Source organism: Pseudophryne corroboree, chromosome 2, assembly GCF_028390025.1.
Source record: "Pseudophryne corroboree isolate aPseCor3 chromosome 2, aPseCor3.hap2, whole genome shotgun sequence".
NCBI lineage: Eukaryota > Metazoa > Chordata > Amphibia > Anura > Myobatrachidae > Pseudophryne > Pseudophryne corroboree.
Genome location: NC_086445.1, coordinates 360,958,625 through 361,025,441, shown reverse-complemented (window position 1 = coordinate 361,025,441; position 66,817 = coordinate 360,958,625). Strand labels below are relative to the sequence as shown.

The 66,817-nt window shown below is 48.5% G+C and overlaps 1 long non-coding RNA gene across 2 annotated transcripts; it reads right to left on the bottom strand.

Annotated features, from left to right (window-relative positions):
- Nucleotides 1–11,893: 11,893 nt before the first annotated feature.
- Nucleotides 11,894–37,986, bottom strand: LOC135050808 (uncharacterized). Of its 2 annotated transcripts, XR_010241836.1 has the most exons (4): nucleotides 37,718–37,986; nucleotides 36,065–36,126; nucleotides 15,566–15,733; nucleotides 11,894–12,565 (listed from the first exon to the last, which is right to left on the bottom strand). It is a non-coding gene; the product is annotated as an uncharacterized LOC135050808 (long non-coding RNA). The 2 variants fall into 2 exon arrangements; XR_010241835.1 differs by lacking the exon at nucleotides 15,566–15,733 and having other exon boundaries at nucleotides 37,718–37,981.
- Between the last annotated feature and the right edge of the window lie 28,831 nt (nucleotides 37,987–66,817).

Genomic DNA, 66,817 nt, shown 5'->3' with positions numbered 1-66,817 from the left:
GCTGCAATATCTCAGCCCATTGTTAATGGATTACTGAGCAGCTGACCGGCATTCTTCCAGTACTCAGGTAACCCGTATTCCCTCAGCTTGTTGTTAAAGAACTGAGTAGCTGGCCTGCATTCTCCCAGTACTCAGGTAACCTGTATTCCCTCAGCTTGTTGTTAAAGAACTGAGTAGCTGGCCTGCATTCTCCCAGTACTCAGGTAATCTGTATTCTCTCAGCCTATGGTTAAAGAACTGAGTAGCTGGCCTGCATTCTCCCAGTACTCAGGTAACCTGTATTCCCTCAGCTTGTTGTTCAAGAAATGAGTAGCTGGCCTGCATTCTCCCAGTACTCAGGTAACCTGTATTCCCTCAGCTTGTTGTTAAAGAACTGAGTAGCTGGCCTGCATTCTCCCAGTACTCAGGTAATCTGTATTCTCTCAGCCTATGGTTAAAGAACTGAGTAGCTGGCCTGCATTCTCCCAGTACTCAGGTAACCTGTATTCCCTCAGCTTGTTGTTCAAGAAATGAGTAGCTGGCCTGCATTCTCCCAGTACTCAGGTAACCTGTATTCTCTCTGCCTATGGTTAAAGAACTGAGTAGCTGGCCTGCATTCTCCCAGTACTCAGGTAATCTGTATTCTCTCAGCCTGTGGTTAAAGAACTGAGTATCTGGCCTGCATTCTCCCAGTACTCAGGTAATCTGTATTCTCTCAGCCTATGGTTAAAGAACTGAGTAGCTGGCCTGCATTCTCCCAGTACTCAGGTAACCTGTATTCCCTCGGCTTGTTGTTCAAGAACTGAGTAGCTGGCCTGCATTCTCCCAGTACTCAGGTAACCTGTATTCCCTCAGCTTGTTGTTAAAGAACTGAGTAGCTGGCCTGCATTCTCTCAGTACTCAGGTAACCTGTATTCTCTCTGCCTATGGTTAAAGAACTGAGTAGCTGGCCTGCATTCTCCCAGTACTCAGGTAATCTGTATTCTCTCGGCTTGTTTCTATCCTGTGATCCAACTGCCACTGTGCAATCCTGGCATCCCGTGTATTCAAAGTTTCCTGGTATCCTATGTCCCCTCAGTTTTCCCTTTCTTTTTGAGTTCTCTAGTTACTCTTGGTTTATATTTATTGTTTACAGTTGTACAGTGCTTAATAAACTTGCTATTATACCATGAACATCAGTCCCTGCTAAACATGTTCTCACAATGGGAGATCCAAACGGATCCTGACATTAGCTAACAAATTTGCTGCTGCAATCAGATCTGAATTAGGCCCCTAGTACAAAGGCCACATGGTCACTTATCATGCACCCATGCCGTCCTGTTCTTTCCCTGGGCAGAACAGATTTCCTCTTGCCTTCCGTCATCATGGGCAATTTTGTGCTGGAGAATGCTGTGTGAACAGCATTTTGGTGCTGATATGCCACTTCCAAAAGTACAAGGAGGGAAACTTCAGTCTCTGTAGATCAGCTGCTGCAGGAGGGACAGATGATCAGTCTCCCATGAGCTCCGCTGCTCCCTGAGGTGGGAGGTAAGTGCACTTAGGTGGTACTAGATGATGCCGCTGGGGAAGATCTGTTGGCACGAGGGGTGTAGTAATGCCTATGGGCCTATGAAATATATTATGTTCTTATTGTAATTACATTTATTAAAACAAATCAGCAATTGTCAGTTAAGTGGTTCATGAATGAATAAGAAGTGTTTGCATATGGCCAAATACCCAGTGTTTCCAGATTTCTTGATAAGGGACATTTTCTCCAGAAGCAGGAAAAAATACATATCAGAGGAATCACTGCACTCAATCAAAATCAAAACCAAGGGAGGAAAATAACTCCTCACAAGGAAATTTACAGCTGCTGGCAGGGAGAGCGTGTTGCAATAAGTATCTAGATGGGGTGGAGTTCATAGTGTACATGTGACAGCTCAGTCCAGTGAAATACACAGACAACAGAGAGTGCCTGAACGGATATTGTTATTGTGCGATTTCAGTATTGTAGTGCACGGCTGAGGGAATGTTCTCATATCTGCTTCTCTTGTTTATTCACTACTAGCTGGAGTACCTGGCGTTGCCTGGGATTTTAAGAATGTTTGTTTACAAAAATGAATTTAAATATTAAACACACAGTATAAATAGCATAGTATAAAAAAGCATGTAAAATGGTATACACATCAATAAAATGAAAACCCAATGTGCTGCTTGGGGACCGTGCTACTTCCATACCTCCCAACATGTAAGAATAGGAAAGAGGGACGTTTTGGAGTGCGCAGCGCTCTCGCGTCGGCAAAGGGAGCTTGGCCTATGGAAAAAGGGCTTGGCTTCGCGGAGGGTCCATGGTCGCGAGCCACGCCCCGTTTTCGTCAGTGAGAGGGCATGGCCAGCGCTCTATGAGCTGCTGGCATGCCCCCTCTCCCTCTGTCAATTGTGAAAAGACGCATGTGCACAGCGTCTATTCACCGCTGCTCTGCAAAGCAGGTTTGTAACCCCCACAGAGTTTGTTCCAAGATTTTAAGTCAGATGTGTACCAAGTTTGGTGTAAATTGCTCCAGGCCTTCCACAGTTTTGCTGGTTGCTGACATACTCTGTGCTGCTGTCCCACCCCTAAGGGTGCTCGGGGTGTCTGACCCCCATAGTGTTGTTTCTAGAGTGTAAGTCATGTGTACCAAGTTTGTTGTAAATTGGTGCAGGCATCCCAGAGGGGTTCACTACGATATGCCGGCGGTCGGGCTCCCGGCGACCAGCATACCGGCGCCGGGAGCCAGACCGCCGGCTTACCGACAGTGTGGCGAGCGCAAATGAGCCCCTTGCCGGCTCGCTGCGCTAGCCACGCTGCGCGCGCCACGCTATTTTATCCTCCCTCCAGGGGGGTCGTGGACCCCCACGAGGGAGAATAAGTGTCGGTATGCCGGCTGTCGGGATCCCGGCGCCGGTATACTGTGCGCCGAGATCCCGTCAGTCTGCATACTGAAGACCATCCTCCCAGAGTTATGCTGTCTCTTGAAAAACTCTGTGGTGCTGTCCCACCCCTAGGGGTGCTAGGGGTGTTTTGAGATTGTAAATCAGATGTGTACCAAGTTTGGTGTAAATTGCTCCAGGCCTTCCACAGTTTTGCTGGTTGCTGACATACTCTGTGCTGCTGTTCCACCCCTAGGGGTGCTCGTGGATGTCTGACTCCCATAGTGTTTGTTTCCAGAGTGTAAGTAATATGTGTACCAAGTTTGTTGTAAATTGCTGCAGGCATTCCAGAGTTATGCTGTCTGCTGAAATACTCTGCACTGATACCTCCACCCTAAGGGTGCTAGGGGTGTCTTCCTCCCACAGTGTTTGTTGCCAGATTGTAAGGCATATGTGTACCAATTTTTGAGTACATTGCTCCAGCAATTCCGGAGTTATGCTGTCTCCTGATATACTCTGTGCTGCTGTCTGCTCCCCTAGGGGTGCTAGGGATTTCAAACTGTTTTAGTTGCCTCCACCATGTTTTAATACGCTTATGTGAAATTTCACGATCTTCGCTTGTAAACTGTGGATTTGTATAGAAAGACAGAAGGACACAATGACAGATTTTAATTTTTATATATTAGATAGTAGTGCTAGGCAGACATTTTGCTTTGTAATGTTGAAATTGCTTTAAGCCCTACGTTTTTTTTCTTCACTCTGTTTATCATTAAAGCAATAATCATAACGTGTTTATGTTTATCTGAAAGTCCTGGCAATTACCCGGCATTTTAGTGCTGGGTCGTTTTGCCGGGACCTGCCTAATCCCCCTTTCGTACAGACATGCAAATTACTGGGTCGAGAATTTCGACCCGGTAATTTGCAGATCGACACGGGTATTTTGTCTGTGTGAAAGGGTCAACCCGTGTCTCCGACCCTGGTAAATTCCAGTGTCGAAGTCCCGGGAATTACAACACGGGTTGTCCCTTTCACATAGAAAAAGGACCCGCGTGTTACATGAAATTACCGGGTGGAACTGCTTCACCTGGTAATTTCATGTTCTGTCTGAAAGGGGTATTACAGAAAGCGCAGGGGCTCTATATGATGCATAAAACAGTTGAGACTATAGGGTCTATTTATTAAAAATGTGTCAGAATCGCAGCAGTCAAAATCCAGATAGAATACCAACAGTGGAATCCCAACGGATCCCGATGGTAACTACTGGGATTAGGGTTTAAGTTAGCTTTAGGGTTAGGCACTAAGGGAGAAGGAAGGTTAGGGATAGGCTGTGGGAGGGGTGGGTTAGGATTATTGGTAGGGTTAAAATACCAGGTTCCATTGGGATTTTCAGTGTCGGGATGCCATTGTTGGGATGGTGATTGATGAGATTTCGATCCTATCACAAAAGCACATGTGCTCATCTTGACCTGGGTTGGATGAAGTGAAGTCCCTAACTGCAGGGTATACGGTAATGGTTAGCACTCAAGACGGGTGTAGTATGGTATGCCGGCGGCCGACTGGCGCTGGGAGCCCGACCGCAGGCATACCAACAGCGTGGCGAGCGCAAATGAGGCCCTTGCAGGCTCGCCACGTTGCGGGCACGGTGGCGTGCTACGCGCACCATGCTATTTATTCTCCCTCCAGGGGGGTTGTGGACCCACACGAGGGAGAATATCTGTCGGTAACCTGAAGACCACCCCTCAAGACAGCTTTACCCAGTGATAAGAAACATCACTTTTTATTGTTCAGTAAATTGCAGTAGGCCTATGTCCCCATAGAGAATGATGAGGTGGCGGTAAGCGTCGCAAAATCTGATTTCTCTGGTCTTAACCTGTTGATAAATTGAGAAAAGATCTTTCTTTGGTAAAACACAGGAGAAAGGGCTTTGCTAAACTTCGTATATTGGGGGGTCATTCCGACCTGTTCGCACGCAATGGCTTGCGGTGCGAACGGGTCCGGAATGCGCATGCGTGGCGGCCGCACTGCGCGTGCGCGATGTTGTCCGGCGTCAGGGGTCGCCGGGTTACGTCCAGGAGTATGAAGAAAGCGGACGCACAGCCGACCGCAATTAGATTGACAGAAAGAAGGCGTACCTGGGCGTCACCGGACCGTTTTCAGGGAGTGGAGAAGGAAACACAGGCGTGTCCAGCAGAACGGAGGGCGGATGTCTGACGTCAAAGCCGGCCCCAGTATCTCAGAGATCGTCGCACAGGGTAAGGATATTCAGGGCTAGTCTTCTTTTACTTGAAATTTTTTTAGCTTAGCAGGGCTGCACAAGCGATCGCAGCCCTGCTAAGCTAAAATACACTCCCCCATAGGCGTGTACTAGGTGATCGCAGCAGCAGCAAAAAGTTGCTGGCTGCGATCAACTCTGAATGACCATCATAGACACTGCAGTGCAAATTCCTTTTTGGTGGCATTACGAGGGATGTGCAATAACTTTCCGGATGCACAAAAAGTATTGTATTCACAAACAAAGTGAACATCAAATTTTTTCAAAGCATTCGTCAGAGGAGTCTATGCAAAGTTGTAGGTGCTCAAACTGCTTGGTGAAGCCCGAAGCAGGTATGTGTTCTACATGTTGGATCAAGGTTTCCACTGCAGCTTCCAGTGACTCAAAAGAACCACACGCATCTTGTGTTTGCTTTGTGGGAACATGAAGGAGTCATAAGAGGCCATGTCTTGACTGTATGGTGGATGACCATGCTTTTGAATGCATTTATGGGCCATAAAATCCACAACTTTCTTATAAAGGTGCATTGTTGTGATGGAGAAGGGTTTCCAGCACTTATAGCAGGCATTGGTTGGCGTACCCAGTGATGGTGCACTGCTGCACGAGTGGTACGGTAGCTACATGACCAGTCTTGTCCACAAAAATAGCCACCACCTACTTGGCCATGCTGCATTTACATCGAAGCGGCGGACCTCCAACTGGTGTCCACTGGGCCAACTGTTGTTTGGTTTTAGGGTGAAACTGAAGATCCAGGATATATTGCCACTGATAATCTCCTAGACAGAGTTTGAGCAACTGCCATCAAACCTGGCTAGCATGTTGCGGCACCAAGTCACCCAAGCTCCCTACTGCTCTTAAGTCAGCTGATGAGGCACCCAGCATGCAGAAACCTTGCTCAGATCAAGCTTTTCGTAGAGTATCAAGCGGATGGATCTCAATCAGATGCCTATCTTCTTGTCTGTGTCACAATCACCCTGGTGCCCACCTCAACCTTGGCCCGCATATCAGCAACGGTGTCCGCCACACTGCTCCTCATCTTTGAGGGACTGTCTCCCATGCTGAAATTCTGCAAACCACTCAAACACAGTGGTTCAGGATGGTGCTTCCTCCCCATAAGCTGCTCGCAGTCACTGTAAAGTATTTGCTGTCATAGACCACTATTATAGTAGTAGAAGATAATGGCTCTCCATTAGCCTCTGTTGAGCTCCATAACAGTGGCGTGCAGTGAGATCAGTGGCTGGTGAGGCACTGCATCCACAATGTCCACTGAGTCCTGCCGATGACTCCTGCCGCAGCTACCACCCCTGAGCCGATGCCTGCTACTGCCACCGCCCGATGCCCGTTACCACCACTGCTAATCGTTGCCACCGCTGCTAATGGCCTACAAAGTCGCCGCCATCAACTGCCCCCACTGCCATTTCACAACACAGTCTGATGCCACCAATGCCCGCAGCTTGCCTGCTCATCAAACAGGCAGCTAATATGTTGTACATTTTTATAAAATAAAAACAAATATTAGTGTTTGGGACTGTGGAGGGAGCGAGAGGAAAACATGAATGCAATATCGTCCATTGCTGCAGTAATCCTCCTGTCATAGAGCCCTTCTCACCCCGCCAGGCAGCCCTAGCAAGAGAAGACTGCAGCTGCCTTACAAGGTCCCTGTCCGCCGGGCAGACTCTGGGGTCACCGTGGCTGCAGACATGCCCCTCTCACCCCGCAGGCAGTGCCAGATAAAGGTCTACGTGGGCCTGGAGCTGAAATTTATGAAGGACCTATTGTGTGCCACCGCAGTGGCTGTAACTAGCACTATGGGGATGTGACGGGTGATGTTGAGATGTGACCAATGTTGTGGGGGTGTGATCTGCACAGGCCAGGGTGTATATTAATAATGTAGTGCAAGAGTCTTTGAGCAAAGTGAAACACCTATTGTTAACATGACCATAATACAACAGCGCTGCATTGTCACTGCTATAGCATCCCCAGATGCACTCAACTGCCTGTTCTGTGTGAAAAATAGAAAACCAATGATGTGCCAAGCTGCCAAGTAAGGCAGGTAAAGAATAACTGACATAAAATGTAACTAAAGATAAAAATATATAAACATGAAGCCACACCCCATAAAGGAAATAAAAAAACATATGCTACCTGTGAAACAGTATATGTGTATTTAGGATGACAGCTTTCATGCCTCCCTTTTTGACCTCCCTGACATTATTGGCTGATAAGTATCGGATGATATATGGTTATATCTATGCTGATATCCTTATGATCATTGTTGAGCATCGAATTTGTGACTTATACAATGAATTTTTACTTTAAAACACAAGATGATGTGTTGAGATAGATAGATAGATAGATAGATAGATAGATAGATAGATAGATAGATAGATAGATAGATAGCTCGATCAGTAGGACAACCCATAATCAGCAGCAACCAGCAAGATGGAAAAGTAGTCTGGAGACCTGGCACCCCAAGCAAGCACATAATATGGTTTCCCTTTCCTCCCACTAACGAATTTTGCCAATGGGGGCATGGCCAACATGTGAGGACAAGTTGCATTGATCTGCATGAGTGGGCTAATGTCATCTTAAGATGGCGTTACACAGTGAAATGCAATGGGGCAGTGATGGGAAAATAGAGGTGATGGGAGGAATAGTAGGAGATGGGAGGAATACGGGGAAGAATAGGGGGTGATGGGAGGAATATGGGGAAGAATAGGGGGTGATGGGAGGAATATGGAGAAGAATAGGGGGTGATGGGAGGAATATGGGGAAGAATAGGGGGTGATGGGAGGAATATGGGGAAGAATAGGGGGTGATGGGAGGAATAGGAGGAGATGGGAGGCATACAGAGAAGAATAGGGGGTGATGGGAGGAATATGGGGAAGACTAGGGGGTGATGGGAGGAATATGGAGAAGAATAGGGGGTGATGGGAGGAATAAGAGGAGATGGGAGGAATAGGAGGAGATGGGAGGAATATGGGGAATAATAGGGGGTGATGGGAGGAATATGGGGAAGAATAGGGGGTGATGGGAGGAATAGGAGGAGATGGGAGGCATACAGAGAAGAATAGGGGGTGATGGGAGGAATATGGGGAAGAATAGGGGGTGATGGGAGGAATATGGAGAAGAATAGGGGGTGATGGGAGGAATAAGAGGAGATGGGAGGAATAGGAGGAGATGGGAGGAATAAGGGGAATAATAGGGGGTGATGGGAGGAATATGGGGAAGAATAGGGGGTGATGGGAGAAATAGGAGGAGATGAGAGGCATACAGAGAAGAATAGGGGGTGATGGGAGGAATAGGAGGAGATGGGAGGAATTCAGAGACGAATAGGGGATGATGGGAGGAATATGAGGAAGAATAGGGGGTGATGGGAGGAATAGCCGGAGATGGGAGGAATAGCCGAAGATGGGAGGAATAGCAGGAGATGGGAGGAATAGCAGGAGATGGGAGGAATACGGGGAAGAATAGGGGGTGATGGGAGGAATTGGAGGTGATGGAAGGAATAGTAGAAGATGGGAGGAATAGGAGGTGATGGGAGGAATAGTAGGAGATTTGAGGAATACGGGGAAGAATAGGGGGTGATGGGAGGAATAGGAGGAGATGGGAGGCATACAGAGAAGAATAGGGGGTGATGGGAGGAATATGGGGAAGAATAGGGGGTGATGGGAGGAATATGGAGAAGAATAGGGGGTGATGGGAGGAATAAGAGGAGATGGGAGGAATAGGAGGAGATGGGAGGAATATGGGGAATAATAGGGGGTGATGGGAGGAATATGGGGAAGAATAGGGGGTGATGGGAGAAATAGGAGGAGATGAGAGGCATACAGAGAAGAATAGGGGGTGATGGGAGGAATAGGAGGAGATGGGAGGAATTCAGAGACGAATAGGGGATGATGGGAGGAATATGAGGAAGAATAGGGGGTGATGGGAGGAATAGCCGGAGATGGGAGGAATAGCCGAAGATGGGAGGAATAGCAGGAGATGGGAGGAATAGCAGGAGATGGGAGGAATACGGGGAAGAATAGGGGGTGATGGGAGGAATAGGAGGTGATGGAAGGAATAGTAGAAGATGGGAGGAATAGGAGGTGATGGGAGGAATAGTAGGAGATTTGAGGAATACGGGGAAGAATAGGGGGTGATGGGAGAAATAGGAGGAGATGGGAGGAATACGGAGAAGAATAGGGGGTGATGGGAGGAATAGGAGGAGATGGGAGGAATAGGAGGTGATGGGAGGAATAGTAGGAGATGGGAGGAATACGGGGAAGAACAGTGGGTGATGGGAGGAATATGGGGAAGAATAGGGGGTGATGGGAGGGATAGCAGGAGATGGGAGGAATACGGAGAAGAATAGTGGGTGATGGGAGGAATATGGGGAAGAATAGGGGGTGATAGGAGGAATAGGAGGTGATGGGAGGAATAGTAGGAGAAGGGAGGAATACGGGGAAGAATAGGGGTGATGGGAGGAATATGGGGAAGAATAGGGGGTGATGGGAGGAACAGGGGGAGATGGAGGAATAGAAGGAAAGAGATGGGAAGGTGGGGGAAGAGGAAAAAAACCTGCACAATAACTATTAATAATATTATGAACCACAGAACAAACATATACACCATTTGATAGGGGAAAATCTAAAGAACATATGTTTAAATGGGTTAAATCTGCTTCTCTTTTCTGTCATGGATATAAAATGTGGTGTAATCGAGGCAGCTGCATCAGAGGCATCCCTTCCAGTACCTCAAGTTCTTCTACATCCTGCTACAGAGCTGCTAGCAGGAAGGATAGCACGCTCCACGCGCAGTTGCAGGAAGATGAGTAGTCATCCACATAATGCATGGAAGAAGCAGGGAAGAACTTTAGCCAATAACTGGTTTAAAGGGCCGTCCTTCACCTGCCACTCACCAGTCTTTTCTCCTGCTGCGGCCCGCGGTCCTTCCCGGTTGGGATTAGCTATGTGTATCCGTATATAGTAATTACGGCTGCCACCCCCAGCTGTGATTTTAAAATGAATAGAGTGCTGAGCACAGCGCCGCCCGCATTAGCCCCACTTGCTGAATTTGCCGGCCACGGCCGGACAGCACCCCCAACCTCTGCCTGCGCTCAAGCTCCAGGAGCTCCGCCCCCACTCCACCCCTGGCTGGAGATACTATGCCTTGTGCTTGTTCCGCTGACGGGCAGCTGGACACACGCTGATAATGACGGAGGAGATCCGGGTAGGGTGCGGAAGTACAGAAGTGTAGGAAGCGTCCGGACCCACAGCTGACCGTGCTGGCCGCAACCTGACCTGGCCAGGTGCACGGACATCGGGAGAGATGCAAGAGGAGCGGGAATCTGTGCGCCTGTCAGAGACCATTTCTGAGAGGTAATGGTAGGGCCGCCCCTTCTCACTGCCCAATCACTTCTGTTTCAGTGTCAGGGGCGTGCTTTCATATGATCTGAAAGCACGCCCCTGTCACAGAGGCACTGCTATTAGGTGCCGCTCACAGAGGTTTTTTATATGGGTTTTTGATGCCTGATTCTTGGCCCCGTCCCCCGCTTCCGGCCCATTCACATTGACATCGGGAGGCACCGAGAAGGGTGCCTCCAACATACATGGTAACAATAAAAAAAATTATTAAAATAATATAAAGAGTAAAAGATTAATTATTAAAATAATACTAAGAAGATATTCTGTGTTATAAGTATCTTCTTAGTATTATTTTAACCATTAATGACAGGGGAGGCACTGCCTCCCCTGCCTCCCCTGACTGCACGTCCCTGCTCCATAACGAGTTTGTGAAGGAAGTGAATATGCTGACTTCTTTGGTGTGCAGTGCTGCTTATATATGGTTCTGTGTCTTGACATTTCACCAGAATTGTAGTCAGAGATTAAAGTTCACAACCAGATAGTCAGATTGTGTCTACTCTACCTATGCACGCACTGTACACCTGGACATTTATTGCACACCCTTTGCATGTAAAGTACATCAAGTTGTGATTATGTGTCTGGAATTAAGATGATGGGAGGAGTTGGGTGATGCTTTAATAGCAAAGTACAGGATAGTTTTGCATGGCAATAAGATTTGATTTTTCAGGACTATTAAAATGGCATTAAGAAGTGAGCACAGCAAATGTAATAATAATTAACAATTCAGGAATATGCCAGCAAGGATCTCAAAGGAATGCTGAGGGTGAATGATAACTGCCTCTAAGATGCGGGTAATGTTTGCATAAAGTAGGTCTTTACGCGTATATTAATTTATCCTCAACTATTTATAGTCTGATTTCATTATTTTTTCCATCACCTTGTTTCTGTAGCATTGTATCATTGTCCGTTCCCTGTAAATAGAGTTTCATAGAAAAATAATTACCAGGACAACATTCCTATTGTACATGTTTAATTAAACATAGCTGTTGAGCAAAAGATGTGGACAACATGCATTAATTCACAAAGAGATATGTATTTATTGATTAACATATTAGCATTTTTCCCCTGAGTGAGCTATCCTTGGGATAAAGTCACATGTATCTAGGATCACCCCTGGTAGTAGAAACTTATGGCCAAAATGTGTTTTACAACACTGGAGGGGGTGGAATGTAATAGGATGTGAGAATCAGAAAGTGAGAGATTTTGTGAGAGTTCTCCTGATTTTTTAAAGTGGCAATTGTTTACATGGCAAAATCAACATGTTTTTTTCCATGTAAATGATTGCCACTTTAAAAAATAAATAAAACAGAACTCTCAAAAAATCTCTCACTTTCTGATTCACATACCCTATTACATTCCCCCCTCGATCCCTGGCAACCCCCATCTTTGAAGCTCTTTCAAGAAAAATTATTTTATGAATTGGATTGTTTGGAAACCTTCATTCATAAAGAATGAGTCAATCCTTTTTGAGATCTGGAAGAGCTTCATGGATATTCCCCCATCCCATGTAATTACAGTTAAAAACGCTGTTTCCAGGATACCAGTTGGCATGGATCCAGAGTGCCCTTTGATGATCATCATCTAGCCATCTCTTCTTCACAGCTGCTGTTGGTTCACGTTTGGCTACGGCCATGAAGGATCTCTCACCTAACATCCCCATACTGCACCCCCCCCCCTTCTCTTTTCCTTTATGTCTTCTTATTTTACTGAATGATAACAATGTCCATCTATATATGACCTATGCTGTGTTTTTTCTCTTTTATGTGTTCAGTTTTGTATGTTTGATGTTTCATTTTATATAATTTGTTGTACAAATAGTTTTGCCTGCTGAGCTATTGATCCGGCTCTTTGGTCCCATTTGATCCCCACATTGTTCTGGACATATTCATCTCATGATCCTTTTTTGATACAATGGTTTTTATTCTATTTCTGCAGTATCTTCATTTACTGCTTACTGGGTTGTTTCTGTCCATGTATTTTCCTGTTCACTTTTTCCTTCTGTAACCCATTCCTTTAGCTGCATAATAAAAATATTTATAGGAAGCAAAAAAAAAAAGAATTGCAGCATGAGCTTCTATTCTGGTAATTTGATATAAATTTAAATTGATAGAACAGTGCCCACTAGTGGCCAAATTGAAAAATGGCTGAACATTGGAGACCTAGGAATACCATTGCTATTAATAGCGAGTACAGGGATATAACAATGTAGTCTTCAGAGATTATTTTCTCAACACTGTGATTAAATGGTTACATATATGTACTTGCCTGAAATAAAGTCATGATTTTTTTTCGGTGATATCTAATGTAGCACATGTTCTTGCTAATGCATATGAAAAATGCTGCGTCAAAATGTATTTTGGTAAACAAGAATATAAAATGAATTTACAAATGTGGCTTAAAATATTGGACCTTAAGATAACTGTCATTTCTCAAACGTACAGCTGGTCATAAAAGCCGGAATCATTCCCAGACTGACCTTTTTAGTTTTACTGCTGCTAGCTGGTGCTATATTTAGTAGTTAGGGTATGATGTCATTTCTGCAGAATAACAAGCAGACTCCATTCTGCTACTCTACCAGCAGATGGCTGCTATGCTGCTTGTCTTTGCTTTATACAGTAACAGGAATCTAACTCCCTCTCTTTAAATGCAGACAGCTTCGTTTCCCAAAAATACAAGTATTGTAAGGTTAAAGATGGTGGATAAATACAGTTTACGGTAATGCTCGTGGTTCCATTACTTTATGTGGACCAAAATAAAAATATTTTGGGGTAAAACAGAACAGTATAGTGGTGTGCTGAAATGAAGGCACATGCACATCTAATTAATACAAACCGAAAATCAACAAATACTGCATCATTAGTCATATCACTGAAAGAAGCAGTAGGGCAGCAGAATCCAAGGGTTAGATGCTGTTGTAGGGAGTATGGCAGGGGCAAACGCAGGATTTAGTCAGGGGGGTTTCCGTGTGTGTATATATGTATGTCCGGCACTCCAGTCTGTGTATAAAAAGTTGCCTGGAGCCTTCCGATGTAAATATAAAGTAGACCATACTTACCGACTTTTTGGCTGCTCTCTCCGGGAGAGAGCAGCCAGGTCGGTTCAGCAGGGGGGCGGGCTGCGATGTGAGTGCAGAGGGGGGCGGACCGGAGGCGTGGCGTAGGCGGGCCAGGAGCGTGACTACGGGATCGTCCTGTGTAAGCCCCGCCCCCCGCTGTGTAATGCCGCTATTACCGGCATTATACAGCAGGGGGCGTGGCTATGATGACGCGATTCAACAAGTATCGCGTCATAGCCTGCCCGGACCGCCCACTTTACTCGCTAAGTGGGCGGCCGGGCAGGGGGGGACCCCTGTAATTGGGAGACTTGCCTGCTCTTCCGGGGGGCCGGGAGGGTCACCCGATTTTCGGGAGCCTCCCGGCCATTCCGGGAGAGTAGGCAAGTCTGAAGTAGACTGCAATGGCGACGGCATTCGCGGTCATACAAGAAACGTGATATTAAATGCTTCTACATTTTGGTTTTATTAAAAAAACTGTCATCAGGAATACAAACATTAAAAAGGTCTTACATTAACATTTAAGTTATGTGAATGTATGTGAAAATATGTGAATGTATTTAAGGTAAGACTTTTTAATATTTTTTATAAAACCGAAACATAGAAGCATTTAATATTATCTTTCTTGTATGACTGTAAGTATCACCGCCATTGCAATCTAATATATACTGTATATATACTAGCTGAATACCCATGCTTCACTATGGAATTTCAAGTATTTCCGTGCGTATAACTTTCATTTTGAAGGACTTCTTGGTAAACTAAGACCACCCATCCCCCAGCAAGGCAGCAGCCAGCAGCACCCGGAGGTAGCAGCCCAGAGACGGAGGGGACGCCCGCTGCTGGGAACCTCCTGGGATCACCCCCTCTCCAAGTCGGACACAGCAGCCAGCACCAGTTACACCGGCGGGGAGAACTCTACGTTACCCAGGAGCAGTGCCGCCGTGCCCCCCGTTATCAGAGGCCTGTAGAGTGACAGTAGTAGTTTTAGCGACTGTAGCTGTGCCAGGGCGTGGTCACAGGGAGCAGCGACCCTGATGCGATTTATCATTGCTGCCGCTGTGTAGCCGGGGATGGAGCTGCATCGCGCAGCTGCAGATCAGTTGGTGGAAAGCGAGTAGCGGAGCGGAGGGAGGATGTTAAACGTGGAGAGCCTGGACCGGGTGGATCTGTGTGAGAGTCTGTTGACGTGGGTAAATGTGGGCGCAGCAGCAGCAGGTCTGCCCAATCCCCCACCCCCAGGCCCTGCACACACTGCCGACTGCTGTCATTGTTTCACCCGAGCCGGGTGTAGTCTATGCGGGAGCTGTTCCCCCAGGGTATACTGTGTAATAGGCCCCTGGGCTATATACTTGTCAGTTTGATGCTTATAGCGCCAGCATAATTTGACATTAATGTTGGTCATTTTGGACATGTTATTTTTACCCCTTCTATCTCCCCCATTTCTGATGGGGGCTGAACTTGGACTTAAACGGCATCAGGAGTGTCACTATTCATCCTCGCAACCCTGAAAACTATGAATTTTTACATGTCATCTCCTTCCCACCCCACCCCTAGGGGTGCTGGGGGTGTCTTACCCAATTTGACACTAATGTCAATCATTTTTGACATGTTATTTTTCACCCCTTCAAACCCACCATGCTGATGGGGGCTGAATTTGGACTTAAACGGCATCAGGAGTGTCACTAATCATCTCCGCAACCCTGAAAACTATGGATTTTAACATGTCACCCCCTTCCCACCCCCACCCCTAAGGGTGCTAGGAGTGTCTTACCACCACGTTGTTATTTTTTTTCCAGATCATAAGTCATATGTGTACCAAGTTTGGTGTAAATTGCTCCAGGCATTCCAGAGTTATGTTGGAACATACATACACACATATATATATATATTATATATATTTATTTCATTTATAATATATACACAAACTTCATATACAGTATATACTGTATATTTTATACATACCAGGGGCTGGGACTGGGAGGCGGGAGCAGATGGACAACACTCTGAGTGATGATGGAGGGAGCTGCTGTGGCTAAGCATGCACAGCCAGCAGCTCTCCCTGTATATTCATACAGTAGCTCTCTGCTCTCCGTGGCTTTTATTGAGATGGAGACGCTGCTGTCTCTGTCTCTAAAATAAAATAAAAAAATGCCTCATCAGGGGGAGTTTCCAGGTACTCGGAACCCATCCCCTGCTCCCCCTGCATGCACCACTGTATGGAGTAGATGACAGTATAAGTAATGGAAGGCAAAGTAGATGATTATATACTTAAGGAAGGCAACTCATATGAGGGAAAAGGGCCCTGCTCGTTAGAGCTTACATTCTAAAAGGGAGGGACCAGGGCTGGTTCTAGACCTTGTGGCACCCAGAGCAAACGTTTGCCTTTGGCGCCTCTCCATTCAAAGCAGGGACAGTGTGCACGGAAGGCACGTGTGTAAAAAATATAGGAGCATGGCTTCATGGGGAAGGGGCGTGGCCACAGAATAGTACCAATTCACATTATACCGCACAGTAGTACCCCTTATACACATTATGCAATATTAGAGCCCCTTACACGCTGTCACAACTGAGGGCTGGTGCTAACGTGAGGAAGCCTCAGTTGTAGGGGCTGAGTTAAAATTACTGTATATACTCGAGTATAAGTCGACCCGAATATAAGCCAAGGCACCTAATTTTACCACAAAAACCTGGGAAAACTTATTGACTCGAGTATAAGCCTAGGGTGGGAAATGCAGCTCTAGCCGTATACAGCCCTCATAGTGCCAGATATGCCCCCACAGTGCCAGATATGCCCTCATGCTGCCATATATGCCCCACAGTGCCAGATATGCCCTCATGCTGCCAGATATGCCCCACAGTGCCAGATATGCCCCACAGTGCCAGATATGCCATCATGCTGCCAGATATGCCCCACAATGCCAGATGTGCCAGATATACCCCACAGTGCCAGATATGCCCTTATGCTGCCAGATATGCCCCACAATGCCAGATGTGCCAGATATGCCCCACAGTGCCAGATATGCCAGGTAAGCAGTCTATTTCCAGGACAGGGGAGGTGAGAGAACACTATAATGCCGTGGAGGGGGGGAAGTCCGGAGCGGCACCCACCTGTCAGAGTCTGCGCACGCCTATGGCCAGTTACTTACCCTCCGTTGCTCCTGCGCTGTCTTCTGAAGGAGGGACACGGAGGGCACAGCGCGCGGCTCTCCTGTGTCCCTTCTGCGTCTCCGGCGTGTGTGTGTTAAAGGAAGTGGCGGTTCGTGCACTTCCTTTAACACACACACGTCCTGCCACCGGAGACGCAAGAGGGACACAGGAGAGCCGCGCGCTGTGCCCTCTGTGTCCCTCCTAAATACTGACTCGAGTATAAGCTGAAGTGGCTTTTTCAGCACAAAAAAAAAAGTGCTGAAAAAGTCGGCTTATACTCGAGTATATACAGTAAACCTGGGCGGTAGAATGGGACTCTTAGACATGCAGTACCCCAGTCCGAAGGCGTAACCACGACAACAGGAGTAAGTTTAAAAGTTTTATTCAAGCACAGTTCAGGTAGTACATCAGCAGCAACGTCAGATATGGTAAATCAATATGCAATACACAGTTCCTGTAAATGCAGCAGAGATGCGGATGCTTCTGGGTGCGGTGATGATAGGTATCAGTCTTGGCAGACTAGGAGATGGAATGTCCTTAACCGGCACCGAAGTGCTGAGTGGTAGAATGAGTACAGAAACTGACCAGCAGGTGGTCCTCTGGAAGTTGGTTGTATTAACTGAAGGATGAGTTAGGCCGGATGGAACCGGACTGAATGATAAGATGAATGGAGTGCTTGATGAATCAATGTAGCTGGAGAAATAGTTAGGAGCACTGGTGATGCTAGGGATCGTTGCAATTAGGAAGTCGATGGCGGAGCACCGATGATTACTGGGATTCCAATGCGGAGCACCGATGAAATCTGGAGACAGAACACCGCTGAAAGCTGGCTGCTGGAAGCCGGTGTTGGACACTGCCGGTTACAGGGAGCAATGTTAGAACACTGCGGAGTCAGGCTGCACCGCTGGATGTTAAACTGGTGCGGGTCTCTAGTGGAGTTGAAGACAGGAGCTGGAATACCTGTAATGAGCGAACAACCACAGAGCAAGAAGACTGGTAACACTGGGTTTGACAACCAAAGCACTGACAACTTCCTGGTTCACGAACAGGACCTTTATACCTGCAGCAGTGCAGGGATTGGCTGGTCAATCAGGCAGAGTTCAGCGGTACAGCGGATTGGTGGAAGTAGTGTCATGTGACTGAAACCAACATGGCTGCGCCCATACTAGCATTTGGAGGGAAAGTTAGTTTGTGGAACCATGTGAGGAATAATAGTAGTAGTGGCGGAGGCCGCAGAGGGCAGTAGACGCCAAATTGCGCACTTGATTCACAGAGATGGCGGCAGAGGCCGCAGTGGGCAGGAGACGCCATGCAGACTTGTTTGCGCATTTGAAACACAGAGATGGCGGCAGAGGCCGCAGTGGGCAGGAGACGCCATGCAGACTTATTTGAATACTGGAAGTGCAGAAATGGAGGCCGCGGAGGGCAGTAGACGCCAACTTGCGCACTTGATTCATAGAGATGGCGGCAGAGGCCGCAGCGGGCAGGAGACGCCATGCAAACTTGTTTGCGCACTTGATTCACAGAGATGGCGGCAGAGGCCGCAGCAGGCAGGAGACGCCATGCAGACTTGTTTGCGCATTTGAAACACAGAGATGGCGGCGGAGGCTGCGGAGGGCTGGAAACGCCATTAACTTTATGAGCTCACTGTGACAGCGCCTGCGGAATGACAGGGAGGAGATGTGGAGTGAGGATGTCAGCAGCACGACTGAGACCCGACCCTGGAACGCTGAGCCAGCCTCAGGAGACACCTGAAAGGCAGATAATGGTGTCCAGTAACCCGGATCGTGACAGCACACCCCCTTTAGGAGTGGCCTCAGGACACTTCTTAGGCTTCTGAGGAAATCTGGAGTGGAAATTCCGGACTAGTTTAGGAGCATGAACATCTGAGGCACAGGAACGTTCCTCAGGGCCATAGCCCTTCCAATCAATCAGGTACTGAAGTTGACCATAACGTAAGCGTGAATCCAGAATCTTGGTGACCTCATACTCAACCCCACGTTGAGTCTGGATTTTGGGAGCCGAGGGAAGCGCTGAATGGAACCGATTCAGGATCAGTGGTTTAAGGAGTGAGACATGAAATGTCCTGCGAATTTTCAGGAATGGAGGTAGCTGAGGTTTGCAAGCCACTGGGTTGATGACTTGTTCAATCAGAAAAGGACAGATCTAACGAGGAGCAAATTTCATGCTTGGAACTCTCAGTCTCATATTCTTCGTAGACAGCCAAACATGATCACCCACATTGAGGGCAGCAATTGCCCTACGCTTCTTATCTGCAAACTTCTTGTACCTAAAAGATGCTTTGAGAAGAGCTGCTCGGACATTCTTCCAGTTATTTGAAAACTGACAAAGAGTGATATCAGCTGCAGGCACCGAGGTTGCTGGAAGCGGTTGAAATTCCGGAACTTTTGGGTGAAATCCATAGTTGGTGAAGAATGGCGTGGAAGAAGATGAAGAATGATACTGATTGTTATGTCAGAACTCGCCCCAGGGAAAGAGTTGAACCCAGTCATCTTGGGAAGAGGATACATAGATGCGGAGGAAGGCCTCCAAGTCCTGATTCACCCTCTCAGTTTGACCATTGGTCTGGGGGTGATAAGCTGTGGAGAATCACAAGTTGACATGGAGGGCTGAACACAAACTTCGCCAGAACTTGGCTACAAACTGTACACCTCTGTCGGAAATTATCTCCTCGGGGAGACCATGTAGTCTGAAGATCTCCTGGATGAAGACTTGAGCCAACTTGGAAGCTGACGGAAGACCGGTGAGGGGAATTAAATTAGCCATCTTGGTGAACCGGTCAACTACCACCCAGATGGTATTAAACTTGTTACACATAGGAAGGTCTGTAATAAAGTCCATTGACAAATGGGTCCACAGACGATGAGGAACAGATAGAAGAACCAGTTGCCCAGCGGGTGACTGGCGAGATACTTTGTGTTGGGCACATTTTGGGCAGGAAGCAATAATCTCCGTGATGTCCTTTTTCAGGGTCGGCCACCAGTATGATCTGGAGATGAATTCTAGGGTTTTCTGGATGCCCGCGTGTCCGGCGATGCAAGAAGACTGTGCCCAATGCAAGAGCTTCTTTCTAAGAGCCGGTTTTACGAGACTTTTCCCTGGTGGGGGCATAGAGTCCATCCTCACTGTGGAGAATGCCACTGGATCAATAATAGGATGCTTGTCAGTAGATTCAGACTCATTTTCTTGCTCCCAAGAGCGGGAAAGAGCATCAGCCTTGCGATTCTGTGACCCCGGACAGAACTGGAGTTTAAAGTCGAACCTAGAAAAAAAAAGTGCCCACCTGGCTTGGCGAGGATTGAGACATTGTGCGCCTTTCAAATACAGGAGATTTTTGTGGTCCGTCAGAATGGTGATGGTGTGAGAAGCTCCCTCTAGCAAGTATCTCCACTCTCCCAGAGCGAGTTTGATAGCCAAAAGTTCTTGATCGCCAATGGCGTAATTGCGCTCGGCAAGAGAGAACTTCCGGGAGAAGAAGCCACGACGATGTAGATGACCGTCAATGGCTCTTTGAGACAGGACTGCGCCTACTCCAACGGAAGAGGCATCCACCTCAAGGGTGAAGGGCGAGTTGGTATCTGGCTGTTTCAAAACTGGAGCTGAGATGAACCTTTGTTTCAACAGATGGAAAGCTTGGATAGCTTCTTTTGACCACTTGGAAGGATTGGCACCCTTTTTGGTAAGGGCAGTAACAGGCGCCACAATGGTGGAAAAGTCTTGAATACATTTTCTGTAGTAATTGGCGAATCCTAAGAATCTCTGGACACCCTTGAGGGTTGTAGGTATCGGCCAATCTTGAATAGCTTGCAGTTTCTCAGGGTCCATCTCTAGACCGGAACCGGACACAATGTAGCCTAGAAACGGAATGGACTTAACTTCAAAGACGCATTTTTCCAACTTGCAATAAAATGATTGGCACGGAGACTGGACAGAACCTACTTCACCCAGAAACGATGTTCCTCCAGATCGTTAGCAAAGATGAGGATGTCATCGAGGTAGACCACGACATGACAATTGTCAGGAACTGGTGCAGAATCCGGAATTCGGGATCAGGTACCAAGTGGTTGACGTTACCCAGAACAGAGGCACGGAGTCTAACACGCCGGAAGGTTTTCACCAGGGAACCCCGCAAGGGGATATGGGCTTCGCGGCTTCCGACGTGCAGGTCGCGGCCCCCTGTCTGGGTCACTTGATACCTGAACTGGACTGGAGTTATGGTAGAGGTGTTGTATATGACCAACTACAGGGATACACAGGAACAAACAGGAACTGGAGAAGGTGGCAGGGTGCACACGGCCAGATGGTACGCTGGGGCCGTGGAGATGGAACAGCAGCAAGCACTCCAGGGGTGACACAGGAGGTAGCGGCAGTCGGCAGACTAAGGTTGTCAGCAAGATGTTGAAGCTGGAATTCAATACTGGAACAAGGCAATACCCACTAGACAGATGAACTGAGACCAAAGAGAGGAAACCAGGAAGCAGAACACCACATGGAGTAGTTATAACTGGCAAAGCCTCTTGGGATTGAGAGGCTTAAAAGAACAGGCTGGACCAATCAGTTGTGAGCACCAGACAGGCCCCCCGTAATTGATATAACATGCAGCTGCAGTGCAGACTGAGCAGGCTGACAAGCTGAATAGTAGTTTCCAGGTAACGAGCTGTAATTACAGAATCCAGACACCTATGAAGTCAGTTGCTGAGTGCAGGAGCAAAGGCACTGGGAGACAACTTTGCAGGAGCTAGCTGTGACCTGTAGTTCCACAAACTGAAGCAAAAGGTAATTTATAACAAAAACAAAACATGAGTGCTCAGGATTGTAACAGTACCCCCCCCCCCCCCCCCCCCCTTGAAGAGGGGTTAAGAACCCCTAGAACCAGGCTTATCCGGAAATTCACAGAAGAAAGACCTCTTAAGTCTGGGTGCATGAAGAAACCGCTCTGGTACCCAGGTTCTCTCTTCCGGACCGTAACCCTTCCAATGCACGAGGAAATGAACTTGACCCCTCCTGAACTTGGAATCCAGAATCTTTTCCACAATCTGGAATCCACAATCTTTTCAGCGGCAAAGGGTAAGTATTTTTTACTGAGATCTTATTCAAGGCTCTAAAGTCAATGCAGGGTCTGAGTGATCCATCTTTCTTCTCCACAAAGAAGAAGCCTGCACTTAAAGGGGATTTAGATGGCCTGATAAATCCTTTCCCTAGGCTCTCTTTAACATACTCATTCATGGCCACAGTTTCTGGTCCGGACAATGCATATAACCTTCCCTTTGGCAATGTGGCACCAGGAATTAGCTCAATAGCACAATCATAAGGCCGATGGGGAGGCAGAATGTCCGCATTGCCCTTGGAAAATACATCAACAAAATCCTGGTATTCCACAGGAATGGGTGCGGGAATGACAGCAGCAATTCTGAGGGGAAGCGTAATACATTCCTTATTACAGATGGTACCCCATTGTGAGATCTCCCCCGACTGCCAATCAATGATGGGATTATGAAAGGCCAGCCAAGGGTGACCCAGAACCACTGGAACTGCTGGGCAATGGGTAAGGAAAAATTCAATTTTTTCGGAATGAAGAGCTCCTACCGAAAGTAGAACAGGGGGTGTACAGAGAGAAATAACCCCATTGGATAAGGGACTCCCATCTAAACCATGCATGGTGATATGCCTACCCAAGGTTAACTGAGGAATACCTAAGGCCTTGGCCCACGTTAAGTCCATAAAGTTCCCTGCAGCTCCACTGTCAACGAAAGCCGACACCGAAGAACAGAGGCTGCCAAAGGAAACTTTAGCTGGGACTAACAGGGAATTATTCGAGGAGATAAGCTGCAGACCAAAGTGAACCCCCTCACAATTCACTTGGTCGAGGCGTTTCCCGACTTGCTCGGACAATTACGGGCAAAATGTCCTTTACCCCCACAGTACAAACAAAGACCAGAATTTTGCCTTCTGGTTCTTTCTTCAGGAGACAGCTTGGAGAGACCCATCTGCATGGGCTCCTCTATGTCCACAGGAATGGAAAAAACACAAGGGGTAGACCCGACAGGTGCTCCTTTTTCAGCCCTCCGCTCTCTGAGACGACGATCAATCTTAATAGAAAGCTCCATGAGTTTATCGAGAGTCTCAGGAGCGGGATACTGAAGGAGACTGTCTTTTATAGACTCCGATAAGCCGAGGCGAAACTGACTGCGCAGGGCTGGGTCATTCCATCCACAGTCGTTCGACCAACGGCGAAACTCCGTACAATAAATCTCTGCGGGATTCCTACCCTGTCTGAGAGCACGTAACTGACTCTCGGCGGATGCCTCTCTATCAGGGTCATCATACAATAGCCCTAAAGACCCCAGAAAGGCGTCTACAGACAACAATGCTGGATCCTCTGTTCTTAAACCAAAAGCCCAGGTCTGGGGATCCCCCTGAAGTAAAGAAATAATAATTCCGACCCGCTGAGATTCCGTACCTGAGGAGACTGGTCTTAAACGAAAATAAAGTTTACAAGACTCTTTAAAATTAAAAAACTGCTTCCTATCACCAGAAAAACGGTCAGGCAAATGCATTTTCGGTTCAGGAACGACCCTCGGGGAAGTCCGTAAAAGATCTTCCTGTGACCTCACCCGAAGGGAAAGATCCTGAACCATCTGAGTAAGTTCTTGAATCTGGCTAACTAGAAGCTGGCCAGGATTTGGCCCTAAACCAGTGGGATTCATGAGGCCGACAAATCTTCTAAACTGAATAAGGGAAAAAATCAAACCCTGTTTAATTTTAAGTTTTGGTTTGGCCGGTAATAATGTTATGATTCCAGTACTTCTGACCAGAGGAGAACTTATGACAGAGGCCAGAGTACTGGAAGGAAATGCTGGTTACGGGAGCGGGAAAGCCTAGTAACCCCTGGCGCCCTAACTCCGTTGTCTCGCCCGTGTAATCAGAAATCCCCTGCGAGACTATGGTTGCTTGAGCCCATGGCAGCCGCGTTTGAAGGGCGGATTATGTCTGCCCAACTCCGATGCCCCCTCAGGTCTTAATGGGAGACAAAGGGAAATCCGAGACAGGGTGATAACAAGGGGCCCTCTGACTAAGCAACCAGGCCAGGGGCTACAAGCTAACTAACTTAAACCAGAAGTATGTGCGGACAAACCGCCAGGGAAAAGGACAACCAAAAATCCACTAATCCGTTACTCCTATCCAGCACCGCTGGATACCAGAGTGGATTTGTGGGAGCGGAATCCTCCGCAAAAAGCTCCGAAACACAATATAACCAAATAATAAATAGTAAGCGGTCAAGCCGCAACACACGGCTACGCCGCGACTCACGAACACCACAGGATGTTAAAGGTGCTCGGTCTGGACTCCAGGAAAAGATGACAACTTCCGAGTACAGGATCACTGAGGACAGGAACGACCGGATAGAACAGGACTGGAAAACTCTCTGCAACTGACACAGCAAACAGGAAGCTATTACCGGCGTCTGTGAGAAGTCCTGAGAGTGCCTTTAAATGGGAGCCCTCCAATCAGGAGCCAGACAGGGCTAATTACAACATGCCGTGCAGCTGCATGCTGCACGGCCAGGAACCAGTGAGGTGATTAACTTAGACCCAGCAACGGGGAACGCGGTCCGACAGTGGCGTCCCCGTTGCTAGGGTCTGTGCGGCTCCGTTCGCCCGGCGTCTAGCGTTGCTAGGGAGCCGGCGGCTGTCCGCATGCGGCGTCCCTAGTTGCTAGGCACCGGGCCGCACTGACGAGCGGACCCTCGGCGCCTAACAGGAACAAAGTGAGCCATTTTACTGAACCGGTCTACCACAACCCAAATGGTATTGTACCCCGATGACTTGGGAAGATCAACCACAAAGTCCATAGAAATATGGGACCAAGGTCTTGAGGGAACCGTAAGAGGCGTAAGATGTCCCATGGGAGCTTTACGAGGAGTTTTATGTTGAGCACAGATCTCACAAGCAAGAATGAACTCTCTAACATCTTGATACATAGAAGGCCACCAAACTGAGCGAGACAATAAATCCAGAGTCTTAGAAATCCCTGGATGCCCAGAGACTCTTTTTACATGAAATTCAGATAAAACTGCTTTCCTGTACTCTTTAGGGACAAAGAGGAGTCTTGAGGGAGTCCCCATGGGTGCAAGAGACTGTTTGGCTTGAATCTGGGAGACTAAATCTTGAGCAAGACCAGCATGGATATTGGAAACAGGAATAATTGGTTCAGAAGAGCAGGATGAATTTTGAATTGGAAGGAAGCTTCGTGACAAGGCATCTGCTTTAAGATTCTTCGATCCTGGCCGATAGGAGATCACATAGTTGAATCTAGTGAAGAATAATGCCCATCGTGCCTGTCTTGGATTCAGTCTCTTGGCTGACTCAATATAGGATAAGTTTTTATGGTCAGTGAGGATTGTAATCACGTGTCTCGTCCCTTCCAACCAATGCCTCCATTCTTCTAGAGCCCACTTGATAGCAAGCAGTTCACGATTTCCAACATCATAGTTGGCTTCGGCAGGAGAGAACTTTCTGGACAGAAAAGAGCACGGGTGAAGTTTAGAATCCACTGGATCTTTCTGTGATAGGACTGCTCCCACTCCCACTTCAGAAGCATCCACTTCCATAACAAAAGGCAGGTCAGGATTTGGATGACTAAGAACAGGTGCAGATATAAAGGCTTTTTTTAACTTGAGAAAAGCTTGTAGAGCTGAAGGTGACCAATGTGATGGATCCGCACCTTTCTTGGTCAAAGCAACAATAGGTGCAACAATGTCTGAAAATGAACGAATAAATCTCCTGTAATAATTAGCGAACCCAAGAAAGCGTTGTATAGCTTTAAGGTTAGTAGGTTGTGCCCAATCTTGAATTGCTTGAAGCTTACTGGGATCCATGGAGAACCCCGTGGGAGAGATGACGTATCCTAAGAAAGCGACTTCCTTCACTTCGAATTCACATTTTTCTAACTTGGCGTATAGATGGTGCTCCCGGAGCTTTTGCAACACCATCTGGACATGGACTCGATGCTGCTCAAGTGACCGTGAATATATCAGGATGTCGTCCAAGTAGACCACAACAAATTTTCCCAGGAATTCTCGGAGCACATCATTGATAAAATCTTGGAAGATGGCAGGAGCATTTGACAATCCAAATGGCATAACAAGGTATTCATAATGCCCAGAATGAGTGTTGAAGGCTGTCTTCCACTCGTCACCGGCCTTAATTCGTATGAGGTTATATGCCCCCCGAAGATCAATTTTAGAGAAGATTTCCGCCATCCGGAGTTGATCAAACAACACGGAAATCAAAGGCAAAGGATAAGAATTCTTAACCGTGATTTTGTTGAGTCCTCTATAATCAATGCATGGACGTAAGGAGCCGTCCTTTTTTGCCACAAAGAAGAATCCTGCTCCTACTGGTGATTTTGAGGGACGAATAAACCCTTTGCTTAGGTTCTCCTGAATATAGTCTTCCATGGCTTTAGTTTCTGGCAAAGAAAGAGCATATAATCTACCCTTAGGTAATTTATCTTCGGATACCAGACTGATGGCACAGTCGTAAGGTCGATGGGGGGGAAGAGTATCCGCCTCTTTCTTGGAGAAGACATCCGCAAATGAATGATATGGAGTCGGTAGCCCCTCTGGTATAAGTTGAGAGCATCGCACTGGCAAGGACAGACATCTTCCTGTACATTCTGTTCCCCACTGTAAGAGTTCTCCTGTCTTTCAGCAGATGGATGGATTATGGGATTTCAACCATGGAAGCCCTAGGACTATGGAGGCCATGGGGCAATTGACAAGGAGGAAAATAATCTTCTCCGAATGCAGAAGACCAGTAGTTAAATGAACAGGAGGAGTTTGCTGAGACACTTGCCCACTGAGGAGGGGGTTTCCGTCAAGGCCACAAATAGTCACAGAAGGCTTCATCTTTAGTATAGGAATGTTCCAGGACCGGGCGAAAGAGATATCCATAAAGTTGGCAGCTGCACCACAATCAACAAAAGCCTTGACTGCAACTTGCTGAGTAGGTAGACTAATTTGAACTGGAAGCAAGACTGAATTTTTTGGAGAGATTCCAGCCAGACCCAGGAGTAACTCCCCTTTTACCCCTGGGTCTTGTCTTTTCCCGACTTCAGGGTGCAAACATTAGCAAAATGACCCTTTGCTCCACAATATAAGCATAGGCCCATCGATCGTCTACGAGATTTTTCCTGAGCAGAAAGACGAAAGGCCCCAATCTGCATGGGTTCACTGGAATCTTCGGCTTCTTCCAAGGCTACTGCTGAGGGAGATGGTGACCCTCCACCTTTCTCCATCCTCCGTTCCCTGATCCGACGATCTACTCGAATTGCTAACTGCATGAGCTTGTCCAGGGTTTCAGGAGTAGGATACTGGACAAGGTAGTCTTTAATTTGCTCAGTGAGGCCTAAGCGGAACTGACTTCGGAGGGCTGGGTCATTCCAACCACTATCACCTGCCCATCTGCGAAACTCAGTGCAGTATACCTCGGCCGTGTTTTTCCCTTGTCTCAGGGCTCGTAAGTGAGCCTCTGCAGAAGCTGCTCGGTCCGGGTCATCATAAATATTCCTAGAGCGCTAAAAAAGGCATCCACTGCGTGCAAGGCGGGATTCTCCGTTTTTAATCCGAACGCCCAGGACTGGGGTTCCCCCTGCAGGAGGGAGATGATGATACCTACTCGCTGAGCCTCAGAACCAGACGATAATGGCCGGAGTCTGAAATATAGCTTGCAGCTATCACGGAAATTCTGGAACTGTTTCCGGTCACCTGTAAACCGATCTGGAAGATGCAGCTTTGGTTCAGGCCCAGGAGCTCTGGTTACAACCAATGACCTGCTAGTTTCTTCCTGGGTGGAAACTCGGAGCTTTAGATCTTGCAGTTGCTGCGTCAAATTTTGTATTTGACCAGCCAAGACTTGAGCCGGATTTTGCTGTGACGGGTCCATGCCCAGGAAGTGGTGGGCCAGTTATAATGTCAGGAACTGGTGCAGAATCCGGAATTCGGGATCAGGTACCAAGTGGTTGACGTTACCCAGAACAGAGGCGCGGAGTCTAACACGCCGGAAGGTTTTCACCAGGGAACCCCGCAAGGGGATATGGGCTTCGCGGCTTCCGACGTGCAGGTCGCGGCCCCCTGTCTGGGTCACTTGATACCTGAACTGGACTGGAGTTATGGTAGAGGTGTTGTATATGACCAACCGCAGGGATACACAGGAACAAACAGGAACTGGAGAAGGTGGCAGGGTGCACACGGCCAGATGGTACGCTGGGGCCGTGGAGATGGAACAGCAGCAGGCACTCCAGGGGTGACACAGGAGGTAGCGGCAGTCGGCAGACTAAGGTTGTCAGCAAGATGTTGAAGCTGGAATTCAATACTGGAACAAGGCAATACCCACTGGACAGATGAACTGAGACCAGAGAGGAACCAGGAAGCAGAACACCACATGGAGTAGTTATAACTGGCAAAGCCTCTTGGGATTGAGAGGCTTAAAAGAACAGGCTGGACCAATCAGTTGTGAGCACCAGACAGGCCCCCAGTAATTGATATAACATGCAGCTGCAGTGCAGACTGAGCAGGCTGACAAGCTGAATAGTAGTTTCCAGGTAACGAGCTGTAATTACAGAATCCAGACACCTGTGAAGTCAGTTGCTGAGTGCAGGAGCAAAGGCACTGGGAGACAACTATGCAAGAGCTAGCTGTGACCTGTAGTTCCACAAACTGAAGCAAAGGTAATTTATAACAAAAACAAAACATGAGTGCTCAGGATTGTAACAATAATAGAGGATGTCTCTGAAGATCTCGTTCACGAAGTGTTGGAAAATGGCTGGAGTGTTACGGAGTCCGAAAAGGCATGACGAGGTACTCGTAATGTTGTTAAATGCGGTCTTCCACTCGTCACCCTTCCGGATCCGAATGAGGTTGTAGGCACCCCTCAAATCTAACTTCGTGAAGATGGTTGCACCGCTAACACGGTCGATGAGTTCAGTAATCAGAGGCAGAGGATACCGGTTCTTTACAGTGATGTCGTTCAAACCTCGGTAATCGATACACGGCCGCAGTCCACCGTCTTTCTTCTTTACGAAGAAGAAACTTACGCCAGCTGGAGAAGAAGAAGGTCGGATAAACCCTTTAGCCAAGTTTTCTTTAATATATTCCTCCATTGAATGAACTCTGGTAATGATAACGGATATGTTCGGCCTCGAGGTGGAACCTTCCCCGGAATGAGGTTGATAGGGCAATCCTATTCCCTATGAGGGGGAAGAATATCGGCAGAAGATTTGCTGAACACATCTGTGTAGTCTTGATATGGAGGAGGCGGAACATCAGACGACTTGGAGGATGAAGAACAAAATGGAAGCACTTTGGAAAGACAGGTCTCGGAGCAGGAGGAACCCCATGCCAGGATATGAGTCGTCCTCCAATCAATCTGGGGGTTATGCAAACGAAGCCATGGAAGGCCCAAAACCACAGGATGAGTGGCCTTTGGAATCACCAAAAAGGAAATTAGTTCTGAATGAAGAGCTCCTACCTTCAGACGGATAGGCAGAGTCTTGGAGAAAATGACTGCATCGGAAATCCTACTGCCATCCACGGCAGTCAAGGATATGGAAGACGAAAGTCTCTCGGTGGGTAGGGACCACCGCTTGACGTATTCCTCAGTCATAAAGTTCCCAGCTGCTCCAGAGTCTAACAGGGCAATAATGTTCCTAGTGCGCTGAGCCACTTGAAACGAGACTGGGAGGTTACAATCACTTGAAGATGGAGAGGAGTGCATTACTCCTAGCTGACCCTCTCCTTGGCGGGCTAGGACTTGGAGTTTCCTGGACGCTTGGGGTAGGCATTAATAATGTGAGATGGTGCAGCACAATACAGACAGAGGCGCTCAGAAAGACGTCTTCTACGCTCTGCCGGAGATAGATGAGAGTGACCTATCTGCATGGGTTCGTCCTTGGGCGGAGATGGTTGACGAGGAGGAGGAGAAGTAGAAGACTTGGGAAATGATGACCTTCCTTGCTCAATTGCCATTTCACGGAACCGCAGGTCGACTTTGGTACATAGAGATATGAGCTTGTTTAACTTTGAAGGCAAGTCTCTGGTAGCGAGCTCGTCCTTGATACGTTCAGATAGGCCATGCCAAAAGGCTGCATACAAAGCATCATCATTCCATGAATGTTCTGATGCCAGAATCTGGAACTGTCTTAAATATTGACCAACGGTTCATGTCCCCTGGCGTAACCGGAGAATCTCTGAAGAGGCTGAGGTTACACGACCTGGCTCGTCGAAGATGCGCCTGAATGTTGCCACAAAGTCTGTGTAGGAGAGAAGCATAGTATCCGATCTCTCCCATAGGGGTGATGCCCAGTCAAGGGTGGAGCCACTGAGGAGGGAGATGATGTAGGCAACCTTGGTGCGGTCAGTTGGGAAACTGCCAGGTTGTAACTCAAAATGAATTTCGCACTGGTTGAGGAATCCCCTACAGGCTTTTGGGGACCCATCAAATTTTGCTGGAGTCGGTAAGTGGAGACGTGGAACAGAAATGGGTATGGTGGGTGGGATTACCACTGTAGGTACTGCAGTCGGCACACTGGACGCACCTGAGCCATGGAAGGTGGTTTGGATTCCATCCAGCCGAGAGGAGAGGTCCTGGAGACAGCGGATAACATGGCCTTGTGCAGCCTCCTGATGTTCAAGTTGGGCTGCCAGTTCTTGCAACGGCCTGGTCGCTTGGTCTTGGTCTCCAGCCGGATTCATTAGGTCAGTGCTTACTGTCACAACTGAGGGCTGGTGCGGACGGGAGGAAGCCTCAGTTGTAGGGGCTGAGGTATAATTAAACCTGGGCGGTAGAATGGGACTCTTAGACATGCAGTACCCCAGCCCTAAGGTGTGACCACGACAACAGGAGTAAGTTTAAAAGTTTTATTCAAGCACAGTTCAGGTGGTACATCAGCAGCAACGTCAGATATGGTAAATGAATATGCAATACACAGTTCCTGTAAATGCAGCAGAGATGCGGATGCTTCTGGGTGCGGTGATGATAGGTATCAGTCTTGGCAGACTAGGAGATGGAATGTCCTTAAAAACGGCACCCAAGTGCCGAGTGGTAGAATAAGTACAGGAACTGACCAGCAGGTGGTCCTCTGGAAGCTAGTTGTATTGACTGAAGGATGAGTTAGTTGCTGGGTAGGCCGGATGGAACCAGACTGAATGATGAGATGAATGGAGTGCTTGATGAACCAATGTAGCTGGACAAATAATTAGGAGCACTGGTGATGCTAGGGATCGTTGGAATTAGGAAGTCGATGGCGGAGCACCGCTGATTGCTGGTATTCAATGGCGGAGCACCGATGATTGCTGGTATTCGATGGCGGAGCACCGATGAAATCTGGAGACAGAACACAGCTGAAAGCTGGCTGCTGGAAGCCGGTGTTGGACACTGCCAGTTACAGGGAGCAATGTTAGAACACTGCGGAGTCAGGCTGCACCGCTGGATGTTAAACTGGTGCGGGTCTCTAGTGGAGTTGAAGAAAGGAGCTGGAATACCTGTAATGAGCGAACAACCACAAAGCAAGGAGACTGGTAACACTGGGTTTGACAACCAAAGCACTGACAACTTCCTGGTTCAGGAACAGGACCTTTATACCTGCAGCAGTGCAGGGATTGGCTGGTCAATCAGGCAGAGTTCAGCAGTACAGCGGATTGGTGGAAGTAGTGTCATGTGACTGAAACCAACATGGCTGCGCCCATACTAGCATTTGGAGGGAAAGTTAGTTTGTGGAACCATGTGAATAACAGTAATGGCGGCGGAGGCCGCGGAGGGCAGTAGACGCCAACTTGCACATTTGATTCACAGATATGGCGGAAGAGGCCGCAGCGGGCAGGAGACGCCATGCAGACTTGGTTGCACATTTGAATCACAGAGATGGCGGCAGAGGCCGCAGCGGGCAGGAGACGCCATGCAGACTTATTTGAATACTGGAAGTGCAGAAATGGCGGCAGAGGCCGCGGAGGGCTGGAAACGCCATTCTTAACTTTATGTGCTCACTGTGACAGCGCCTGCGAAATGACAGGGAGGAGATGTGGAGTGAGGATGTCAGCAGCACGACTGAGACCCGGCCCTGGAAAGCTGAGCCAGCCTCAGGAGATACCTGAAAGGTAGATAATGGCGTCCAGTAACCCGGATCATGACACACGCATTACACCACAGTAGAGCAGAGCCCCTTATACACATTATGCCAGGTAGAGCCCCTTTTATGCACGTAACACCAGATAGAGCCCCTTACACACATTACACCAGGTAGAGCACCTTACACACACTACGCCAGACAGAGCCTCTTGTACACATTGTGCCAGGTAGAGCCCCTTACACACGTTATGCCAGGTAGACATACTTTTTTGTTGTATGTGGAAAGTACTGTAGATGAACTGAAACAAGGCAATGTCAAATCAAATATTATGCAGATATAAAGTACATTATTGCCCAACACAAAATGCATGTTTCTTTTATATATAATAAAGAGGGGTTAAGAAGAAGAGAAAAGGTGGGGGAAGGGGGAATGGAGGGGTGAACCGAGTCCGGGACTGCCGAGCACTTCAACAGGTCCATTGCCCCCCCCCCCCCCCCCCGCAACAGATTTATAGCCACGCCCACTGTTGAGAGGCCACGCCCACTGTTGAGAGGCAGAAAGATCTCCGGAGACCCCAAGGAGAGCGGAACGCCCTGCTGCAGCCTGTGCTTCTTGGCCAGAGGTGAATGCGGGTGCACAATCCCAGTTACGGGTGCGGTGGAAGATGAAGCCTGGGGAACAGGACTACGTGCAATATCACTAAGACTGAGAAATGGAGGGGACGCCCGGCCTGCAGACTGTATCAGGCAGTGCAGGACCTCTACCACAACCCGGAGCTGAGCGGAAAGGAGAGGGTATCGCTATGGCTGGGGGAGCTGCAGAGATCGGTAAAGGGAGAGTGTGTGTGCTCTATGCAACATCCTCCCCTGTGGTACATGCGGCCGGGTTGCTCCATGTGTACTATGCCTGCAGGAAGGCTGCTCTGGAAATGCATTACCATGCAGGCCAGGCAGTATGTGGTGAGCTGGGAACTCAGCCAGTCACAAGGTTGGCAGCACTGTGTGTGGCTTAAATAGCGGCCCGTGGCTCCGGCTTCTTTACATGAAAAAGATCAGAAACCCCCCCTGCGTGTAGGGCAGCGCTGCTGCTGCGGGAGGTAGTGAGAGAGCAGGCAGCGGTCATGCAGGTGGTGCTGCCAGATGGAGCGCCCACAGTGCAGTTGCGCTGTGTGCAAGGCACCACTAGCACACACCTAGTTAAGGACCTACTGGGATGGGTGGGTACTAGGGCTAATACATACAATTACCACACAGCACAGTCACGGCCAAGACCTGAATAATATGTGATGTTTGTCTGTACATCCGGACCCTGGGGTAAGAAGGACACAGACTCTAATACACTGGAATATCTCTGTACTAGCAGAATTATATGTAGTGCACTGTAGACTTCCAGGGAGATGTACTAAGCATTGAGAAGTGATAAAGTGGAGAGTGGTACCAGCCAATCATCTCCTAGATGCCATCTGCTAGCTATTTGTGTTTAAAAAATGGCAGTTAGGAGTTGGTTGAAAGTTTATCACTCTCCACTTTATCACTTTTCAAGGCTTCGTACATCTGTGTTTAGGGTCTCACAGATGGTGTAATGGTTAGTATTATTGCCTCTGGCTCGCTGACACTTAGCTGAGGCGGCAGATTTTACTAAAGGACTGCAGTCATTGAGCACATAGGTAAAATCCATCACTGGATGGGGTCCAAGTCTATACAGAGAATGCATTTATGTTTCATATACACCTTATACACATAGCCTCATGGCAATTTTATACAATATTTGTAATAATGTTTTTAATTAAAAAAACGTTTGTGTACACAGGGCCGATGCTAGGGTGTTCGGCGCCCTCCTGCAAACTATACATTTTGCGCCTTTCTACAAGCACAGATGTGGCCGAACGAATCCTACAGCAAGGGGGCGTGACCTCGTTAAAATGGGCGTGGCTTTGTTAAGATGGGTGTGGCCTCATCTGATCTCATCATCACGGCCACCACAAGATAAAACAAAAAAAGTCCTAATTTTACACATTACAGCAGGCACGTGTCCCCGTTTTACACAGCACGGCAGGCAAGTGTCCCCATTTTACACATTGCGGCAGGCACGAGCCCCTATTTTACACATTGCGGCAGGAAAGTGTCCCCATTTTACACATTACAGCAGGCACGTGTCCCCATTTTACACAGCACGGCAGGCAAGTGTCCCCATTTTACACATTGCGGCAGGCACGAGCCACTATTTTACACATTGCGGCAGGAAAGTGTCCCCATTTTACACGTGTCCCCATTTTACACAGCACGGCAGGCAAGTGTCCCCATTTTACACATTGCGGCAGGCACGAGCCCCTATTTTACACGTTGCGGCAGGAAAGTGTCCCCATTTTACACATTGCGGCAGGCACGTGCCCCCATTTTACACAGTACACAGGTAAGTGTCCCCATTTTACATAGTACGGCAGGCAAGTGTCCCCATTTTACACATTGCGGCAGGAAAGTGTCCCCCTTTTACACATTGCGGCAGGCACGTGTCCCCATTATACACAGTACGGCAGGCAAGAGTCCCCATTTTACACAGTACGGCAGGCAAGTGTCCCTATTTTACACAGTACGGCAGGCAGGTGTCCCCATTTTACACATTACGGCAGGCAAGAGTCCCTATTTTACACATTACGGCAGGCACGTGTCCCCATTTTACACAGTACGGCAGGCAAGTGTCCCTATTTTACACAGTACGGCAGGCAAGTGTCCCCATTTTACATATTACGGCAGGCAAGAGTCCCCATTTTACACAGTACGGCAGGCACGTGTCCCCATTTTACACAGTACGGCAGGCAAGTGTCCCTATTTTACACAGTACGGCAGGCAAGTGTCCCTATTTTACACAGTACGGCAGGCAAGTGTCCCTATTTTACACAGTACGGCAGGCAAGTGTCCCTATTTTACACAGTATGGCAGCGCGTGTCCCCATTTTACACAGTACGGCAGGCAAGTGTCCCTATTTTACACAGTACGGCAGGAAAGTGTCCCCATTTTACATATTACGGCAGGCAAGAGTCCCCATTTTACACAGTACGGCAGGCACGTGTCCCCATTTTACACAGTACGGCAGGCAAGTGTCCCTATTTTACACAGTACGGCAGGCAAGTGTCCCTATTTTACACAGTACGGCAGGCAAGTGTCCCTATTTTACACAGTAAGGCAGGAAAACGTCCCTATTTTACACAGTACGGCAAGAAAGTGTCCCCATTCTATACAGTATGGCAGGCAAGTGTCAAGTGGGGGGGAAGGAAGGGAGAAGGGGGGAGGAGAGATAAATAACGTACATGTCAACAAGATCTTCCCGCTCCTTGCGCCGGCCGCCGCCGTCTCCTCTTAACAACTTGGCTCCCCCTCCTCCCTTTTCCCGAGTACTCCTGATCGGGGGCGGAGTTTCGCGGATTGACGCGGTTGCGTCATGATGTCACAATGCAACCGCGTCATTCCGCGAATCTCTGCCCCCCGAGCAGGAGTACTCGGGAAAAGGGAGGAGGGGGGAATCTAGGACCCGTAAAGTGCCGCAAGAAACGGCACTGTGAGAATCATAGGGTGACAGGGAGCGTTTAACAGGAGAAAGAGGTGTACTGTTCCCTCTCCCTGTTTCTGGGCATCAGGGGAGGGCTGCGATGCAGGGAGAACTGTGTCCCGGAAGGGCGGGCGGCCGCGACGCTGTAGAGAGTGAGTCACGATGACTCACTGTCTGCAGCAGCGACCTCTACTGTCTGGCGCTCTATGCGGCTGCGTAACCCGCATATGCGCCGGGACGGCCCTGGTGACAGGGAGAGAGTGACAAGAGAGAGGGTGAGAGTGAGTGGGTGACCAGAGAGAGAGAGAGAGAGAGAGAGGTGATGCAGCGGGTGATAGGCACCCCCCAATGACTACTTAAGCAATTAGCTTAGTCTTTAATTACTTACCTTCTGCAGAGATGCGTCTCCTCCGATTCTATTTTTCTTCTCTATCGTCGCAGAAAGATCTTCCAGGGACCGTCAGGGCACATGAAAGGTACATACTACCCCTGTACCCCCTCCACGCACACTACACTGCAGCCACTGCCCTGAAGCCCCCTCCCACACACTACACTACCCTGCACCCCACACACTACATCGCCGCTACCCTGCACCTCTCTCCCTGCACAAACTTCCCTTACCGTCTCTGGCTGGCTTCTTTCTTCATGCAGGAGTTGGTCCAACGGTCAGAGGATGCAGCAGCCTGGAACAGAAAACAGCGTACCGCCGGAGCAGGTGAGTATTCACTTTTTTTGGTTGTTGCACCACTGGATTTCCAAAGCAGAAAACCAAGCATGCAGAACATATTTTTAATATGCCACGTACCCACCCTCCCCCTCCCCAGTACACATTGTTTATATGACACTTTCCCCACTCCTCAGCACACATTGACACCCCACCGCCACATAACACAATGACATGCCCCCCATCCCCAGCACACATTAATATTACACCTACGCTCCCCCTCCCCTCCCCAGCACACATTAATATCACACTTACACTCCCCACCTCCCCAGCACACACATTAATATTACATTTACACCCCCCCCAGCACACACATTAATATTACACTTACACACACATTAATATTACACTTACACCCCCCCCCAGCACACACATTAATGTTACACTTACACCCCCCCCAGCACACACATTAATATTAGACTTACACCCCCCCCCCCCTCCAGCACACACATTAATATTACACTTAAGGCCTGTACACACTGGCCGATATATCGGCCGTTCTCTTGAACGGCCGATATATCACGGGTCCGTCAGCCGGTGTGTACGGCCGATACGTCTGTGAACTCCGTCGTTCACAGACGTATCGCATCGGCCCGGCAGCACAGCCGACGGCCAATATATCTACCGATATATTGGCGCGTCGCTGTGTGTGTACGGCGGTTGGCCGACTGCCTGTACACATGCTGCGGCGGCCAGCGGTGATTGACAGCTGAACTGGGCGGGCGTGTACATGCCCGCCCAGTTCATGACGTCAGTCCCCGACGGATTGGGCAGTGTGTATGCTCAACACACTGCCCAATCCGTCCATAGATATATCTACTAGTGTGTACCCACCATTACACTCCCCCCCCCCCCAGCACACACATTATTACACCTACACTCCCCCCTCCCCAGCACACACATTATTACACCTACACTCCCCCCCTCCCCAGCACACACATTATTACACCTACACTCCCCCCCTCCCCAGCACACACATTATTACACCTACACTCCCACCCCAGCACAGACATTATTACACCTACACTCCCCCCCTCCCCAGCACAGACATTATTACACTTACACTCCCCCCCAGCACACACATTAATATTACACTTACACTCCCCCCCCCCCAGCACAGACATTATTACACCTACACTCCCCCTCCCAGCACAGACATTATTACACCTACACTCCCCCCCCCAGCACAGACATTATTACACCTACACTCCCCCCCCCAGCACAGACATTATTACACCTACCCCCCCAGCACAGACATTATTACACTTACACTCCCCCCCAGCACAGACATTATTACACTTACACTCCCCCCCCAGCACAGACATTATTACACCTACACCCCCCCCCCCCCCCCAGCACAGGCATTATTACACTTACACTCCCCCCCCAGCACAGACATTATTACACCTACACTCCCCCCCAGCAAAGACATTATTACACCTACACTCCCCCCCCAAGCACAGATATTATTACACCTACACTCCCACCCCCCAGCACAGACATTATTACACCTACACTCCCCCCCTCCCCAGCACACACATTAATATTACACTTATACTCTGTGCCTGTGGTGTGGCTGCTCCTCTACTCATGTTTGCAGGCTCCTCCATCACTGCACAGTGCACACAGGCAAGTGCACCACGTGACTTCCTGTGTTTTAGTGATTCCACGGAGGGGAGGGGAGGGGAGAGAGGGAGTGGGTCTTCAGAGTCAGGGGGAGGTAACAGGGGTGGACAGGGACGCTGCTGTCGGTCTCTAGCTTGACGTGCAGCGGGAGGAGCAAGGAGGAGACGGAAGGGCCCTGACACAGGAAATCCTCACACTGACTGAAGAGATGCTGCCGGCGCTGCTGCTGCCTGTCAGTGTGACAGCACTGCGCATCAGCAAGTCTGCAGAGCGGGGAGCGCCTCTCTTGCTCAGCGCCTCCCTGCTTTGCAGACCTTGCTGAGCGGGTAGCGCCGGGCCTGTGTGTACATAGAACAATCACAAAATAAAGATGTCACTATCTCAGTCTCACTCAAAAAGTTCAGTTTTCAAGGACTGGAGAGCGGAGCGGAGGAGTTGGGATTGGAGAGGAGTCTGGATTGGAAAGGGGAGAAGTAGGGACTGACGAGGGGAGGAGTCAAGATTAAACAGTAAACCACACAGCCCTAAAAGAAAAGGCCTAGATCTGTCCCTGGATAAAGGAGATGGTAGTGCTGTCAATAGATAATAAAGTGAGGTCATGCGAAGATGAAGAATAATCCTTGTTTAATTTACTAACTAACCCATTTGTCCCACATATAGGGCCTAATTCAGACCTGATCGAAGCAGCAACATTTTTCTCTAATGGGCAAAACCATGAGCCTAATTCAGATCTGATCGCAGCAGCAAATTTGTTAGCTGACGGGCAAAACCGTATGCAGTGCAGGAAGGGGGGGGGGGGGCAGATATAACATGTGCAGAGAGAGTTAGATTTGGGTGGTGTGTGTTAAAACTGAAATCTAAATTGCAATGTAAAAATAAAAAGCAGCCAGTATTTATCCTGCTCAGAAACAAAATAACCCACCCAAATCTAATTCTCTGTGCACGTTATATCTGCCCCACCCACACTGCATATGGTTTTAACCATTAGAGCATACTACCCAACATGACCCTCTCCAGGAGGGACAGAATGCTCTGCTCCTGGGCTTACCTCTTAATCTGTGATTGCCATCACCTGTGCTGAAACACCTTTCTTATCCATAAACCTGTTCAACACAGGTGCAGGTAATCACAAATTAGGAGAAAAGTCCAGAAGCAGAGTATATTGTCCCTCCTGGAGAGGTTCATGTTGGGAGGTATGCATTAGAGAAAGATTTTGCTGCTGCGATCAGATCTGAATTAGGCCCATAGTGTCTCAGTGAGACATGTAGTGTATTCCTACTCAAATGCAGAAATGTGTCTGTCTGGCTATACATTGCAGCACTTGAGGCTGGTTTACATCAAATCATCATCAGTATTTATACCTGTTAGGAGGCAAAACATACACCCCCTAAAAGGCATTTATAAATATCTTCTTTGTATTATTCTAATCGTTTTTTATATAACATTTCAGGAGTTCGTCAGGCTCTGCCTCCCCTGCCTACAATGACTGCAGGTCTTTGCTTTGCACTAAATTGTAAGTCAGCTGAAACCATTCATGTGTAGAGCCAGTTGAATGAATGAGTGGATAAGTGATGATGTCTCTGCTCTGCCAACAAGAAAATCAGATAATGGTTGTAACTTAAGGTTCTTGAAGTGCTCTTACATACTTCATGCCTCCCAACATGACCCTCTCCAGGAGGGACACAGTGCTCTGCTTCTGGACTTTTCTCTTAATTTATGATTGTCATCACCTGTGTTGAACAGGTTAATAGATAAGAAAGGTGTTTCAGCACAGGTGATGGCCATCATAAATTAAGAGGGAAGTCCAGGAGCAGAGCATTGTGTCCCTCCTGGACAGGGTCATGTTGGGAGGTATGATACCTCCCAACATGACCCTCTCCAGGAGGGACAGGATGCTCTGCTTCTGGACTTCCCATCTAATGTATGATTGCCATCACCTGTGGGAAAACACCTTTCTTATCTATTAAACTGTTCAGCACAGGTGATGGCAATCATAAATTAAGAGAAAAGTCCAGGAGCAGAGCATTCTGTCCCTCCTGGAGAGGGTCATGTTGGGAGGTATGCTCTTCAATGGGCTAATGCAGAGGTTCCCAAACGCGGTCCTCAAGGCACCCCAATGGTCCTGGTTTTAAATGTATCCAGGCTTGGCACAGGTGACTTCATTAGCACCTTAGTCAATTTGATTTAACCACCTGTGCTGAGCCATGGATATATCTAAAACCTGGACTGTTGGAGTGCCTTGAGTACCACGTTTGGGAACCTCTGGGCTAATGAATGATTACTTTCTTGTACATCTAATGAAAAAGCCCACAAATCCAATAAATCTCAGGTGTGTATCTATCCATTCCATACTTGCCTTGCCAGTAGTTTACATGGAGCATGGGAGAAACAGAGGCAGTGTATAGGTGGGTACACACTTAGCGATAAAGTAAACAACATTGCTCATTTTGACCCTCCTGAGCGACGTTACTTACTTTATCGCTAAGTGTGTATGCCGCCGGCCCCACGAGTCATTAACGACTCTCGGTGTCAGCCGTGCGTGCAGCTCATTTTGGATTCATCGTCCAATACTGCATGCTATGGCTGGCAGCAGCATGACGTCACTGTGCAATATCATTAGTGAGGGGAAACCCGGCCCGGAAGGGGAAACACTAGGCTATCTCGCTCATCAAGTACATCGCCTAGTATGTACCCACCTGAAAGGTTTGGGTGGGAACATGTACATGAACACACAGCATTACCATTTGTCATCTTTATACTTTTAGGAGTAAATTTACTAAACCTTCTAAAACAGAGAATTGGTGATGTTGCCCATAGCAACTAATCAGATGCTGTCCATCACTTTCTAAAAGGCAATAGAGAAATTATAGACCGCATCTGATTGGTTACTATGGGCAATATTATCAATTCTCTGTTTTAGAAGCCTTAGTAAATTTACCCCTTCGTGTTATGCAAACAGAAAGTTTAGAACTGGGGGCCAGAAGTATAAATCCTTGAATAGTGATAAATATAACGGTGATAAAGTACCAGCCAATCAGCTCCTAGCTGTCATTTTTCAAATACAGCCAGTGACATGGCAGTTAGGAGCTGATTGTCTGGCAGTTTATTACCATGGAATTTATCACTTTTCAGGCTTAGTACATCTCCCCCCTGGTCTAAAAATGTCCAATGCTCACATTGTTCTGACTGTGAATGCTAAATAATATAATGCATTCCTGGTGACTCTGTGGCTGCCCACCTGGTGATGTTGAGGATGTGGAGTGGCCAAGTGGGAGGTGTGTGTGTGTGTGTGTGTGGGTGGGTGGGGGGGGGGGGGGGTGATGGCACATTCCCATCATTGTGGCCTCACCCACGCTATACAATGCCAAGATTACCAGAATTGAAGGGTGTAGTATGGCTGACCGGCGGTCTCCTGACCGCCGGTCAGCTTACTGATGCCGGGGTCCCGGCAGCATCCCGACGCCGGGATCCCGGCGGGGAGAGGCGAGTGCAGCAAGCCCCTTGCGGGCTCGCTGCGCTCGCCACGCTGCGGGCTCGGTGGCGACCTACGGTCGCCACGGGTTCTATTCCCACTCTATGGGTGTCGTGGACACCCACGAGTGGAAATAGTCCCTGTTGGTCGGCATGCCAACCATCGGGATAGTGGGTGTCGGGAAGCTGCAGGAGGTCATGTGACCGTCGGTCTAATGAATACCACCCGAATTGAAAAGTTGGGGAGAAAAAGATGCAATTCAGCATGAAGTATGTCATCAAGTCGCTTGGACTGCCCACATTGCCCACTTCACTATGGAAGGCTTGACTACTCTTTCAGGTGTCCTGGAGAGCCACCCAAGATTTGGGAGCCTCCCAGATGTTACAGGAGAGTAGGTAAATATGATATAATGTGGTGCACAGGGTGGTCATAGTTAAATGCTCCCTATTCAGAGCAATCTGTAGCTTGATCTAACAACCAGAATGTCCCCAAGTTTGGTATGGAGGCTAATTAGAAGGATTCCATGAAAAAAATGTTAGTTCAAAAAGTTGGAGATACTGAAGGGGAATATAGCGCTGTACAGTGTGAAAACAATGTGAAAATGGACAGATAAATAAATAACAACACTAAACTGAAATGAACAATTACCTTTAGTGTGTATGTGTAGGCTTAGTAACGAGCCTTTATGGGTGTGCTACTAGCCATCATCAGTGCGGGCCCACACCTTTCCTATAGTAGGTACAAAATATATACCTCCGAATGGGCTTTTTATTTATTTATCAGAATCAGCTTTATTGGCCAGCTGTACTCCCCTGTCACAGATCAAGTTAAGTTGCAGATTCTGAGTATCCCTGAAGACACGCAGGCTGAGTTGCTCTCTTGGGATGCAGAGGGCTCTCCAGTATCAAGTAAGATAGCAACTGGTAATTTATGCACGCCCAGAAAATGCTGGATGAATGGCCAGGACATGCCTGCGTTTATCCGACCACTCCCCATTCCCAACACCAAACGCTGTCCACCTGTCACTCACTTTACGACTTGGTGCAACCTTGTTTGCAGTTCAGTCGCTGTGCATGCGCAGTGCACAGTGATTGGGTTTTCAGTACGCACCATAGGGGTTAATTTTTTTCCCCCCGCATATACAATAGCGAATTATTGCTTAACAGCACAAATATCGGCTTTGCATCCATCTCTGAATCAGGCCCATTGTGTGCACTTAGAATATAACCAGTAGCAGAGCTGGATTAAATGTTTGGGGGCACAAGGATTTTAAAACAGTGGGGTCTCTATTGTCTAAGGTCCTAATTCAGGGGGTGATTCACTAAGGATCGCACAAGTGATCCTCTGTGCAGTTTCCCGATGGTGTGGAAACTCCACATGCGCAGGACACGTTCCGTGTCCTGTGATGCGATCGCAGGCATGCGAATGCCTCTGCCTGGTTGACGCGCAGAGGCGTTTGGAAGAAGGGATGGGGTGTAGCTCCCGTTTTCTGGGGGTGGCGTGGCTAAGGACTGCTTCGTGGATGCAGTTTCCTTGGCCCCGCAAGGTTAAGTAAGCTCAGATGAACATCGCAATCGTTCATCTGAGATGCAATTGAATCGCAAATGCAGGAGGGAGGTGCTATGCACCTCCTCCTGCATTTGCATGCAGGGCCGGTTCTTGGGATTGTGGCGCCCCGGGCAAAGTATAGGGGCGTGGCTTTAAATGGGGCGTGGTCAGTTACGCCCCCATTTATGCCCCTGTAGCGACGCTGAAAGAAAAAATAAAATAAAAAAAAGTATACTTACCATCCCCGTTCCTGATCCAGACCGCTGCAGACCTCCTCCGCCGGCGCCGCTCTTCTTCTCTCCTTTCCTCGATCTATGGGAGAGACGTTATTACGTCTCTCCCATAGAACAGCATAGACACTAGAGGTCAATTATGACCCCTAGTGTCTGTGCCACTATGCTGTGCGGTGCGCGATGACGTCATCGCGCACCGCACAGCAAAGGTCCTCTCCATGAAGGGAAACTAGACCGTAGCGTCTAGTTTCCCTTCATGGAGAGGACCTTTGCTGTGCAGTGCGCGATGACGTCATCGTGCACCGCACAACTAAGGTCCTCTCAATGAAGGTAAACTAGACGCTACGCGTCTGGTTCCCTTCAAAGCGGGGGGCACAGCTGGGCACTGCGGGGGGCACAGTGGCGGATCTTGCCCTGGTGCGGCGCCCTCCGGATGGCGCAGGCGCCCTCCGGAAGGCGGCGCCCCGGGCAAAAGTACTGCTTGCCTGTGGCAAGAACCGCCACTGTTTGCATGGCTAAGGATTGCAATTGCAGAGCTGCTGCAAACAGCTTTACAATTGCAATCCTTAGTGAATCGCCCCCTAAATCCAAAAATGAGATTCTCAATCCTCAAAGATTGAAGCCAGAGAATTGATGGAAGAACAGTAAAGCTGTGCCGAGATATTTCCTGTAGGTTTAATGACTGTCGCTAGAAATGGTATAATTAGTCAGCAGCTGAAAATAGTATCCAAGAATTGGAACCTGTGAGTCACTGCTTCCTTTTCTGGGAAAAATATTGCAAATTAGGAGGTTTTTATTTTTGCCATATTCATTGAATAAACAACATGTTTTAGTCAAACCATACTGTATTTTGATTTGTCAACAAATAATAGTCTACTGCTTGTGTTAATACATTGCTAGAATACACTGATCATTTTAAAAATATTCTGAATTTATGTGAAAATAAATTAGTTTAAATGATGGTGTCCAGTATATAGGGAGTGATTCAGAGGTGGGCACAAGTAAAACATTGTCCACAAGCCCCCAATGATTTATTTCTGCACATGCTGCCAGGGAGCGCAGATCGGAATTTAATTGAGAGCAGTGCAGTTCTGAAGGATGTTACAGGGCAGTGACTGGGGGTTTTGCTATGGGTGGCGATGTGTCTTCGTCAGGGACTGCGTCAAACGATGCAGTTCCACTGGCATCGACAGTCATGTACCGTCATGCATTCATGGTTGCTTTAACGTCCGGTGGTGCAGCCTAGGTGCGCCTTTGTGTGCACATTGGTGGATTCTCACCGTCTCATTAGGATGCCTATCAGCCCTGGCATTACCATACAGACATAGGGGTCTATTCATGAAGCAGAGAAAAGTGTGGAGAAGTGAGTCAGTGGAGAAGTTGCCCATGGCAATCAATCAGCATTGAAGTAACATTTATTATTTGCATACTTTTTAAAATTATATAGAGCAGCTGATTGGAACAGTTCTGTACGGAACATCCTAAGTAAATTCCAGTTTTAGAATATTTACCTGATGCCCGTTGTCTTGTGCTCATCTTGCTGCTGCACATACCTGATGCCAGCAGAGTGAAGAGAGTCCTGCATACCCACTTGGCTCCCACTAACCTGATCTTGTTGGCTATAAAGGCATCTATGCTCTGCAACTCACTTTTGTGTCGCCAGACGACCCTGAATATAACAAGTGCTCATCATCACTACTGCTTATTGTGTGGTACCCACGTGTGGGATACCCCTACTGTCCCCCTACTAGTTTTCATAACAGCCAGCGCTGCCTGCAGTGACCTGTCAGCTACATAGGCACTGACAGTGTCGAGATCCCCTGCCCCAGTTGCCTAGCAACAACATGCGGGAAGAGCCGTGATATGGAGGGCACCAGGACCCAGGAGAACCGTACTGCTGGTCTGCCCAGGCGCGGGAACCTGGAGTGTCAGGATTGGAGGGGAAGCTGCGCGCCAAGAAGAGGAGGAGGGCAGAGAGTGATCCGGCGTGCGGGAGCACGGCCGCGGGAGAAGAGAGGAAGCCGCCTCAGGGAGAGAGAGCCGGACGGGACCCGCTGCCGCGGATATAGAGACCCGCCACCAGACACGCTGCCCCTGACCATCGCTAGAGAGAGAGACGGAGAAGAGGGAGCAGCGGCTGGCCGGAGCTGAGACCGCCGGCTACCGCTGCACCAAGTGCCCAGCCTGGGAGCCGCCCGGAAGGAGAAACCGCCGCACAGTAGAGAGGCAGGAGCAGGGACGAGGGGGACAGCTGGAACTACCCCTACCCACATTGCCAACAGATACCAGGGCCGCAGGACCGGGGGGAGAACCGCAGCAGATCGGACTGGCAGGAGCCAGCAACACACAGGTACCCTTATCAATGGTCCCCCTGAAGTTCTAGCCCCCAGAGTTACTCTCCCTTACTGTCCACAAGTCAGGCTGCTCCAACCCATACCCCACCAGACAGTGGGACTGACGCCACGAGTGCTTGCCAGGAAACAAGGGGGACGCCCCTGATCCAAAGCGCCTCAGTAAACACTTCCAAGTGGTGGCATTATATATACATAGATGAACTGTGGTCAGCAGCGACCTCCCCTGTGACTTACTTTTCCGTGGATACAAATACGGTTAGTACCGTTAACCATTGCTGCTGTGTTAGAGTACTGACCGTTAGTTCTGCACACCTTTCTCTGAATACTTACCTTACGTCCACCGACGTCTTCTCAGGAGTTCCCTTTGTGAGAGTGCAGGATTTCTGTTAAAGGAACACTGACCGCAGACGCCCACTGAGGCGCAGGAACTGAACATTAGTGCCCAGCGTGCAGCGCCATCCTATGGACAGCTCAAGAAGTGCAACAGAATTACTGTCACAACATCCCTTACTCTAAGATATTACTACGTAATGAATGATTGCTATTGCATGTAACCATATTTGATTGTTTGACCGAGTTATTGTCATGCCTTTGAGATACCTAAGCTGTAATTACTGTTGTAGACAGGGGAAGAGATAGGGTATTGAGATGATGTTTAATATATGCAATTGCTCCAAGTGAGAATCGAGTTATAGCGGTGACTGATATTTTCGGTACAATAAATGGTTGTCACCGCCCCCATGTGTAGTGGTCCTTGAGTATATTGTGTTTGGATTGTCCTTCCGGGGCTTTTCTGGTTCTTCTGCCCCAGCCTTACAGGTGACGGAAAGAATAGTCGCTGCAAGAGAAAGGTAATAATCCCAATAGGTATTCGGGCGCTATGAGGCGAGGTGCTCCGCTAAGCGGCAGCCAATATATAGAGGGAAGTCACTCCCAATGTGTAACACAAGAAAAAATGGGGGGGGGGGGGGGGAAGGCTGCGCTTCAAGAGGAAAGAACAATGTAATTACACTAAATGTGTTAATTTAAAACAGTTTAATAAAAATCAATTCATTAAAAACAATATTCTATGCAAAGATTATTGTGCCACATAATTCATATAATCGAAGAAATAATTTAACCTGTGTATTGGGTCAGGACATATAGCGTATTGTAATACAGAGGATCCTTTCCAAATTGTGCCCTTGGATGATATAAAAGTCCAGTGAAAGTCCAACTTGGAGAGTCTTTTTTTTGTTTTTGTTTGTATATAGTTTAGAGAGAACAATAGTATTTCCTTACACCGCTAGAGAATTAGATAGCGTGTCCCATATATAGATGAGTACCTCATGCATGCAGTTTGACCACAAAACAATATTGTTTCGTCCAGCGTTGGATCTTGCAGGTTTTGAATTCCATATAAGGGAGCCGCATCCGGGACTCGGCGCGATTACACTCCCTTTGCCACAATGTCTCAAGCAGCTGAGAAGTACAGTAGTTTTTACAAACAGTATAATGCGACAAAACTTGTTCATACATGCATGATGGAAACTTCAATATAACACCGAGGCTTTCTGATGAACAATCAGTGTGGCCTTGTGGAGAGATAACTTGTACAAAAATTCGGAAACCAAGGTACTGAAGGGTCACTTAGAAAGGAAACCTTCTATACATCTGCAGTGGACGCTCAGTACCTGTGCAATGAAACAGAAAGAATAGTCGCTGGCCTCGACATCGTTGAAGAGGGGATACGGCCGAACACGAAGACGACCGAGCTTCAGGTACGAACCCACTTTAGAGCGATATCACACTTGGCGTCCGCTAACAGGATCGTTTCAAAATGTCGAACCCAGACATTCCGGAGTCGTCCTCCGCACAGGGACAACCACCAGCGGCACCCGGAAACCCGACAGGAACAACGGCATCACCTATAACCATGCCATATTACTTTGTGGGCCCCATGGTTGCCGATATACGCAGGAAAACAAGTCCCTGGCTCAAGTACTTTCAAGGCATTCAAAGACAAAATGCTCTCCATGTTTCGACTATACACGCTCACGGAAGAACAAAAAGTAGAGATCCTTAAGGGACAATTAACCGGCCCAGCACTGAGGGAAGTAGAAGCATGGGAGGATGCAGAGAAGAAGAGTGCAGATTGTATACTCCAGAAATTAAGGAACATATTTGAATGCAAAACGGTAGCAGAACTTAAGAGCCGTCTGTACGCGAGAAAGCAAAGACCAGGTGAATCTTTATGGGAATTTGCACTAGGCCTACAGGAAGCCTTGAGGGCTGTATGAACACTGGATCCACTGGATGTCGGACTGACCGATGACACCCTAATTAACTTATTTATTGAGGGAGTGCAAGGCGAAGCAATTCGGTCACAATTACGAATGTGGAGACGCCAAAAGCCAGACAGTTCTTTCTCTGCGTATAAAGAAGATGTTCTACAGATACTAGGATTGAATCAGGGCGACGGGACTGAAGACGACGAGGCGCCAAGGAAAGTGGACGAAGAAAGCCTCAAGAGCATCCCTCCGTACAAGAATGTAGATGCCACCACCCGAGAGGGGGCAGTCCTTCAGCAGGCACAGGCCCCACCTGGGCCAGACCCTATCGAAGCCCTGAACCGACAGATGTCAGAAGTGATGCTCAGCCTGTCTCAGATGAGCCAGAGGCTAGAAGAACTCGGCAAAGAACCAAATGGAAGCCGAGGCAGAGAATGGCATCAGGAACGCGGTGGAAGAAGCCACCCTCGCTGGGAGGTCACTAGAGAGTCAGGCCGACGGCATACCGATCGGTTTGACCCACAGGGTCGACCGATTTGTAGGGGATGTCACCAGAGCGGACACATCGAACAAAACTGCCCGCTTGACCCTTTAAACGGGGGGACCCCGAGGCGAGGGACCGACCCTCGGGAGGAGAACCACTGACAGGTCCGCCGTCGCGGGATTGGTGGCCCCAGTATGTAGGAGAGTGCCCTCACCTGAACATCCGCATCAATGGGATCGAGATACCGGCTCTCTTGGACACAGGCTCACAAGTCTCTACAATCCGATTCACGGAGTTCCTTCAACACTGGGATGAAGCCACCATTGCGTCTCCACCCGCTACATGGCTCCACCTGCTAGCCAGCAATGGACAACTCATCGCCTTCCAGGGCTACTGGGAAGCCAATGTGGAAATAGGAAACGCCGCCTTGACTCGCCAAGGATACCTCATCACCACCGCGCCCAGCGCGCACTTGCCACCCGTGATCCTGGGCATGAACATTCTGAGAAACTGTCCAGAGGAACTAGTAGAAGCCCTACGACACGAGATGAAGACCGGGGCCCCGAAGGAACGAAAGGCCCTGCAACAGACCGTCAAAGTGCTAGAGGGCCAAAGGAAATTCGTTAATGGTCAGGGTGAGATTGGAAAGGCCCGAATCACCGACCGTCAACCTGTTCTGCTGAGACCGAACTCTGAGCAAGTAGTGTGGTGCAAAACAAGAATTGGTCCGGGGGGAGAGACAACGAGGCTCTGGTGGAACCCTGTGATGGGGATGGACGACAGCCGTTCGCTGTGGCGAGAACACTAGCCAAAGTGGTACACAGGAGGGTACCAGTCCGTCTTCTGAACCCACACTCGTATGCCATCAGACTCTATAAGTACTGTCCGGTGGCGAAGGTCAGTTGGATCGACTTCCAAGACATCGTGGGACAGGGTGTAACCGCGGCTCAATCAGGAGCGGCAGACGGAGAAATGTCGGCGACTGAGGAAGAACCCCCATGGTGGGCTGGGATCCAGATCGGCGATGTTGACACCCCCACTGATAAAAGAGATGGAGTATTACAGATTGTGTGACGCAACGCTGCTGCATTCAGCCAACACCCTTCTGATTTTGGGCAAGCGGATGAAGTGTATCATCACATCCCCACGGGGACAACTCCTCCTATCAAGGAACGACACCGACCCCTCCCTCCAGCCATGTACCAGCCAGTGAGGAACATGATCGCAGAGTTGAAAGAGGCTGGAGTCATCCGTGAAAGCCACAGCCCATGGGCCGCTCCACTGGTGATAGTGAAGAAGAAAGATGGTAGTCTGCGCTTCTGCGTAGATTATCGCAGGCTCAATGCTGCAACTCACAAGGACGCCTATCCGCTTCCCCAAATCGAAGAATCTCTGACGGCCTTAAAGACGGCAGCGTATTTCTCCACACTGGACCTCACCAGCGGCTACTGGCAGGTCCCAATGGCCCCTGAAGACATCGAGAAGACGACCTTCCCTACGCCAATGGGCTTATTCGAATTCATGAGGATGCCATTCGGGCTCTGCAACGCTCCGGCCACCTTCCAGCGCGTCATGGAGCACTGTCTTGGACACCGCAACTTCGTATATCGACGATGTGATAATCTTCTCAAGAAACTACGAGGACCATCTGCGACATTTGGAAGAAGTGTTCCAACAATTGAGCAACTGCGGCCTGAAGCTTAAACCGAGCAAATGTCACCTGCTCAAGCTCAAAGTCCAGTATCTTGGACATGTCGTCAGCGCCGAGGGCGTGATGCCTGATCCGGAGAAGATCAGAGTCGTTCAGGACTGGCCAGTTCCCAAGACCGTCAGAGATGTCCGAAGTTATTTGGGATTCGTGGGCTACTATAGACGCTTCATTGAACAATTTGCCGCAGTGGCGGCCCGTTGCATGAATTGCTCAGAGGCCAATCGGGTCATGAGCGAAGAGGGTCATCCTTGGTATGTTGGGGAGAGGAACAGCACCGAGCCTTTCATCAGTTGAAGACGTCCTTAATCGAGGCCCCGTTATTGGCCTATCCCGATTATGAGCAACCATTTCAAGTGTATACAGACGCCAGTCACCGGGGACTAGGAGCCGTACTCTCTCAGGTGCAGGACGGGCGTGAAAGAGTGATCGCATACGCCAGCCGGGGCCTCCGCAAAACTGAGCGGAACTGTGAGAATTACAGCGCATTTAAGCTGGAGTTACTCGCCCTCATCTGGGCTGTCACCGAAAAATGTAAACACTATCTGGCCGCCACGCCGTTCATCATCATGACGGATAATAACCCGCTGGCACATCTGTCTACTGCTAAGCTCGGAGCTCTTGAACAGAGATGGGTATCCCGACTGGCAAATTTCCGGTACACCGTATCTTACAGAAGTGGGAAGTCCAACGGGAACGCTGACGCCCTCTCACGATTACCCACTGTAGATGTTGAGGAGGAAGATAGAGATGGGGATGAAGATGTCGAAACCCCGGTGTTCAAAGTCTCTCGAAAGGGACGAACAACCACGTCGGACCCCCTATCAGTCATCGGACCTCCACGAGTGGAAAGCGCCCTACTGGATGCTCCCACAGTCGATTGGTGCGAGAAGCAGCGGAAGAGTCCAGTGCTGAGGGAACTTGTGGCCTTGATGCACCAGCGACGCCAGTTGACACGGGTCCAACGGGCCAAAGCCGACTCGGAATTGATCAAGTTACTACGGCATAGGGACCACATTCACCTGGAGGTGGGGATCCTAGTGCGCACCAGCATAGATCCGAGTACTCACCAACCAGTCACTCAGGTGGTTGTCTCTAAAGATCAAGCCGCTCTTCTGCTCACGGCCTACCATGACAAATCCGGACACTTCGGCACTCAAAAGACTGAAGCCATCCTACGCACACGATATTTCTGGGTGGGCATGCGAGAAGATGTGGAAAGATGGTGCCGTGATTGTGTTCCATGCACAAGGAAAAGGCAGGCCGACGCTACCCAAAAGGACCCTCTACATCCCATTAAGAGCCAACGTCCACTACAAATCGTTGCCCTGGATCATGTGAAATTGGAGCCGAGCACCAATGGATATCTGTATGCCCTTACAATAACGGACCATTACAGTAAATTCCTAGTAGCCGTCCCGGCCAAAGACCTCACTGCTAAAACCACTGTCGAACTATTTTTGAAGCACTTTGCCAGGCCCTATGGGTATCCAGACTGCATCTTGACCGACCAAGGCCCTGCCTTTGAGTCGCAGCTGTTTCACGAACACATGTGGGAGAGTTACCCATACGTCGTGGTCAGTGTTCCTGAGGGTGACCGATACACCTACAAGATCCGTAAGGGCCTGGAAGGTCCAGTCAGTGTGGTACCGAGAAACCAACTCAAGCTCTGTACCGCAGAGCTACCGACGAGAAGCGCAGATCCACCTGTGGCAGAGGGACGGGAGACCCTGGGGGGCATACCCTTACACGATCCCATGGAGTGTTTATGGGTGGTCTACCTCCACCGCATCCAGCCCCGCCCGTAGTCCAGACCCGGTGTTCAACAGGCCTGTTGAAAACCAGGATCGGCCTAACCTAGTTACCGCTCCTAGCGAGAGCGACTTTCCCATAGTTGAGGCCAGAAGGTCGGGACGTAGCACACAAGGCGTCCCGCCTTTAAGGTATAGAGAGTAAAATGTTAACTGTTTTCTTGTATGTTTTATACCTGATTAGTTTGCACTCGATGTTGTTTTGGAATTAAGAGACTCATGGTAGGGACTCCGGGGCCCATGCGTGAGGACACGCATCCTTCCACCAGGGGCACATGTGGTACCCACATGTGGGATACCCCTACTGTCCCCCTACTAGTTTTCATAACAGCCAGCGCTGCCTGCAGGGACCTGTCAGCTACATAGGCACTGACAGTGTCGAGATCCCCTGCCCCAGTTGCCTAGCAACAACATGCGGGAAGAGCCGTGATGGAGGGCACCAGGACCCAGGAGAACCGTACTGCTGGTCTGCCCAGGTGCGGGAACCTGGAGTGTCAGGATTGGAGGGGAAGCTGCGTTCCAAGAAGAGGAGGGCAGAGAGTGATCCGGCGCGCGGGAGCACGGCCGCGGGTGAAGAGAGGAAGCCGCCTCAGGGAGAGAGAGCCGGACGGGACCCGCTGCCGCGGATATAGAGACCCGCCACCAGACACGCTGCCCCTGACCACCGCTAGAGAGAGAGACGGAGAAGAGGGACCCGCTGTGTGTGAGCAGCGGCTGGCCGGAGCTAAGACAGCCGGCTACCGCTGCACCAAGTGCCCAGCCTGGGAGTCGCCCGGAAGGAGAAACTGCCGCACAGTAGAGAGGCAGGAGCAGGGACGATTGGGGACAGCTGGAACTACCCCTACCCACATTGCCGACAGATACCAGGGCCGCAGGACCGGGGGGAGAACCGCAGCAGATCGGACTGGCAGGAGCCAGCAACACACAGGTACCTTTATCAGCGGTCCCCCTGAAGTTCTAGCCCCCAGAGTGACTCTCCCTTACTGTCCACAAGTCAGGCTGCTCCAACCCATACCCCACCAGACAGTGGGACTGACGCCACGAGTGCTTGCCAGGAAACAAGGGGGGACGCCCCTGATCCAAAGCGCCTCAGTAAACATGTCATGATCCGGATACTGAGACACCATTCTGCCTTCTGGATGTATGTCCTCCATGGGCCTCTGCTGCCGCTCCTGTCTCGCTGACCGCCGCGCGCCGCTGGGCGCTTGTGATTCTGCTACTGCGGCCTTCATCGTCATTGTTACACCTGTCCTATAGTACTTAATTCCCCTTCTTTGTGTGTTCATGGGCGCAGCCATGTTAGACTCCAGTCACATGATATTATTCCTCCTATCCACGGTGCTGGAGCCTTGTCATAATTGCCAGACCAATCCCTGCTATGCAGCAGGTATAAATATCCTGTCCCAGCTCCCAAAAGATTGTCAGTGCTTTCATTGTCATCTGTGATTCCAGCCTACAAGCTTCACTACAGACTTTCTCCTGCAATTCCATTCTGCAGTTCAGCCTGACTTCCCTGGTGATTACACTCTGCAGTGTAACCCGACTCTCCAGTGATTAACCCTCTACAGTCTACTTTTGATTCCTGTGTTTGAACTTTTGCTTTTCAGTAACCATCCTTCATTCCTCAGTTACCAGCGCACTCCAGCTTCTTTTCTCATTTACCTACGAACCCCAGCTTCATTACTCATCTTCCAGCGAACCCCAGCTTCATTTATTGTTTACAGAACTTTCCTCCATATTCCAGGTTACTGGTCTTTACCAATTGTGCACCTAATTATCACTTGTGACCTTCTATTATTCTTTTGCACGTTATTTGACTTTTTATCTAATAAAAGCACTTAAGGCATTTCCAGTTGTCGTGGTCACGCCCTCGGGCATTCATTGCTGCTGTCATTACGCATGTCCAGGAGTCACATAGCTCCTCCTCAAATACCCGTCAGCCCCTACAACTGAGGCTCCCAGTCACGGTCACCAGTCCTCAGTTGTGACAGTAAGCACTGACCAAATGGATCCAGCAGGAGACCAGGCCCAAGCGCTTAGGCTGATACAAGAACTGGCAACCCGCCTTGAACGTCAGGAGGCTGCTCAAGGCCATGTTGTTCGCTGTCTCCAGGACCTCTTCTCCCGGTTGGATGAAATTCAAGCGGCCCTCCGTGGGTCAGGGGCGTCCAGTGTGCCGACTCCAGCGCCTCCGGTGGTGTCCCCACCCACCATACCCGTTCCTGCTCCCTACCTTCACTTGCCGACTCCTGCTAAATATGATGGATCCCCTAAAGCCTGCAGGGGTTTCCTAAACCAGTGCGAGATCCAATTTGAATTGCAACCCAGCAGTTTCACTACTGACCGCATTAAGGTGGCATACCTAATTTCTCTACTCAGTGGTGCTGCTCTAGACTGGGCCTCACCTATATGGGAAAGGTCTGATGTCCTGTTGTCATCCTATGCTAACTTCGTGGCAACGTTCAGATGAATGTTCGATGAGCCAGGTCGAGTGACATCAGCTTCTTCAGAGATCCTTCGGCTGCGTCAGGGGACGCGAACTGTCGGTCAGTATTTGGTGCAATTCCAGACCTTGGCATCTGAAGTCTCCTGGAATGATGACGCTCTTTATGCAGCCTTCTGGGGAGGGCTATCCGAGCGTATCAAATATGAGCTCGCTGCTAGAGACTTACCTTTAACGTTAAACGAGCTCATTTCCCTCTGCACTAAGGTCGATTTACGGTTCAGTGAAAGGGCTGTTGAACGAGGAAGATCCACATTTCCCAAGATTCCTACTGTTTCCATTCCTCATCAGCCATCTCCGTCTAGGGAGGAACCTATGCAGATAGGTCGCTCTCGTTTATCTCAGGCAGAGCGTAGTAGACGTCTTGCTGAGCGTCTGTTTGTATTGTGCCGAATCTTCTCACGTTATCAAGTCCTGTCCCAAGCGTCCGGGACAACCCCAAGTCCTAGCCCACCAAGGAGAAGACCAGCTAGGAGTCACGAATTTCTCTCCATTTCCAAGTAACTGCAATCTCTCCGTTTCTCTGCAGGTGGCTCAGCGTACAAAGAATCTCACTGCCTTATTGGATTCTGGAGCAGCCGGAAACTTTATTACAGATAGGTTCGTTAAGCAGTGGTCTCATCCCACTGAGAGACTGTCATCTCCTATATCTCTAACTGCCGTGGACGGCAGTAGGATTCCTGATGCGGTGATTACCTCCAAGACCCTACCTATCAGTCTGAAGGTAGGGGACCAGCATACAGAGTTGATTTCTTTCAAGGTTATCCCCAGGGCTACCCATTCTGTGGTCCTAGGCCTCCCATGGCTACGTCTGCATAATCCTCAAGTTGATTGGAAGTCGACCCGTATCCTGGCATGGGGTCCTTCCTGCTCAGAGACCTGTCTCCAAAAAGAGCTTCCAGTTCGCATATCCTCCTACAAGTCTTCTACAAGTCTTCTGATGTCCCGTCTCCTCCGTGCCAAGACTCCAAACTACAGTTTTGTCCAGGGTCACCAAATCACAAGGCTGATGCCCTTTCCCGCACCCGGGAGCAAGAAAATGAGTCTGAGTCTACTGTCAGGCATTCTCCGCAGTAAGGATGGACTCTATGCCCCCGCCAGGGAAAAATTTTGTGAAGCCGGCTTTCAGGAGGAAGCTCTTGCATTGGGCACATTCCTCTCGCTTTGCCGGGCACGCGGGCATACGCAAGACCTTAAAATTCGTTTCCAGGTCAAGTTGGTGGCCGACCCTAAAAAAGGACATTGCTGAATTTGTGGCCTCCTGCCCAAAATGAGCCCAGCACAAAGTATCCCGCCAGTCACCCACTAGGCAACTGGTTTCCTTGTCTGTTCCTCATCGTCCGTGGGCTCATCCCTCGATGGATTCTGTCATGGATTCCCCACTTCCAAGTTGGCACAAGTCTTCATCCAGAAGTTCCATTCCAGATGGCCAGGTAAACTTAAGAAGTGTCCTGGGGCCACTCCTAAAAGGGGGGTACTGTCACAATCCGGGTACTGAGACACCATTCTGCCTTCTGGATGTACGTCCTCCATGGGCCTCTGCTGCCGCTCCTGTCTCGCTGACCGCTGCGCGCCTCTGGGCGCATGTGATTCTGCTACTGCGGCCTTCATCGCCATTGTTACACCTGTCCTATAGTACTTAATTCCCCTTCTTTGTGTGTTCATGGGCGCAGCCATGTTAGACTCCAGTCACATGACATTATTCCTCCTATCCACGGTGCTGGAGCCTTGTCATAATTGCCAGACCAATCCCTGCTATGCAGCAGGTATAAATATCCTGTCCCAGCTCCCAAAAGATTGTCAGTGCTTTCATTGTCATATGTGATTCCAGCCTACAAGCTTCACTACAGACTTTCTCCTGCAATTCCATTCTGCAGTTCAGCCTGACTTCCCTGGTGATTATACTCTGCAGTGTAACCCGACTCTCCAGTGATTAACCCTCTACAGTCTACTTTTGATTCCTGTGTTTGAACTTTTGCTTTTCAGTAACCATCCTTCATTCCTCAGTTACCAGCGCACTCCAGCTTCTTTTCTCATTTACCTACGAACCCCAGCTTCTTTACTCATCTTCCAGTGAACCCCAGCTTCATTTATTGTTTACAGAACTTTCCTCCATATTCCAGGTTACTGGTCTTTACCAATTGTGCACCTAATTATCACTTGTGACCTTCTATTATTCTTTTGCACGTTATTTGACTTTTTATTTAATAAAAGCACTTAAGGCATTTCCAGTTGTCGTGGTCACGCCATTCATTGCTGCTGTCATTACGCATGTCCAGGAGTAACATAGCTCCTCCTAAGTTCAAATACCCATCAGCCCCTACAACTGAGGCTCCCAGTCACGGTCACCAGTCCTCCGTTGTGACAAAACACTTCCAAGTGGTGGCGTTATATATACATAGATGAACTGTGGTCAGCCGCGACCTCCCCTGTGACTTACTTTTCCGTGGATACAAATACGGTTAGTACCGTTAACCATTGCTGCTGTGTTAGAGTACTGACCGTTAGTTCTGCACACCTTTCTCTGAATACTTACCTTACGTCCACCGACGTCTTCTCAGGAGTTCCCTTTGTGAGAGTGCAGGAGTTCTGTTAAAGGAACACTGACCGCAGACGCCCACTGGGGTGCAGGAACTGAACATTAGTGCCCAGCGTGCAGCGCCATCCTATGGACAGCTCAAGAAGTGCAACAGAATTACTGTCACAACATCCCTTACTCTAAGATATTACTACGTAATGAATGATTGCTATTGCATGTAACCATATTTGATTGTTTGACCGAGTTATTGTCATGCCTTTGAGATACCTAAGCTGTAATTACTGTTGTAGACAGGGGAAGAGATAGGGTATTGAGATGATGTTTAATATATGCAATTGCTCCAAGTGAGAATCGAGTTATAGCGGTGACTGATATTTTCGGTACAATAAATGGTTGTCACCGCCCCCATGTGTAGTGGTCCTTGAGTATATTGTGTTTGGATTGTCCTTCCGGGGTTCTTCTGGTTCTTCTGCCCCAGCCTTACAGGTGACGGAAAGAATAGTCGCTGGCCTCGACATCGTTGAAGAGGGGATACGGCCGAACACGAAGACGACAAGAGCTTCAGGTACGAACCCACTTTAGAGCGATATCACAATTGTACTGATAGTTTCAGGCAGGGTTTTGCACTCTGTTAGAATAGTAGTTGTCAGGTTAGTTAATATGGTATGAGGGGAGGAAGGCCATGCCAGATTGTGTAACATAGTGCTGGGAATTTCAGCTGATCCTTTTGCAGGAGCAGTTAGAAAGAAATATTGGAAATCACCATCTATATGTATTGTGTGACAGGCAGTGGACAGGACGACAGCTTAAAGCATAGCTTCATTCTGGTCAAAGTAAGCAAGTCTGCTTCAACTGTGAAGAGAAGACTTGGAACTGCAGGTTTGGCAAATTGACAGGTTAGTGGCAGTAAGAAAGCAATGAATAAGTGAAGACTGGGAAAAAGTTGTATGAACCAATTAATTAAAATTCTATGGCCTTGGTTCATCAAACAGTGTTTCTGTATGTTATTCAGTTGGCAAAGCAATGGTTTCTCTGTGTATGATACTATCTGTCAAACATGGAGGAGGAAGCATGATGGTCTGGGGCTTTTTATCTGGATCCCAAGGTGGCAACTAACACAGAGTGACTGGCACCTGGAATCAAAAGTTACAGTGTACCACAGCCTTTTGCAGCACCATGCAATATCTTCTGGCTTATTCCTACTTAGTCAAGGTTTCCTCCTTCAGCAAGATAATGACCCAAAACATACTTGCACGATGTGACAGAACTACCTTCAAGGAAATGAACAAGACTATAGGCTTCAAGTCATGGAATGGCCAGAACAGTCCCCAGACTTAGGGGTCTATTTACTAAGCCTCGGATGGAGAGAAAGTTGACAGAGATAAAGTCCCAGCCAATCGGCTTCTAACTGCCATGTCACAGGCTGGGTTTAAAAAATGACAGTTAGGTGCTGGTTGGCTGGTACTTTATCTCCGTCCACTTTATCTCCATCCAAGTCTTAGTAAATAGACCCCTAAATCCCCATCGAACTGGTTTGGGATGAACTGAACAGAGGGAAGAAGCAAAGCAAACTATGGGGGTAATTCCAAGTTGATCGCAGCAGGAATTTTTTTAGCAGTTGGGCAATACCATGTGCACTGCAGGGGAGCCAGGTTTAACATGTGCAGAGAGAGATAGATTTGGGTGGGGTGAGTTCAATCTGCAATTCAAATTGCAGTGTAATAATAAAGCAGCCAGTATTTACCCTGCACAGAAACAAAATAACCCACACAAATCTAACTCTCTCTGCAAATGTTATATCTGCCCCCCCTGCAGTGCACATGGTTTTGCCCAACTGCTAAAAAATTTCCTGCTGCGATCAACTTGGAATTACCCCCCCATAAGTGCAAAGCAAACTACAAGTGCAACACATTGCAAACTACAAGGGCAAAACTTTCCAAACAATATTTGATTTCCCTAGCAGAAAGAATGCCATGAATGCGGTTGGTGGTTATATCTGCAAAAAGTGACTAATTTGATGAGTCAATCATTTTTATTACATTTTGTTAAACAAAATGGTTCTATGATTTGCTTTTAAGCTGCAATTGTTTATTTGTCCTATGCTTTAATTTCAGAATATATTGAGACATTAAACTGTGTAAATATCAATAAGAACTGTAAAAACCATGCTGTTCTAAACCTTTTGACTGATAGTGTAGGTTATTTTTGTGTTTTTCTGACAAAAGAAAAAGAAGGAAGGCTGCGCTTCAAGAGGAAAAGAACAATTAATCCACTAAGTGTGTACAATTTTATGACAATTTATTAAAAACACTAACTCATTAAAAAACAGCAATATTCTGTACAGTAATATTGTGCCATGTGCATACTTAAAAAAATAGAGTTTACCCAAAGTGTTGGTTCAGGACATGTATTATATAAACTCTGTAGGATCTGTTCCAGATATTGCCCTTAAATGATATATGTCCAGTTGTGATCCACTATGGAGAGTCCCTTTTAGATGGTGTTTAGAGAGTCCAATACAGATTCCATATGCCGCTAGAGGGTTGAAGATTGAGTAGAATGTCCCATAAATGGTGGGTACCTCATGCAGTGCGGTGATTGGATGGTGCCTCTCTAGGACTCCTCTGGATGGCTGGAAAGTGGTGAGGGCTGGTTCAGATCCAATTGAAGAAGTCCTGCTCCAAGGGGTAAATACCTGATGCGTTTCGCTGCATATACCTTGCAGCTTTTTCAAAGGTGAAAAAGCTGCAAGATATATGCAGCGAAACGCGTCAGGTATTTACCCCTTGGAGCAGGACTTTCTTCACCGCACCATCCAATCACCGCACTGCATGAGGTACCCACCATTTATGGGACATTATACTCAATCTTCAACCCTCTAGCGGCATATGGAATCTGTATTGGACTCTCTAAACACCATCTAAAAGGGACTCTCCATAGTGGATCACAACTGGACATATATCATTTAAGGGCAATATCTGGAACGGATCCTACAGAGTTTATATAATACATGTCCTGAACCAACACTTTGGGTAAACTCTATTTTTTAAGTATGCACATGGCACAATGGGGGTAATTCCAAGTTGATCGCAGCAGGATTTTTTTTAGCAGTTGGGCAAAACCATGTGCACTGCAGGGGAGGCAGATATAACATGCGCAGAAAGAGTTAGATTTGGGTGGGTTATTTTATTTCTGTGCAGGGTAAATACTGGCTGCTTTATTTTTACACTGCAAATTAGATTGCAGTTTGAACACACCACACCCAAATCTAACTCTCTCTGCACATGTTATATCTGCCTCCCCTGCAGTGCACATGGTTTTGCCCAACTGCTAAAAAAAATCCTGCTGCGATCAACTTGGAATTACCCCAATATTACTGTACAGAATATTGCTGTTTTTTAATGAGTTAGTGTTTTTAATAAATTGTCATAAAATTGTACACACTTAGTGGATTAATTGTTCTTTTCCTCTTGAAGCGCAGCCTTCCTTCTTTTTCTTTTGTCAGTGTAATATATTGGGAGGGACTTCCCTCTTAACATTGGCTGCTGCTTAGCTGAGCACCTTGCCTCATAGCGCCCGAATACCCTGGGTATTATTTATTACCTTTTTTTTGTATTTTTGTGTTTTTACTTTATAATACTATATTAGTATATTTGACATAGCGAATGATAGTTCAAATATAGTAATATAGATAATGTGGCAGGAGCTGCAGGGTTTCTCTTTCTACCCCACTCACAGACTCTTCCTCCACCCAGGGGCGTATTAACAGAAGGAGGCCCGTGTACACCCTTCTCCGTCCGGGCCCCTTCTCTCTAGCTGGCAGGTGGGCAGCGAAGATCTCCAGGGAAATGGCGTGGCACACATTTTCCCGGAGATTTCCTTACTGCGCATACACAAAATTCTGGGAAAATGGTTGCCAAACCATTTTCATGGTAATTTGGGGAGAGGTCCTGCCGCCGATGGTGGATTCTGGAGAGGTATTTAAAAAATGGATGCGTGGTCTAAGACCCCCTGGACCTAGGGGCCTGTGTGTTCCGCACACCTTTCACCCATTATAGATATGCCACTGCCAGCAGCTGTGAACTTGTTTTGTCTGCCTGGCTCCCACTTTGCATGACAGAGACAGGACAGACTATCCACTATTACAAAGTGTTGAGGATACATAGACAGTCCACAGGCCCAGCGGTAGCCGCTCAGCAAAGGGATGCAGTGCAGGTAGGCGCCAGGTGGGAGAGGCACTCTTCCTGCTCTGCATCCCTGTGCTGAGCTGCTGCTGCTGTCCCTGCTACTGCTGCCGGCTGCTGCTGTCACACTCTATGAAATGCAGCGGCGCCGGCAGCACAAAGCTCCCTCCTCTCCCACTCGGCGCTGGCAGCGCAAAGAAGCCTCCTCTCCCCCTTCCCTACCCTGTGTGACGAATTGCAGTGGCCGGACGGGATCAAAAGGGGCGGAGCTAGACGGGACCAGGCTGCAGCAGGAGGATGAGCTGCTACAGCTTCGGCCAGTCAGCTGCCAAATTTCCTTAGGTAAGTGTCTGGAATGAGAGTGAGTGTGTGTGTGTATGTGTATACAGTATCTGTGTATACTGTATATGTGTGGCTGTGTATGTGTGTAATGTATGTACAGTATGTATGCGTGTGTGTATACATATATACATGTGTATGTGGTGTGTGTATCTGTGACTGCGGTATAATGTGTGTAAGCAGCACTGGTACAGGGGGCGTTATGTGTGTAAGCGTCATTGGTACAGGGGGCGTTACGTGCGTAAGCGTCACTGGTACAGGGGGCGTTACCTGTCTAAGTGGCACTGGTACAGTGGGCGTTATGTGTGTAAGCGGCACTGGTACAGGGGGCGTTACGTGTGTAAGCGGCACTGCTACAGCGGACGTTATGTGTGTAAGCGGCACTGATACAGGGGACGTTACGTGTGTAAGCGACACTGCTACAGGGGGCGTTACGTGTGTAAGCGGCACTGGTACAGGGGGCGTTACGTGTATAAGCGGCACTGGTACAGGGGGTGTTACCTGTCTAAGCGGCACTGGTGTAGGGGGCGTTACTTGTCTAAGCATCACTACTACAGGGGGCGTTACGTATGTAAGCGTCACTACTACAGGGGGCGTTACGTGGGGATACGGTCATTAGGTCGACACCACTTAGGTCTATAGTCAATAGGTCGACTACTATTGGTTGACATGCATTAGGTCGACAGGGTCATTAGGTCAACATGGACTAGGTCGACCTAATGACTGTCGACCTAAGTTGTGTCGACCCAACGACTCATACCCATTACGTGTGTAAGCGTCACTACTACAAGGGGTATTATGTGCGCTGTCCCTTTGTAAAGTATGGGGGGCGCCGAACACTCTAGGACCGGCCCTGACAGTCCATGTATGTTTTTTTTCTTATCTGTCAATCATAGTGAACCCAAAAATACATCTATAGGAAAATTCAATTAGCTGATGTAAATTACCACGGGTGAAACAGCTCGATATCCTCAGGTTTTTACGGCTGATGCTATTCATTTCCAGTGCCTATTTCACCGGAGCCCCTTGTTAATGCCCAATGATGTAAAGTGTTAATGGGCGTTAACACACAGAATCCATGAAAAGTTATGGGTGTGTGTCATGGGACGGTTGCGGGCGTGTAGCAAGAATGGTAAATAGCCTGGTTGGGCCCTGGTAATGGAGGGGGAGTGGCCTAAACACTGACGTGTGGCTAAGCACCCTTTTTTAAAAACTTGAAAACAGTATTGTAATGTTTATGCACCGTGGAGCGCCGTCGACCTGCACAGGGGGCGATCAGTGCAATAGCTAACCCACCATGCAGCAGAGGAGACTCCAGCCTCCCTGGACCTGCTGCATACCCTCCAACTGTACCTTTTTGGCAAGTACAGTACCTTTTTTTTATGGTCTGGACCGATTTTTAGCTCTCCAAACCTTCATTGAAAGTATAGGAAAATGGACGTGACCATGACCCCTTTTCGAATTTGTATCGAGTTTTTTGTGTAAAATGTTGGAGTTTATGCTACTGCATTCCAGGACACAGTAGCATGTGATGGGCTGGGAGAGAGGCTGCAGTCTGACCGGTGAGAAGGGGGTGGCGTGCGGACTTGAGCCCCCAGGCCTGAGTAATTAGTACCCACCCCACCCTCTTAGCGCCACTGACTAGCATTAGTATAAAATCGCTGACATGACAGTGACAAAAGATGCTAACACATTTGCAGTGTCCAACTCAGATCAGCGCCATATGTGTTCCAAATAGAACGATAAAGCTTTGTGTTAATTTTTACTAGAAATATGATAATCTGAGGTGTATCATCAAAACCAAACAGGCAGTAAGCTTCATACAGGAACTGTCTCTCCTGGTATAATTTATTTTAGTTAAAATATTATATAAAAAGTTCTAAAAGTCCTTTTTGAACAATTCCCCTGTGAATAGTTTTTACTGATGAGGGTCATGCATCAAGATGCCCCACTGTTTTTTTTTGTGGTATTGCCACCTTTACAGTGTTGTCTTGGGGAAAGATGGTGCATGCACAGAAAAAGAGGCCCAGATTTATTAAGCCTTGGAGAGTGATAAATAGCACGGTTCTAAAGTACAAGCCAATCACTACCTAACTGCCATGTTACAGGCTCTGTTTGAAAAATGACAGGAGGTGATTGGCCGGTACTTTATCACCGTGCTATTTATCACTCTACAAGGCTTGATAAATAAGGGCCAGAGTCTCTAAAGGGCCCCAAATACTAGAACGATAATGCCCCATACACTAGAACGACATGCGATTTTGACCTTTCGGTCCGATATATCGGATGAAAAGTGTCAAATCGTATGTGTTTTCCATCCGATCTGATGCACGGTCCCGTGAGTGTCGAATCCCCTAGGTTGCAAGTGCTGCACTCATGATATATCGTAATCGCATGGAAAAAATAAGATTTTAAACCTATCGGTAAATCTTTTTCTCCTAGTCCGTAGAGGATGCTGGGGACTCCGTAAGGACCATTGGGTATAGACGGGCTCCGCAGGAGACATGGGCACTATAAAGAACTTTTAGTATGGGTGTGCACTGGCTCCTCCCTCTATGCCCCTCCTCCAGACCTTAGTTAGAGAAACTGTGCCCAGAGGAGATGGACAATATGAGGAAAGGCTTTTGTAATCTAAGGGCAAGATTCATACCAGCCTACACCAACCACACCGTATAACCTGGAATATACGCAACCAGTTAACAGTATGAACAAAAACAGCATCAGTCAACGACCGATGTCAACTGTAACATAACCCTTATGTAAGCAACAACTATATACAAGTCTTGCAGATTTAGTCCGCACTGGGACGGGCGCCCAGCATCCTCTACGGACTAGGAGAAAAAGATTTACCGGTAGGTTTAAAATCTTATTTTCTTTTACGTCCTAGAGGATGCTGGGGACTCCGTAAGGACCATGGGGTTTATACCAGAGCTCCAAACCGGGCGGGAGAGTGCGGATGACTCTGCAGCACCGATTGAGCAAATGCGAGGTCCTCATCAGCCAGGGTATCAAACTTGTAGAATTTTGCAAAAGTGTTTGAACCCGACCAAGTAGCTGCTCGGCACAACTGTAATGCCGAGATGCCTCGGGCAGCCGCCCAAGAAGAGCCCACCTTCCTAGTGGAATGGGCCTTTACCGAATTTGGTAACGGCAATCCAGCCGTAGAATGAGCCTGCTGAAACGTGTGACAGATCCAGAGAGCAATAGTCTGCTTAGAAGCAGGCACGCCAACCTTGTTGGCTGCCTACAGGACAAACAGAGCCTCTGTTTTCCTAACCCTAGCCGTCCTGGCTACATAGATTTTTAAGGCCCTGACTACATCCAGGTACTTGGAGTCCTCCAAGTCACTCGTAGCCACAGGTACCACAATAGGTTGGTTCATATGAAATGAAGAAACCACCTTAGGCACAAATTGAGGACGAGTCCTCAATTCCGCTCTATCCACATGAAAAATCAAGTAGGGGCTCTTGTGAGACAAGGCCGCCAACTCTGACACCCGCTTTGCAGATGCCAAGGCTAATAACATGACCACCTTCCAGGTGAGAAATTTTAATTCAACCGTTTGAAGGGGTTCAAACCAGTGTGATTTAAGGAACTGCAACACCACGTTAAGGTCCCATGGTGCCACTGGTGGCACAAAAGGAGGCTGGATGTGCAGCACTCCCTTTACAAAAGTCTGGACTTCTGGGAGAGAAGCCAATTCCTTCTGAAAGAATATAAATAGGGCCGAAATCTGTACCTTAATGGAGCCTAACTTTAGGCCCATATCCACTCCTGTCTGTAGGAAGTGGAGAAAACGGCCCAGATGGAAATCTTCCGTAGGAGCATTCCTGGTTTCACACCAAGACACATACTTCCTCCAGATACGGTGATAATGCTTCACTGTTACCTCCTTCCTAGCCTTTATCAGAGTAGGGATAACTTCCTCCGGAATACCTTTCTCAGCTAGGATTCGGTGTTCAACCGCCATGCCGTCAAACGCAACCGCGGTAAGTCTTGGAACATGCAAGGCCCCTGCTGCAAAATGTCTTCCCTGAGAGGAAGAGGCCACGGATCTTCTGTGAGCATCTCCTGAAGATCCGAATACCAGGCCCTTCGAGGCCAATCTGGAACATGAGTATTGTCTGTACTCTTTTCGTCTTATGATTCTCAGCACTTTTGAGATGAGAGGCAGAGGAGGGAACACATAGACCGACTGAAACACCCATGGTGTCACTAGGGCGTCTACCGCTACTGCCTGAGGGTCCCTTGACCTGGCACAATACCTCCGAAGCTTTTTGTTGAGGCGTGACGCCATCATGTCTATTTGAGGAAGTCCCCAAAGACTTGTTATCTCTGCAAAGACCTCTTGATGAAGTCCCCACTCTCCTGGATGGAGATCGTGTCTGCTGAGGAAGTCTGCTTTCCAGTTGTCCACTCCCGGTATGAAGACTGCTGACAGAACGCTTACGTGATTTTCCGCCCAGCGCCGAATTCTGGTGGCTTCCGCCATTGCCACTCTGCTCCTTGTCCCGCCTTGGCGGTTTACATGAGCCACGGCTGTGACGTTGTCTGATTGAATCAGAACTGGTAGGTCGCGAAGAAGATACTCCGCTTGTCGTAGGCCGTTGTATATGGCCCTCAATTCCAGCACGTTGATGTGTAGACAAGCCTCCTGGCTTGACCATAGTCCCTGAAAATTTCTTCCTTTTGTGACTGCTCCCCATCCTCGGAGGCTCGCGTCCATGGTCACCAGAACCCAGTCTTGAATGCCGAACCTGCGACCCTCTAGAAGGTGAGCACTCTGCAGCCACCACAGGAGAGACACCCTGGCCCTGGGGGACAGGCTTATCTTTTGATGTAGTTGCAGATGGGACCCAGACCACTTGTCCAGAAGGTCCCACTGAAACGTCCTCGCATGGAACCTGCCGAAGGGGATGGCCTCGTAGGCTGCCACCATTTTTCCCAGAACTCGAGTGCATTGATGAACAGACACTCTTTTTGGTTTTAGCAGGTCCCTGACCATGTTCTGGAGATCCTGGGCTTTTTCCACTGGTAGAAAAACCCTCTTCTGTTCCGTGTCCAGAATCATGCCTAGGAATGATAGTCAAGTCGTTGGAAGATTGAGAATCAAACCGTGTTGTTGTAACACCCTCAGGGAGAGTGACACGCTTTTCAGCAATTGATCTCTCGATTTAGCCTTTATCAGGAGATCGTCCAAGTATGGGATAATTGTGACTCCCTGCCTGCGCAGGAGCACCATCATTTCCGCCATCACTTTGGTGAAAATCCTCGGGGCTGTGGAAAGCCCAAACGGCAACGTCTGAAACTGGTAATGACAGTCCTGTACCGCGAACCTCAGGTACTCCTGATGAGGAGGAAATATGGGGACATGAAGGTAGGCATCCTTCACATCCAGCGACACCATAAAATCCACTCCTTCCAGACTGGATATCACAGCCCGGAGTGATTCCATCTTGGATTTGAACTTTTTCAAGTACAGGTTTAGGGATTTTAGATTTAAAATGGGTCTTACCGAACCATCCGGCTTCAGGACCACGAGCAGGGTTGAATAGTACCCTTTTCCCTGTTGGACCAGG